General features: G+C 52.4%; 7 protein-coding genes across 13 annotated transcripts; 2 read left to right on the forward strand and 5 right to left on the reverse strand.

Annotated features, from left to right (window-relative positions):
- Positions 1-2,275: 2,275 nt before the first annotated feature.
- On the reverse strand, positions 2,276-3,609 carry LOC101828586 (cytochrome c oxidase subunit 6B2). Of its 3 annotated transcripts, none has more exons than XM_040734147.1 (4): positions 3,462-3,609; positions 3,240-3,369; positions 2,558-2,658; positions 2,276-2,474 (listed from the first exon to the last, which is right to left on the reverse strand). In XM_040734147.1, the coding sequence occupies exons 2-4, from the start codon at positions 3,349-3,351 to the stop codon at positions 2,361-2,363; spliced, it is 327 nt and encodes a 108-aa protein (XP_040590081.1). In that variant the 5' UTR covers positions 3,352-3,369; positions 3,462-3,609; the 3' UTR covers positions 2,276-2,360. The 3 variants fall into 3 exon arrangements, with proteins under 3 accessions (XP_040590081.1, XP_005084179.1, XP_040590082.1); XM_005084122.4 differs by having other exon boundaries at positions 2,276-2,443; positions 3,462-3,607; XM_040734148.1 differs by having other exon boundaries at positions 3,473-3,599.
- Positions 3,610-3,709: 100 nt separating this feature from the next.
- Positions 3,710-14,769, reverse strand: Fam71e2 (family with sequence similarity 71 member E2). Of its 2 annotated transcripts, XR_005872542.1 has the most exons (11): positions 14,426-14,769; positions 13,942-14,096; positions 13,582-13,840; positions 12,032-12,056; positions 11,778-11,842; positions 10,847-10,950; positions 10,694-10,746; positions 10,486-10,562; positions 8,485-10,191; positions 4,052-4,137; positions 3,710-3,965 (listed from the first exon to the last, which is right to left on the reverse strand). XR_005872542.1 is itself a non-coding variant. In XM_040734146.1 (10 exons), the coding sequence occupies exons 1-10, from the start codon at positions 14,573-14,575 to the stop codon at positions 4,135-4,137; spliced, it is 2,598 nt and encodes an 865-aa protein (XP_040590080.1). In that variant the 5' UTR covers positions 14,576-14,769; the 3' UTR covers positions 3,710-4,134. The 2 variants fall into 2 exon arrangements, 1 of the variants encoding a protein (XP_040590080.1); XM_040734146.1 differs by having other exon boundaries at positions 3,710-4,137.
- A 1,828-nt stretch (positions 14,770-16,597) lies between these two features.
- On the reverse strand, positions 16,598-27,075 carry Il11 (interleukin 11). Of its 4 annotated transcripts, none has more exons than XM_040734126.1 (5): positions 26,993-27,075; positions 20,419-20,591; positions 20,203-20,289; positions 19,942-20,103; positions 16,598-17,767 (listed from the first exon to the last, which is right to left on the reverse strand). In XM_040734126.1, the coding sequence occupies exons 2-5, from the start codon at positions 20,419-20,421 to the stop codon at positions 17,597-17,599; spliced, it is 423 nt and encodes a 140-aa protein (XP_040590060.1). In that variant the 5' UTR covers positions 20,422-20,591; positions 26,993-27,075; the 3' UTR covers positions 16,598-17,596. The 4 variants fall into 4 exon arrangements, with proteins under 4 accessions (XP_040590060.1, XP_040590058.1, XP_005084178.1 ...); XM_040734124.1 differs by lacking the exon at positions 26,993-27,075 and adding an exon at positions 26,883-26,970; XM_005084121.4 differs by lacking the exon at positions 26,993-27,075 and adding an exon at positions 22,000-22,144.
- A 65-nt stretch (positions 27,076-27,140) lies between these two features.
- Tmem190 (transmembrane protein 190) lies at positions 27,141-28,825 on the forward strand. The gene is made up of 5 exons (XM_005084120.4): positions 27,141-27,257; positions 27,349-27,384; positions 28,133-28,258; positions 28,357-28,441; positions 28,545-28,825. Exons 1-5 carry the CDS (start codon positions 27,200-27,202, stop codon positions 28,780-28,782), a joined length of 543 nt encoding a protein of 180 aa, XP_005084177.1. The 5' UTR covers positions 27,141-27,199; the 3' UTR covers positions 28,783-28,825.
- An 867-nt stretch (positions 28,826-29,692) lies between these two features.
- Positions 29,693-35,981, reverse strand: Tmem238 (transmembrane protein 238). The gene is made up of 2 exons (XM_040734127.1): positions 35,359-35,981; positions 29,693-29,790 (listed from the first exon to the last, which is right to left on the reverse strand). Exon 1 carries the CDS (start codon positions 35,898-35,900, stop codon positions 35,367-35,369), a length of 534 nt encoding a protein of 177 aa, XP_040590061.1. The 5' UTR covers positions 35,901-35,981; the 3' UTR covers positions 29,693-29,790; positions 35,359-35,366.
- Positions 35,982-39,302: 3,321 nt separating this feature from the next.
- On the forward strand, positions 39,303-40,848 carry Rpl28 (ribosomal protein L28). Its single transcript, XM_005088099.4, has 5 exons — positions 39,303-39,452; positions 39,627-39,712; positions 39,793-39,916; positions 40,399-40,517; positions 40,718-40,848. Exons 2-5 carry the CDS (start codon positions 39,632-39,634, stop codon positions 40,805-40,807), a joined length of 414 nt encoding a protein of 137 aa, XP_005088156.1. The 5' UTR covers positions 39,303-39,452; positions 39,627-39,631; the 3' UTR covers positions 40,808-40,848.
- Positions 40,849-54,924: 14,076 nt separating this feature from the next.
- On the reverse strand, positions 54,925-59,351 carry Ube2s (ubiquitin conjugating enzyme E2 S). The gene is made up of 4 exons (XM_013123648.3): positions 59,102-59,351; positions 58,385-58,532; positions 57,326-57,516; positions 54,925-55,373 (listed from the first exon to the last, which is right to left on the reverse strand). Exons 1-4 carry the CDS (start codon positions 59,102-59,104, stop codon positions 55,059-55,061), a joined length of 657 nt encoding a protein of 218 aa, XP_012979102.1. The 5' UTR covers positions 59,105-59,351; the 3' UTR covers positions 54,925-55,058.
- Between the last annotated feature and the right edge of the window lie 7,642 nt (positions 59,352-66,993).

A 66,993-nucleotide genomic window follows, 5' to 3' on the forward strand; every position in this document is an offset into this window, starting at 1 on the left:
CGTGTGTGTATGTGTGTGTTTCTCTCTCTCTCTCTCTCTCTCTAGGATTGTGGTCAGACAGCTCTGAGACCAAGGTCTAGATGTAATCATTCTGGGCCATCTGGGGTGTGTCTTTGGTGGTTGGTGAGCAGCCTTTGGGGCAGGTAGGAGACAGGTCATCCAAGGGTGGGACCAGCCATCCCCCACCCTCCCTCCCCATCCCGCTCCTGATAACGGGACTCCGTGCCACGTGCTTTCTAGCTGGAGAAACTGGGGTTGGTCATTCAGGAAGGTGACGTGTGCATAACCAAAGTTGCATTGAAACCTGGGAGTTAAATGCAATCACAGGAGGCCTTTTAAGACGGTTTGCGGTTACTTCAGGTGCAGGCTGGTAGCTGTGGGCAGCAGCGGGTATCAGCACAGCCAGCCTAGAGGCCTCTGGTTCTGGTAAGGATCACTGGTGCAGGGCTTGGTGGCTATAATCCCAGCACATGGCAAGCAGAGGCAGGAGGATCAAGAGTTCAAGGCTCTCCCGGTTACACGAGACTCATCTTGAGCAAACAGGGTCACTTTGGGGTGGAGAGCAGGCTCAGCGGCTTGGTGCTAGCTGCTCCTCCACAGGACATGGCCTCCGGTGGCTTACAGTCTCCTCCCCCCAGCTACAACTCTAGGGCATCTGATGCCGTCTTCTGGCTGCCTCTCACCAGCCCCACCAACCTACTCAAAATACATTTTGAAAGGAGGCCAGGGAGTTAGTCCGGCAGGGCGGTGGTGCACACCCTGTAATCCCAGTGCACAAGAGGCAGACATGGGTAGATGGGTTTCTGTGGGTTCAAGGCCAGCCTGGGCCATGTAAACCTGTGAACCTGTCCATAAAAAGGAGGAGGGTGTCACCCCTTGTGTTTGGAAGATACTGCCAAGGAGCTTCTGGAACCAGAATGACTGGGCACAAAGAACGATTAAGATTCAAGTCCTGAGTGTGCCGAAGGGATGGGTCAGGGGCAGAGACACAAGTGTCACCTAGGGAGAAAGGGACAGAAGGCCCCTTATCAGCACAGGGGTAGACCTGCATTAGAAATCAAAGGGACCTTTAATCCCAGCACTCGGGAGGCAGAGGCAGGTGGATCTCTGTGAGTTTGAGGCCAGCCTGGTCTACAAAGTGAGTTCCAGGACAGCCTCCAAAGCCACAGAGAAACCCTGTCTCGAAAGACCAAAAAAAAAAAAAAAAAAAAGGGAGTAGGGGGCAGAGGCAGAGATGGCTCAGTGGTTAAAAACATTTGCCACTCTAAGTTCCAGGAGATCCAAGGCCCCCTTTTGGCCCTCATGAGCACCGGGCACTCAAAGGGTGTGTGTACACACACACACACGCACACACACGCGCACACACACACGCACATGGACGTCTTACTCATACACATCTTCAGTTTGTGTTTTTGTTTTGTATTTTAATCCAGAGGGTGCTGCTGTGCCCGGCCCTGGGGCTGCTGAGGGATAGAAAAGTCTCTGGTGCCCTGTTGGGACGAGAGGGCTCTTGTGGTAGGGACAGGATGGTTTTGGAGGGAAACGGAACCAGTGGAGGTAGGGCGTGATGGTAGTGTCGAGCAGGGCGGTCAGGGAATAGTGATCAGCACTGGGTCACGGAACTAGGATTCCTCGGGACCAGGGACCGGATGCGTAGGTATGACAGCCAAGATGGCCCAGGAGGGAGATGTGGCGGCTGACAGACACAGACAAGACACCCTGACCCCGGAACTCTGTAGGTAGAAGCGTGTGTGTGTGTGTGTGTGTGTGTGTGTGTGTGTGTGTGTGTGTGTGTGTGCTTGGCCAGGGTTTCACTGAGTATTGTAGCCTTGGTTGGCCTTGAACTCACTATGTAGACCAGGCTAGCTTCAAATTCACAGGGACCCATGTGCTTCTGCCTCTGGAGTGCTGGACTAAAGGCTGGGGCTACCTTAAATGCTGAGCTCTTGACTTGGCCATCACAGGCAGAACCCAAGAGCCTCCAAGCTTGTTTCTATCCAGCTGCCTTTGCCTGCCTTAACTCTGGAGCAGCAATCCTTCCCCTGGCCCCCACGATCAAAAGAAGCAGGGTTAGGGCGCTCAGCCAGTAAGCAGTGGCTAGCCATGCCTGCACGACGGCCTAAGCATGCACATAAAAAGCCTCGTGCAGTCACCGTGTGGCCACAATCCCGGGGCTGGGGAGTCAGACACGAGGATCCCAGCTGGTCCAGCCCATCAGTGAGCTAGTGAGAAAGACTGTCTCACAAACACAAAACCCAAAAAGAGAAAACAGACATTAGCAGCAGCATAACTTTATTCGTGGCGTAGAGATAAAGAAGAGATGGGGTAAGCCAGGCTGGGGCTTGGTCAGAGGACAGCGGTCACTGAGGAGCCGCGCTCAGCTGCGCAGTCAGATTTTGCCCGGGAAAGTTCCCTGCTGGATCTGCTCGGTCCAGCGCTGCACCTGGAGAGGCAGAGGGGAGGGACCCCAGCGTCTGCTCAGCCTGAGTCTGAGTCCCTCACCCTCTCCACCCACCAATCCCCCGCTCCCTCCGCGCTCTCTCTCTCTCTCTCTCACCCAGCTGATGGGACACAGGGAATGGAACACGCGGAAATAGTACTCGCAGGGCTGTGTGTCTTTCCCGCGCCGGTTCATAGTCTTCAAGCACCGGTGGTAGTCTGCAGAGTGCCTCCGGGTGGGGGTGAGGGGTGGGCGTGTCACGAGACGAGCCACGCCCCTCTAGACATTGGCCCCACTCTACCTGCGTCGCCCGGCCCTTCCAGGACTCAGTCTTATCCTTTCCAACCAATCGGGCTCCTCCTTTGGACTATAGGCCCCCCCACCAAAACAAACAAACAAACAAACAAAACCTCCCATCTTGACTGCGCTCTACCACCTGGAGAGGTCCAGTCCCTTCCGGTTGCCAGCTTCACCTTGCCCCTCCAGGACAAGTTCTAGCTGGCCCTAGATCAGGTGCCTCCCTCCACCCCCTGCCCCCTCCCTCCTGCTCCTGCCCTTTACTGACAAGGCTCCATCCCTCCCGAGTCAACCCACTTCACTCCAGGGTGGCAGTCTTAAGGCTTCCAGCCTGGCCGCCTCCGCCCCTCCGGGCCCCGCCCCTCCGAGGCTCCGCCCCACCCACTTGGGTGCAGGCCCCGCCCCTGCAGGCCCACGATCCAGCCTCCCACTCCAACGGTCTCCGAGGGTCTCCAGGTTGTGGGGGGAGGGCTCCCCTCTAATTAGGCCCAACCGGTCTCACCCAGAAAATTCTGGTAGCAGTTACGCGTCTGGTTCTGGTTAGGGAAGCGCGGGTCAAAGGGGGGCGTTTTCCATTCGCCCGGAGGGGGCATCTGGGCTTCAACGTCCAACATCCACGGAAGGGTCAGCTCCTGCAGGAAGGGGTGCGCGGCTCCGTGGGGCCTCGGGGGCGCCCCTCGCTCCGGCCTTTCCCAGCCCGGGACCCGCTCTAACCCTCACCCACCTTGCCCTCACCAGACGGAGGTGGGCGAGCGTAACTGGAACACCGGGGCTCTGGACGTCCACCTGCGCGGTGCGGGCTTTAGCTGGAGAGTGAGGGCAGGTCCCAAGAGTGCCGCAAAAAAATACGACCCTCAGGCCGGATTGGCTGGCCCTCAGGGAGGCCCAGCCAATAGGATCCCTCTGCAATGCGAGGGGTGGGGTCAGTGGAGGCCCCTCCCCCTCGTTCTTGCGGGGTGGGGGTGGGGGACGCCCCCTTCGGGGGGGGACCCGTGCTCTGGAGCGCGCACAGATAGCAGGCGACAAGGCTGCGCTTGAGTCTCAGACTAAGTCTTTTAATCCCTGCAAAGCTGAGTTTGTCCCTGACATCTGCCCCGCCCCACCCTCCCCAATATATAAACGTATATCTAGCTCTGGTCTCTACGGGAGAGGGAGGGTTCCCCACCACCACACACGCTGTTCTCGGCAGTCCGCGTCTTACAGTCGGGGTGCACAGCACCCTGAGCGCCTGTGAGAGGAGGAGGAAAGGGAGGATGGTTCCTGGGTCCTGAAACCCACTCCTCCAGGTCCAGATCTTCCCGGTGTCAGGGGTACCTTGGCCCCATTGGGCTTCCGGATAATTTGTTGATAGATTGAGTCTCCAGCATTATGTTTATCTTAAATCCTTGGGTCGCTGCTTACTGTGGGGGAGAGAAAAGCAGAGAATGTTTTAGGGGCCCGGCAGAGAAATTATATATATTTCACAGCTGTTATTTATACCTTAAAAGGTAGTCAATATATTTATCACTCCTTTCTAGTGTCCAAAGACATTTTGATCACCCTTCAGTCCCCCTCGCAACACCTTAGAAATCATCCCCCATCCCTACATCTCTATGTACTTTTACACTCCATTTTTTGTTTGTTTGTTTTTGTTTTTGTTTTTTCGAGGCAGGGTTTTTCTGTGGCTTTGGAGGCTGTCCTGGAATTAACTCTTGTAGACCAGACTGGTCTTGAACTCACAGAGATTCCTCTGCCTCTGCCTCCCGAGTGCTGGGACTAAAGGCGTGCACCACCACCGCCCAGCTTTCTAAGTACTTTTAAATCACCTTTTTTTTTCTGTCTCCGTGGCTATCTGGACACTTCATAGAAATATAATCTTATCTGGTTGGCTTTGCGGGTCTGTTTCTTTCATTTGGTATGTAATAATTTGTTTTATTTTTTTTTACTTTTATTTCTCTTGAAACAAGGTCTCACTATGACCTGGAAATTGGCTGGTTCTGAACTGTGTATGTAGATCAGGATGGTCTCGAACTTACAGAGATCCACCCTCACTGCTTTCTGAGTGCTGGGACTAAAGGGGAGAGGGGGTGACATGCCTTCATCAGGGGACAGTTTGTGGACATTCATTCTCACCTTCCACCATAAGGGACACAGGCTGCCAGGCTTGGTGACAAGCACTCTTACCCACTGAGCTATCTCAAGGGTTCTTATTTTCTTAGTTTGACACAGGGTCACTTTGTGGTACAGGCTGGCCTGAGTTATGATACATAGCCAAAGGAGACTGTGAGCTCATGATCCTGTGCCTCTCCCTCCCAAGTGGAGGACCAAAAGTGTATACTGAGCCAGGTGTTGGTGGCACACGCCTTTAATCCCAGCACTCGGGAGGCAGAGGAAGGCGGATCTCTGTGAGTTCGAGACCAGCCTGGTCTACAAGAGCTAGTTCCAGGACAGCCTCCAAAGCCACAGAGAAACCCTGCCTCGAAAAACAAAACAAAGAAACAAACAAACAAAAAAGCATACTGCCCACACCTAGTTTAGTTTCATTTGATACCAGGATCAAATCTGGGGGAAGACACCCAAAGTTGATTTCTGTCTTACAAACTTATACACACACAGGCCAGCACACCCTCACACCATCACACACACACCCCACGTACACACAAAAAGTACTTCCCCCACCATGATGCGACTGTACCCTCACACTGTGCACCAGAATAAGTCATTTCCTTCCTTAGGACTCGGGGTAGAGGTACAATGAACATGTCTGCTTCTGCCTCAGGGACTTTATACCTTCTACCGGGTGGTTCCCAACTTGTGGGTTGTGACCCCCTTTGGAGGGTTCTCACATCAGATGCCCTTGCATATAAGATAGGTACAATTCACCACAGTAGCAAAATCACAGTTATGAAGTAGCAATGGAATGAATTGATGGTTGGGGGTCACCACCACGTGAGGAGCTGTGTTAAAGGGTCACAGCATTAGGAAGGTTGAGAACCACTGCTCTATAGGGACTCCCCGCCCCCTAAATGCTCTCACCCCGCCCCCTAGGTGCGCTAACCCGCCCCATAGATGCTCTAACCCGCCCCCTTAGATGCTCTAACCCCGCCCCTACATGCTCTAACTCGCCCCCTACATGCTCTAACCCGCCCATAGACGCTCTAACCCGCCCCCTAGATGCTCTAACCCGCCCCCTAGATGATCTAACCCGCCCCCTAGGTGCTCTAACCCCGCCCCCTAGATGCTCTAACCCGCCCCCTAGACGCTCTAACCCGCCCCCTTATATGCTCTAACCCGCCCCCTAGACGCTCTAACCCCGCCCCCTAGATGCTCTAACCCGCCCCCTAGACGCTCTAACCCGCCCCCTAGACGCTCTAACCCGCCCCCTAGACGCTCTAACCCGCCACCTAGATGCTCTAACCCGCCCCCTAGACGCTCTAACCCGCCCCCTAGACGCTCTAACCCGCCCCTAGATGCTCTAACCCCGCCACCTAGATGCTCTAACCCCGCCCATAGACGCTCTAACCCGCCCCCTAGATGCTCTAACCCGCCCCCTAGATGATCTAACCCGCCCCCTAGATGCTCTAACCCGCCCCCTAGATGCTCTAACCCCGCCCATAGATGCGCTAACCCCGTCCCCTAGACGCTCTAACCCGCCCCCTAGACGCTCTAACCCGCCCCCTAGATGCTCTAACCCGCCCCTAGATGATCTAACCCGCCCCTAGACGCTCTAACCCGCCCCCTAGATGCTCTAACCCCGCCCCCTAGACGCTCTAACCCGCCCCCTAGACGCTCTAACCCGCCCCCTAGATGATCTAACCCGCCCCCTAGACGCTCTAACGCGCCCCCTAGATGCTCTAACCCGCCCCCTAGACGCTCTAACCCGCCCCCTAGACGCTCTAACCCGCCACCTAGATGCTCTAACCCCGCCCCTAGATGATCTAACCCGCCGCCTAGATGCTCTAACCCGCCCCTAGACGGTCTAACCCGCCCCTAGATGCTCTAACCCGCCCCCTAGATGCTCTAACCCCGCCCCTAGACGCTCTAACCCCGCCCCCTAGATGCTCTAACCCGCCCCCTAGACGCTCTAACCCGCCCCCTAGACGCTCTATCCCCGCCCCCTAGACGCTCTAACCCGCCCCCTTAGATGCTCTAACCCGCCCCTAGACGCTCTAGCCCGTCCCCTAGACGCTCTAACCCCGCCCCTACATGCTCTAACTCGCCCCCTACATGCTCTAACCCGCCCATAGACGCTCTAACCCGCCCCCAGATGCTCTAACCCCGCCCCTAGATGATCTAACCCGCCCCTAGATGCTCTAACCCGCCCCCTAGATGCTCTAACCCGCCCCCTAGATGCTCTAACCCCGCCCCCTAGATGCTCTAACCCGCCCCCTAGATGCTCTAACCCGCCCCCTAGATGCTCTAACCCCGCCCCCTAGATGCTCTAACCCGCCCCCTAGACGCTCTAACCCGCCCCCAGATGCTCTAACCCCGCCCCCTAGATGCTCTAACCCGCCCCCTAGACGCTCTAGCCCGTCCCCTAGACGCTCTAACCCCGCCCCCTACATGCTCTAACTCGCCCCCTACATGCTCTAACCCGCCCATAGACGCTCTAACCCGCCCCCTAGATGCTCTAACCTCGCCCCCTAGATGATCTAACCCGCCCCCTAGACGCTCTAACCCGCCCCTAGATGCTCTAACCCCGCCCCTAGATGCTCTAACCCGCCCCCTAGACGCTCTAACCCGCCCCCTAGACGCTCTAACCCGCCCCCTAGACGCTCTAACCCGCCCCCTAGACGCTCTAACCCGCCCCCTAGACGCTCTAACCCCGCCCATAGATGCTCTAACCCGCCCCCTAGATGCTCTAACCCGCCCCCTAAGTGCTCTAACCGCTCTTTCCCACAGGTCTTTTGTTTTGTTTTGATACTAGGTCTCCTGTAGCCCAGCCTGGTCTCCAACTCACTAAGTATAACCACGACTGGTCTTGGACTCCCAGTCCACGTGCTTTCACCACCTGATAGCCAGGAGTTCAAGGACATGCCACCGCACTTTGTTTCATGCAGTGTTGGGCAGTTCAAGCTCCCGGCTGTGGACACGCCCCATAAATATCCTGCCATCTGAGTTACACCTCCAGCTCCATTTCCTGTCTTTACACAAATGACTCGGCTCTGAGGCTAAGGCCACCTTACGTCGCTGTGCTGTCCTCGGCATTGCAAATATCTACTAACAGGGACTGGGGAGATGGCTCAGAGGTCAAGAGCACTGGCTGCTCTTCCACAGGTTCTGAGTTCAATTCCCAGCAACCACACGGTGGCTCGCAGCCATCTGTAATGAGATCTGGTGCCCTCTTCTGGCCCGCAGGGATACATGCAGGCAGTGTACTATACACATTAAATAACTAAATCTTTAAGAAAATTATCTAGTAGCAGGCCTTATCCCTAACCATTAGGTGCCAAGCCATATAATCTGCTTCCAACACCATTATCAGCATTGGGCGCTGTATCCCCACTGCTTAGAACAATGGCCATTCACACTTCATGTCTAGTGACATGAGTCATGGGTTGGCTCAGGGTTAGAGTTGGCACTTAGCATGTACAATGACTTGAATTCAATCCAGAGAACCTGCTCCCCTCTCCCCACCCCTCTCTCTCTCTCTGTCTCTGTCTCTGTCTCTGTCTCTCTCTCTCTCTCTCTGTCTGTGTGTATGTATGCATGCAAGCACACGTATGTATATGAGTTGACAGTGGGTTCGAACTGCTAATTCCAAACACCTGAGCATGCTGGCCGCTGAAATCCTTCAATGGTAGCTCCTCTTTCGTGCCCTTGTCTCTCTTATTCACTATCTCCAAGACAACGGGAAAGAGAACTTCCGAGTTTGACCCTGCGACAGCCACAGGCTGCTGCTCTGTTTGCTCCTGCTTGAGTCCTTGTTTTGGGGGCACCCTGACTAAGGAGTCTGTCTCAGACATGGGGGACGTAGAGGATGTCATTGGCTGGTTCGTGTCCTCCAAATCTGTGGTGTGCACGGTGGTGGCAAGAGTTTCATTCAGATTTGTGGAGTCAGAGACAGTCTTTGGCAACTCAGGGGCGGGCTCCTTGGAAGTCCTCAGCGAGTCGTCCGTGGGCAGCTTCCTCTCCCTCTGGGGTTGCGTGTTCTCCTTCACCCTGGTTTGGGAACTCGGTCGTTCCCTGACCTCTACATGCCTCCCCTCTGGCAAGGTCATATGGCTGGAGTTAAAGGGCAAGTTGGCCAGCACAGACATGTTAGACCCCCTGGAAGTCATGGAGAACCAGGAGGGCAGGGAGACGGCAGCTGGTTCCACATGCTGCTGCTTGGAGTTGGACATGATCATCATCTTGGCAAGGGCCAGCCCCTCCACAGAGAAAGGCCTGGTGTCCTCTGGGTGGGGGCCCTCAACCGCCACCTCCTGGGTCAGGACCCATTTCTTCTGTGTCCCTGTCTCCTTTGATTTCAGATCAGGCAAGTTCACAGTTGTCTCCTCCTTCATCTTGTGGGCCTTGTCCTCCATCTTGCTTCTGGCCTTCAAGCCCTCCAGGGTGAACTCCTGGGTTTTGCTGATCAAGATCTCCTTGGACTGCTTCTTGGTGGTGGCGTTGGGCAGCTGCAGGGTTGTGGCCTGGGTCCTCATGTCTACTACTTTGGTCTTCTGCCCTCCCATCAATACCACTGGTTCCTGTTTCCCTTCAGGCTTTCTCTGAAGCGTGTCTCCTGCCGGTACCACGCTGGCATCCCCAGAGGGCTTTGCCTTTGAGTCGGGAGGTTTCTGATGCCGGACAGTGGGAGCCTTCTGAGATTGAGTATTTGGGACTAGATCCTTCTTTGGGGGCACGGCCTTCTGGGGAGCGGCAGGTGCTTGTTGAAGCTTGGGAGCTGGGGGTACGGTTTTCTGGGGTGGACTGACTAGAACTGCGACCTTCCGGGGGGGTCCAGGAACAGGTGGGGCCTTCTGGGAAACAGGAGGCGGGGCCTTATAGTAGAGGCTAGGTACGGTTGAAGACTTCTGGGCTGACCACGGTGCAGCCGGGGCCTTCTGAGATGGAGCAGGAAGGGTTGGGGCCTTCTGAGTTGGAGCCGGCTCAGCTGGTACCTTATTAGACTGGTCCAGAATGAATGGTGTTTTCCCTGATGTGGCAGGGACAGATGCAGCCTTCTGGGAGGACAGTGGCTTTGCCTGCTTCTTTGGACCTGCGGGCCTGGCCTTGTCACCAGACTTCGGACGGGAGGAAGCCTGTGGGAAGATGTAGAAGGCAGGAGGGTAAGACGGGTGTAAGGGGGAAGAGAGGGTGGTGGATTCCGTGTCTATGAGGTCTTCCAGGTCTTGCGTCCACAGGAAGGTGTCCATGTCATCACAGGAGTCCACGAAGGGCAAATCAGGACTGTCTCGAGGGACACACTGTGTAGGAGTCTCAATCAGACCGCCCCGGCCTGTGGCTCCCTCAGAATCAGATCCGTAGGTCTGTAGATGGATGGGGTGAGCGTGTTCAGGACCAGGGGAGGCACAAAGCTTGGGGATCTTGTCTTTCAGCCTTCATTCTTTCTGACCAGCAGTCTACACCCCAACCCTCCTCCCTTGGACCCTGTGGTCCAGGTCCTGCCCTCCTCCCTTGGACCCTTCTGTCCAGGCCCAGCACTTCTCCCTAGGACCCTGCAGTCCAGGCCCAGCCCTCCTTCCTTGGACCCTGTGGTCCAGGTCCTGTCCTCCTCCCTTGGACCCTGTGGTCCAGGCCCCAGCCTCTAGTGAATAGCTGGCCTTTGAATTGGAGTGTTCCTGGTTCATCGTGCCAGAGATGATGCTAAAGATGGTCCGGATGGTGATGCTGGCCTTCTCTGTAGGGCAGAAAGAAGTCTGAGCCATTGGGAAAGGGACCCAATTCACAAGCAGGTTCATGCAGGTGGCAGAGGGTGGGTGTTGGTCAAGCAGGTTCGTGCAGGTGGCAGAGGGTGGGTGTTGGTCATACCAGAGACATGGATTAGAGTTTTGGATCCATCAGGGCAGGCATCTACGTAGGATCTATGGAAGTAACGTAATGGGACATTAGTGATGTCTGAGCTAGGTTCCTAAACACAGCCAACCAAAAAATAAACAAACAACAACAAAAACCATTGCCTACTTCTTTTCTGTGACTTCCACCTGCTCCTCAGCAGGCTGCAGTTGTGACCAGATGAGAGGCAGAGAGTCACCCACAGCCTGAGACTTGAGTTTTTGCTTGACTGTCTGTCCATGGGCAGAGAGGAGTCAGTCAGGGGAGAGCCATAGGCCCTGGGCCATGCACACACACACACACACACACACAGATACACACACAGACACACACACACATACACAGACACACACACAGACACAGATACACACACAGACACACACACAGAAACACACACAGACACAGATACACACACAGACACACACACAGACACACACACACACAGATACACACACAGACACACACACAGACACACACACAGATACACACACAGACACACACACAGACACAGATACACACATGGATACACACACAGACACAGATACACATACACAGATATACACAGATGCACACACACAGATACACACACACAGACACACACAGATACACACACAGACACACACACAGATACACACACACAGACACACACACAGACACAGATACACACACACAGACACACATACAGACACACACAGACACAGATACACACATGGATACACACACACAGACACAGACACATACACAGATACACACAGATGCACACACACAGATACACACACACAGACACACACAGATACACACACACACATACAGATACACACATGGATACACACACAGACACACACACAGATACACACACAGACACACACGGATACACACACAGACACACACACAGATACACACACAGACACACACAGACACACACAGACACACACACAGACACACACGGATACACACACAGACACACACAGATGCACACACACAGATACACACACAGACGCACACAGATGCACACACACACACACACACACACACACACACACAGCCCTGGCTGCCTCACCTTGCTCTTCCTTTGTTTTTGAGAAGAGAATATTTTGTAAGGAAAGGTGCGCTCAGCAACTTCGACTGAGGAGAGAGGCAGAGAGAGAAGGGTCAAGGACCTCAGGGGCGCCGACCTGGGAGCGACTCTGAGGCCAAGGCGAGCTCAGCCAGGAGTGCAGAACCTGCCCAAGCATTTGAGCTCCGCCCACGCTTTGAGGGAGGGTACCTGACAGGCAGAGGAAGGTGGCCCAGCCTTTGACAGAGGTGGCTCACCTGTAACTCCGCCTCCAGCGTGGTCCTGCGAACAAAGGTTTGCAGAGGTCTTTCACTGCTCCACACTTTCTCGTTCCATTGTAGTTTAAGATTTGCTTGTCTATTCATTTCGTGAGGGTACGAGTGCCTACGTGTGTGTGTGTGTGTGTGTGTGTGTGTGTGTGTGTGTGTGTGTTCTTAACCACGGAACCACTTTTCCAGGCCTTTAAATTTTTTATTGCATGTGCTTCTTTTCTTTGTTGTTGTTGGTTTGTTTGTTGAGACAGAGTGAACTCACTCTGTAGACCAGGATGGCCTCGAACTCACAGAGATCCAAGTGCTGGGATTACAGGCATGAGCCAACAACGCCTGGCTAAAACTCTTTTTTAAAGAACTAGAAATTACAGGGGCAGTAATGGTGCACGCCTTTAATCCCAGCACTCGGGAAGCAGAGGCAGACGGATCTCTGTGAGTTCGAGGACAGCTTGGACCAGAGAGCAAGTTTCATGACAGCCAGTGCTATTCCACAGAGAAAACCCTGCCTGGAAAAGCCAGAAGAAAGGCCGGGCAAAGGTGGCACACACTTTTAGTCCCAGCGCTCTGGAGGCTGAGGCAGGCAGATTTCTGAGTTTGAGGCCAGCTTGGTCTACAGAGCGAGTTGCGGGGCAGATTCCAAAGCTACACAGAGAAACCCTGTCCGGAAAACAAAACAAAAAACAGAAACCGAGGGCTGGCTGAGCGACACAGCAAGAGGAGGGGGCACTTGCTGCTAAGCCTGATGACCTGAGTTTGGTCCCCAGGACCCACATGGTAGGTGAGAACCATCACTCAAGCGTGCATTCATGCTCGCACACGTATTCAGAAAGAGTGGGGCCAGGCTAGTGAGCTGAGCGTATAAGACAGATTAGCCTTAATTTTCTTGTTGTTGTTTTGGTCTTGGTTTTTTGAGATGGCGTTTCTCTGGATAGCCTTGACTGAGCTTAAAGGGATCTGCTATTACCTCCTGACTCTAATATCAAATTTATAATGAGCCTCTCGCCCTCATCTCTCAAGTGTTGGAGACTATAGTTATGTACCACTGTGCCTGGCCACGTTTTCTGGTGTGTGTGTGTGTGTGTGTGTGTGTGTGTGTGTGTGTGTGTGTGACCTTTTATTGTTTCCTTCTTCTGAGATGCGGTTTCCTCACTGGCCTGGGATCTACCAAGTAGGTCAGGCAAGGCCAGCTATCCACCTGTCTCTGCCTCCCTAGAATGCGCTGCTACACCCAGCCGTTTTTTTTGTTTTGGTTTGGTTTTTCTTTTGTGGATTCTGGGGGGTTGAACTAAGATCCTCATACTCCCAAGGCAATATCTTAACCAACTGAGCTGTTTCCCCTGCCCCGTGGTTTCTGTCTGTTGCCTACACAGCCAGCAACTTCATCCAAGCTTGCCTCCCTTGGTCCCATGACGTCAGACCCTCCCTTCAGACCTGGCATTCTAGGAACCCAGCTCCTTTTCCCGGGCCCCCTAGGCTTTGGGCTATGAGTCCTCTCTGTTCTCTATGGAAACTGGACCTGCGGTCTGAATTCCCACCTGAAGGCGCCAGGTGGAGGCTGGCGTTCCTCCCAAGGGCGTGTCCAGAGCTAGCGTGCCCATGGTCCTGGGTGCCCAAGATATGGTAGGTTCATGAAGCAGGTTGATGAGGCGAATCCAGCGGTCAAACAGAAAGCCCAGCTCATGGTCAGGGGCATCCAGTTCCAGATAGTAATAGCGGCCGGTGATCAGACGCAGCTTCAGGCGCCAGGAGGGCAGATCGTGGACATACAGGTGGGCAAGGTCTAGCGGGATCATCCTGCGGGAGGCGGGGGGGAGACCTCCCGGGTAGCTAGCGCCACAGGAGAGGTGGAGTGGAGTGAGCTGGGGTTAGAGCTCGCGGACCAAGGAGGAACGTACCTGGTCAGGCTCAGATTGGAGGGTTCCTTACCCTCGGGGGGCCGAGCAAGCAACAGAATGTCAGGTAACACTAGGCCAGGCAAGGATGCTGCTACACCCATAGTCAGCTTGTTGGTTCGGTGGTGCACAAACGCAGGAGCCCCATGATTGGTAACCTGGGGCAGCCAGGGAACAGGGCTGGGACCAGTCCTTTCTCCCGCATGCCTCCAGCTGAGAGCCTCCTTGCTTTCCAAACCCACTTCCTACCTACAGAAGGTCCCCATGATTGGTAACCTGGGGCAGCCAGGGAGCAGGGCTGAGACCAGTCCTTTCTCCAGCATCCCGTCACCTGAGAGCCTCCTTGCTTTCCAAACCCACTTCCTACCTACAGAAGGTCAAATTCCAAATCCCTGTTCAACCCACTCAGTCCGTGGCAGGGGTCCCTCTCTCTTCCTGTGTCTCAGCCCTCCTTCCCCATTTCCCCGGGGCCCAGGGAGCCAGGGACCTGGACAAAGTTACTCTCGAACATGGGCAGCGGGCGGAGGGGCAGGTACTCGCCCTTCTGGAGGGTCTTCTGCAGCTCCCCAAGAATGGGAACCCACTTCTGGGTGTCTTGGGGAGGCTGGGTACGCCGCGTGTTCAACAGCCGTTTCATGATGGCTGTCAGAACAGCGGGTGCGGGTGTATAGATTCAGGGGTCCAGGACCCAAGTGGAGCGCTGACCCCCACCCCAGCCCACCGGCCTCGGACCCTTGGGCTTCAAGGATGTAAGGAGCTCAGGAGTGACAGAAAGTGGAGTGTCCCCAGGGCTGAGAGACTCTGGTGTGGCCATGACCCTGCTGAGAGGCAGTCAGCTCTAGGCAAGGGGAGAGGAACCTTTGGGAAGGGCTTTGTGACCTCACCAGAGGCTACTTCCTGGGAACTGCCCAGAGGACTCATCCTTCCAGAATATGGCCCATGGCCTGGATGGAGTCTTGAGGACCGGGAGAGATGACTCAGAACTCCATCAGAACATCCCCTCTCCTGGACCCAAAATTGTGATGACACAGCCGTCACCACCATAGGGTCTGTTTTAGTACCCGTACAGGGACCATTAACCCAAACACTTTTATCACAAGCCAAGCTCTGCCAGTTACCTGCCTCCCAATGCTATGCTAAGCCTCGGTTTCCCAATGGTGTGTGTGTGTGTGTGTGTGTGTGTGTGTGTGTGTGCATGATTCTCACAACACTGAACTGTAAAGAAAGGGCCGCCATAGCTGAGCATGGTGACTTGACTACAACTTAGCCCTAGGGATACAGAGGCAGGAAAACCTTACGTTTGAGGGCAGCCTAGGCTATATAACAATACCCCCATCTCAAAAACCATTCAATTGGGGCTGGAGAGATGGCTCAGAGGTTAAGAGCACTGACTGCTCTTCCAGAGGTCCTGAGTTCAATTCCCAGCAACCACATGGTGGCTCACAACCATCCATAATGAAATCTGGCGCCCTCTTCTGGCGTGCAGGCATACATGGAGGCAGAATGTTGCATTCCTAATAAATAAATAAATCTAAAAAAAATCATTCAATTGCCACTCTGTGGTGACACATGCCTTTAATCCCAGCACTAGGGAGGCAGAGGCAGGCAGATCTCTGTGAGTTCGAGGCCAGCCTGGTTTACAGCGTTAGTTGCAGGACAGCTAAGGCTACACAAAGAAACCTTGTTTCAAAAAAAAAAAAACAATCAATCAACAAACGCATAAATAGAACCAAGGATGTAGTTAAGTGGTAACGGGCTTGCTTGGCATGCATAAGGCCCTGGGTTCAATCCCAGCACCATAATGACATAAGGCCAACTACCTGTGTGACCATAACAGAACTGAGCATGGTGACACTCATCTTTAATCCCTCACTCAGGGGCAGAGGCAGGCAAATTTCTGAGTTCCATGCTAAGACTCAAAAACAAAACAAAACAAAAAACCTACAGAAACCAACCTCTCAGGCTGGAGAGATGGCTCAGGGGTTAAGAGCACTGGCTGCTCTTCCAGAGGTCCTGAGTTCAGTTCCCTGCTACCACGTGATAGCTCACAACCATCTGTAATGAGATCTGGTGCCCCCTTCTGACCTGTGGGGATACATGCAGACAGAACCCTGTATGCATAATAAATAAGTCTTTAAAAAAAATAAAGAAAACTCTGTGAGTTCGAGGCCAGCCTGGTCTACAAAGTGAGTTCCAGGACAGCCTCCAAAGCCACAGAGAAACCCTGTCTCGAAAAACCAAAAAAATAAAATAAAATAAAGAAACCAACTACTCCCATTCGACCCTCAATTTCTCTCTTTTATAAAACATGGCATATATTGAGGATCTGAGATGATTGTTTAAGTTAAAAAAAAAAATCCAGGCTCAGCATGGCCAAGAACATGGGCTCGAGTAATCATATTTCTTGCTTCCTTCTGAGGCCTTTTTTTTTTTTCTTTTTTCTTTTGGTTTTTCGAGACAGGGTTTCTCTGTATTGTTTTGGAGGCTGTCTTGGAACTCACTCTGGAGACCAGGCTGGCCTCGAACTCACCGAGATCCGCCTACCTCTGCCTCCCGAGTGCTGGGATTAAAGGCGTGCGCCACCAACGCCCGGCTGGCCTTTTTTTTTTCTTCTGGAGTGTGTATAGTAGGGTGAGAAACAGAGACTGATATTCTGTAATTCTAAAAATAGTGTTTATTGTTGTTTTTAAATGTGTCATGCAAAATACAGTCACGGTAAAAACTCTGGAAAGTACAAGCACACACACACACACACAAAATAAGTCACCCCACAGCCCGATCTTGTGTTTTCAACCCTGAGACAGCCATTGTCAACGTTATGTTATTTCCATTTTCAAAAAGAAAGTCCATACTTATATAAAGAAGAGTGGTTCTATCATCTGCCGCTGCCTAGCTGCAGGGACATCCAACGTCTAAAGTAGTTTTCTCCTGGACTTTTTAAGACTGGCTGGTTCATATTCCATCACAGGGATGGATCCCCTGTCACTCATCCGTCCCCTACTGGTGAACTTAGGTTGGCCAGCATGGATGTCACTGGAAATAAACAATCTCTCACTTTCCAGCTCTGTACCATACAGACGCAGTTGCTTCTAAGGTGACAGTCTGTGGAACAACTTCCTGTTAAATATCCATTGAGCTTTGAAGTGCCAGGCGCTGGGTCAGACTGGGATCGTTTTTTGGCATCTCCCTGCTAATCACCTCTAAGTGGATATGTATTTAAATCACTGCCTTTTCTGTCTCACAAAAACTTCTCACATTTTGGTTCCAAAACCCCAGGCTTCCTTTTCTCCCCTCCCCTCCTCCTCTTAACATAAAAAGTAAATTGTTTAATAAATAATAGAGGAATCTGAGGAAGGCACTGTGGATAGATTTCATAGAGACCCCAGAATGCAGGATCTCGGTTCCCCGTTCAAGGTCTCAGATCCACCCGCCCCGCCCACCCCAATTTCTTAAATAAATAAGTATAAATAAGCCACACAGGTGACCCCTGCCCCGTTACCCAGGTCCCCTGGAGGGAGCGTGTCTAGCTGGGTGTCAGGAAGTGTGGGTATGGCATACCCCTGATCATCTTGTCCCCCCCCACCCCAGTACCAAAATAAATAAATAAATAAGATGTGGCTTTTAAAAGATGATATCGGTGGTGGCTTGCAGTCCTGAGTCACAGCCGAGTCTTTAACAACAGCAGACCTCGCACAGCCCAGTCCAGGGTCAGGTGCAGCCCTCCTAGGATGGCGTGAGCAGCCCGGATGCTTCCCCAGGCTGAGGTAGGAGGGCCCAAGGGGACCGAGGGTTGGTCTGGGGTTGCCTGAGGCAAAGTGAGGCGAGATGTCTGTTGGAGAAAGAAGCGAGGTTAGCAAAAGGCAAGGGGGGTTTTGGTTTAGGATCTCTTCCGGGTCAGAGAACTGATGTTGGGTTGGCAAGGCAGTTCACATCTGACATCCCAGCCCTCCCGGGGTAGGAGTATCAGGGGTTCAAGGCTACATTAGGAAAGGCAGTTTGGGCTACATGAAACGCTGATCATCAAACAAAACAAAACAAAACAAAACAAAACAAAAAAACCCTTGCAGCTGTGGAGGAGGTAGAAGGCATCCTCAATAAAGTCTAGCTTGCACACTCAAGAGGACCCGAGTGCAGATCTCTGGGACACGTGAGAAAAGGCTGGCCGCAGCCAGGTGTGCCGCTCATTCCCGTGCCAGGGAAGCCGGCAGAGGAGGATTCTGGGAACCGGCCACCTAGTCTAACTGAATTGGTGCCCTCCAGACTCAGTGAGAAACCTTGTCTCAAAAAAGCAAAACAGGCCGGGCGTTGGTGGCACACGCCTTTAATCCCAGCACTCGGGAGGCAGAGGCAGGCGGATCTCTGTGAGTTCGAGGCCAGCCTGGTCTACAAAGTGAGTTCCAGGACAGCCTCCAAAGCCACAGAGAAACCCTGTCTCGAAAAACCAAAAAAAAAAAAAAAAAAAAAAAAAAAGCAAAACAGATGGGGCTGGAGAGATGGCTCAGTGGTTAAGAGCACTGGCTGCTCTTCCAGAGGTTCTGAGTTCAGTTCCCAGCACCTGCATGGCAGCTCACAACTGTCTGCAGTTCCAGCTCCAGGGGACCCAACACCCATGGCGAAACACCAATGCACATAGAATTGCAAAAATAAATAAATAAAATAAAATTTAAAAAAGCAAGACAGAGTGGGGCGGTGGTGGCGCACACCTTTAGTCCCAGCACTTGGGAAACAGAGGCAGGTGGATCTCTATGAGTTCAAGGCCAGCCTGGTCTAGAGAGTGAGTTCCAGGACAGTCAGGGCCACATAGAGAAACCCCAGCTCAAAAAAAGAGAAAAAAAAGCAAAAAGCAAGGCAGAATCTGGTCAACCAAGGAAGATGACCAATGATGACTTCTGGCCTTCAGGTTTACACATGAACGCGCGCGCGCGCACACACACACACACACACACACACACACACACACACACACACACACCAAGGTTACTGTCCTAAAGGCCAAGCTAGGGACTAGGGAATGAGGGCTGTGACCTGGGGCTTGACAGGTGTTCTCAAGGGTGGTCTGGGCTGGAGTCTTAGAGCTTGGGGTCTAGGGACCATATCTAGGGCCTGGGGTTAGATGAAAGAATTTGAGATCTAAGGGTCCTTGTAATCAGAGACCAATGTGTGAGGGCTTTTGGAGTACTGGGCCTGAGGTTTTAAATTTTGGAGTCTTGATATTTTTTTTAACCTCATAATACTGGAAATGAGACATAGGATTGGGGTATTTATAGCTCAGACTGGCTCAAACTCACTACATAGCTGAGGATGACCTCGAACTCTCTGTTGCCATCTCCCAAATACTGGGAGTACAATCAGGTGTTGTCAGTATCCAGATTTTTTTTTTTTTTTTGGTTTTTCGAGACAGGGTTTCTCTGTGGCTTTGGAGGCTGTCCTGGAACTTGCTTTGTAGACCAGGCTGACCTCGAACTCACAGAGATCTGCCTGCCTCTGCCTCCCGAGTGCTGGGATTAAAGGCGTGCGCCACCAACGCCCGGCCCAGATTTGGTTTTTGAGACAAGGTTTTGCTGCGGAGCCATAGCTAGCCTGGAATTCACTAAGTAGACCAGGCTGGCCTGAAACTTGTAATAGTCCCCTCCCTGTGCCTCTTGAGTGCTGAGACTATCGGCAACTGCCACCATGCTAAGCTAGGGTCTACCCTTGAGTTTGTGGCATTGTAGAGTGAGTCTCAAGGTCGGTTGAATCAGGATCTTGAATCATGGGGCCCAGGCTGGGTCCTAGAGATATGAGGATCTTGGGGCTGGGAGCTGGGACTTCAGGGATGAAAGGTTTTAGACATCTTAAGGCCTCGACCTCTAATTCTCATGGGAAAACTTGGATCTGGAGGACTCAGGGTAAGTTTCTTGGGTCTCAGGTCTTGGGATTCAGAATCTAGACTTTCAGGGCACTGTTCCTTGGGGTCAAAGATTTCAGAATGGACACAAAGAGTCCTGGCGTTAAAAAACTTACCAAGAGCTGTAGGCGACGGAGTAGCCGGTCCAGCCGGGCTTGCAGTACACCCAGCTCTGGCTCCAGGGTCTTTAGGGAAGGTCCACCTGCCCGGCGCAACCACTGTACATGCCGGAGGTAGGACATCAAGTCTACTCGAAGTCTTGTCAGCACACCTGGAAGCTGAGGACCAGGGATGCAAATCAGGGAACAGCTGGCACAGGCGCCCCTCGGCCACCAAGAACCCCGCAGCCCTCCCTACCAGCTGGCCCAAGCTCTCACCTGCAAGGACCCTAGGGTCCCAGCGCTCATGGCCAAGGTCGGGAGGGAGTCCAGATTATGGTCTCCATCGGCTGGGAATTTGTCTCTCTGGTGAGAAAGAAGCTGTGAGGGAGGGAGGGGGGCGCCAAGCTCTCCTGGTCTTCAGGGACCCAGGAGAGAGAAGTGACTCTGTCATCCTCGACAGCCCCAGCCAGCCCCTGTCCCTCCGGTCCCTACCATTTGTGCTGCTAGTTGCCTAGTATCTGCCAGAAGGGATCGGGTCAGGAGGACAGCGCTGTCCAGATCGGCACGGGGGTCTGAAGAGACTCGCGGGGAGCCAGATGGTGGCCCAGGGGCAACGGCTCTATCTGGCCAGAGGCTCAGCACCACCAGGACCAGGTGACAAACACCTGGGGACAGGAGGAGGGAGAAATCAGGCCGAACTCCGGGTCTGAGGGAGTGGGACTGGGGTCCGCAATTTTGGTTTTGAGAGAGCAAGACTGAGGTATTCTCGGTCTGAGGGAGAAAGGCTGGGGGCCCAGAACCCTCAGCCTAAATGAGGATGCATAGGGTCTGGACAGGAGGACTGGAGCCTGGACTCCAGGTTCTGCGGGAGGAGAGTTGAGGTTAGGACTCCTCGGCTCTGAGGGAGGAGGGCTGGAGCCTGAACGCCTGGATCTGAGGGAGGAGGACCTGGAGGTCTTGAGTCTCAGGGTGGGGCGCCCCGGGGCAGGTCGCAAAGCCGGAGCCCGGGCGGGCTTCCCTCTCCCTCCCTGGCTCTGGCTGCCCCGCCCGTCGGAGCAGACGCGGCCCGGGGCGGGTAGACGGGCCGGGCGTCTCCCGTCCGCCCCCGGACGCCGGAATCTGGGCCCCGGGGCGGGGCATGAAGGGGGGGAGGCACAGGCCAGAACCTGCCCCCTCCCCTGCCCGGGGAGCCTGAGCCGGCCTGGGAACAGGGGAAGGAGCCAGAGACTGGGAGCTGACACCCGAACACACTGATTCCTCTCCAGGGAGGCGCCCCGGACCCCCTGCCATAGGCCCACAAAGGTGGCTGCGGAGGGCTGGACGGCTGGGTCGGCGAGGACCTGGGCGCACCTGGCCGGAGAGGCGCTGGGGCGCGCGGCACGCAGCTGGAGACCCGGCTGGCAGCGTTCGGGGCTCAGGGGCTCGGGACAGCTCCTGTGCCGGCTGCCCATCCCCCAGCTGCTCCGCCCACCTCCGAGCCAGCCAGCCAATCAGAGCCCCCCGGGCCTCCAGGCTCCTGTATCACACCCCCAGCCCGCCCCCTTGGTCCCCTCTGGCTGGAGCCCGTCCTTCGCAGCCCCTCCTCGGCCGTCTGTCGGTGCACCCGTCCCCTCGCCGGTGCGCATCTGTCTGGCTCTTTAAGCTGTCTGTCCACACCCCTCTCTCGTCTGCCTCCCCTGCCTGGTCCCCGTCCTCTGGGGCTTGCGGTCATCATCTGGGACTTCTCTGCCTCAGTTTCCCTCCCCTGAGCCTCGCGGGTGGAGTTCGTGCTTGCCTCTGGCCCTCGCTTCCCGCTGACTCCCTGGGATACCCGGACCCTTCAGGATCGTCTCCCAGCATCTGTCCCTCTGTGTCTGTCTGTCCCTTCTCTCTTTTACTTGCGTTTGATCCGTTTCTCTGTCTGTCCGTCTCTCGTCTCAAACTCCCACTTTTCCTGACTATTCCGATTTCTCTCCGTCTCACTCCCCGTGACTCCTCTCTTCTGCCTACTGTCCTACCCTCCCCACCCCCTCAATCCTTTCCTCCTTCCCCCCCAACCCTGTCCCCTCACCCCATGAACTGGAACCAACTTACAGTTCATGTCCCCACAGGCCAGGGGTTCCCCAGGGCAGGGGGCAGGGAGCCGGGGGGGCCTTTAACCCTTCCCTGTCCGCTGCCGGGGGATCCCAGGGGGTCAGCTGGGCCTCGGCCTGGGGAGGGGAGGTATGTGAGTTTGAGCAGCAATGGCCAGGCAGTGAGGGAGTGTGTACGCCTGGGGGGTTATATAGGGGGCCGGGGCGGGCGGGCGGGGGGCAGGCAGCAGGGGAGGGCGGCCTGACACATCCTGACTCACCCTCCCTCCTGCCTTTTCCATTCAGACGAGCCGGCTGCCTAGCAAGGCTCACAGAGGAGGGCACGGAAGGAAAAGTTGAAAAGTGAAGGGGAGGGGGGTCTGAGAGGGACCGGTGAGGTCATTGGCGTCCCCTCCCTCCACCTCCACGGGCTGGGACAGACACACAAGGCTCGAGAGCTCCATGGAGCCGGGGGTTTGTGGAAAAGGGGTCTGGATGGGACCTGCAGGCGGGCGCTTCTGGAGAGATGGGGAGGCCAGGCAACGGCCTGGGGAGACGGAGAGGAGAGGGACAGTCTAAGTGACAGAGAGGGATGAGAACCCTGGGACTGGACGTGCAGACCCCAAAGCGGATGCACGGAGATAGGCACGGCTCGCTACACAGATGCCCAATGTCTGACATGCAGAGACAGGGAAACTGAGGAGCGGAGGGGTGTGGCTTAGCTTGGCAGGGTGCTTGCCTAGCGTGCAAAAAGGCCTTGGATTTTATCCCCGGCACGGGGTGTGATGGCACACACCTTCGGTCCCAGCATTGGGGGGGGGGTAGGGAGGAGGTTCAGGAGTTCAAGGTCATCGTTAGCTACATAGTGAGATTGCAGCCAGCCTGGGCCACTTGAGACCCTATTTATTTATCGGTTTTTGTTTTGTTGTTTGAGACAGGGTTTCTCTGTATTGCTTTGGAGGCTGTCCTGGAACTCGCTCTGTAGACCAGGCTGGCCTTGAACCCACAGAGATCCGCCTGCCTCTGCCTCCCGAGTGCTGGGACTGAAGGCGTGCGCCACCAACGCCGCCGGTCCAGCAAGACCCTGAGGGGAAGAGGGACACAGACCTGGAGCGAAGCAGCAGGCTGCAGGAGAACGTGCAGAGCCTAGGGAGATGTCAGAGAGGGATGGCCAAAGATGCGGCCGCCTGAGAGACGGAAACTAGAGAGATGCTGAGGAGACGAGGCAGAGGCAGGGAGGGTCCAAAGAAAGGCATGGAGGCTCTCCACAGAGGTCACCAGCCAGCGCTACCCTGCCTCAACTCCTTATCTGTAAATGGGGCAGACTTCCTTCTAGGGCTGAGGAGATGTCCCCAGTGGGTAAAAGTGCTCGCCAAAGCACGGTGGCTAGGCAAGCCTAGACGGCAGGACCACCAGGCCCTTACTGTCTTCCAGCCTAGTTCCAGGGTCAGTGTGAGACCGACCCTTCCTGAAGGGCATACGGTTGAGGGGGGCAGAGCAGGACACCCAGTGTCCCCCTCCGGCCTCCGTATACTGGCACACGGGTACGGACTACACACCACCACATACACGTACCTTCCTGTCCCTAACTGCCACAGTGAGAGTCATGCGCCAGCGACTACTAGACACAGGTAGTCGCTGGGAAAGGGGGCGAGAGTGAGTGGGTGCTGGAAACAGAGACAAAGGCACTTCCAGAGAAGGGGGACATAACATTTGTTTACCCGTTAAGAGCAGAAACACACCAGACTGCAGAAATGCCCTGCGCACCATGTTCGACGGATGACTACCATTGGCTCAGAATTCACAGTCCCTCAGGGGATGGGGACAGAGAAATCGGCTCACCCACATCTCCAGATGTGGGAGGGGAATGAGGTGGCTCTGGGCAGGGGACAATGACAGGGACTTCAAAAGAAATCTCTCTGCTGACGACCACCCGTGTCTAATGCATGGGCTGGAGATGGGTGGCAGGCGGGGGCGGGGTAGGTGCTGGTTCTGGAACTGATGGGCAGACGAAGGCTTCCCCTCCCCACCTTCCTCCACTAGGGGGGAAGAGCTGCTCAGACCCCCCAGAAGGTGAGGTCACAGCCCCCCCATGGTGGGACATGACCTCATCGTCTCAGGTGAGAGCTCTTTCTCTCTCATGGTCTGTCACACCACCCCTTTGAGGGCCCCCCCCAGGGGCCGTCCTCAGCCCCCGGCTCTTGCTGGGACCCAGGCTTCTGGCCACTGGGTCTCCGCCCCTCAGGGGGCCTGTTTCCGGCTGAGTCAGCGTGGGGGGCCCGAAGCTGCGTCAGTGAGGGGAGAGCTGACGTAGCCCCCCCCCCAGACCATGGGGGCTAGCCAAGGTGACTCAGGCCACCAGCCTGGGGAATGGACTGGCCTGAGGGGATAGGGGACTGGGCTTGCAGCCAGACCTGGACCAACACCAGGGACTGCAAATGCCAGCCCCTTCCCCCAGCTGGGATTCAAGAATCCACACCATTTCACCTCTCCATCTCCCCCTAGTCCTCAAACCCAGGGTACACACCCCAGCTGTTTCCCCTCAGGCCCAGAGTCCCAGGTATTTAACCCTGAGAGGGTCGAAGCTCAGACACCGGGCACAAAGCCCAGCCCTCCTCCATCAGACCCAGGGTCACAGGTATCCAACCCTCCTCCATCAGACCCAGGGCTTCCAACCCCAGCCCCCCTCCCTCAGACCCAGGGAACAGACCCCAGCCAGCCCCTCCTACCTGGGACCCAGGGAACTAAATCCTCGTTTTTTTTATATAAGTGGAAGAACATTCTGATGTCCAACAACTGGGGGATCTTTGTGTTTGAGGGAGTTTGCTTGCGGGTCTGGGTCATGGGCTAGTGTTTACTCCTGCCTCCCTCTTCACCCTGGGGGTTGTGGGGAAAAGACTCATCTTCCCCACGGTGACCACAAAAGGCCTGAAGAGCGGACTCAGGACTCCTGGACCTTCTTTTGGTGAGGGCAGGAATACCAGTCCTATGGAAAGGAGACCAAGACAGAGACGGGCAGGACTGGAGACTCTGGGAATCCCCCCCAAATGACGGAAGACAATGGAGACAGACAGACACAAACAGGATCTCGAAGTTCCCCCGTGACAGGAGCAAGAGAAGATGTGGCTGGGCAGTCAAAAACAAAGAGGAGGCAGAGAGCAGGAAACCTCGGAGAGTTTAGAGGCATCTGAGATGGCCCTAGGATGTGGGGGTCTAGCCATGGGGGGTGGGCCTTGATGGTGTGCTGGCCCCTGAGTGAGCTGGTGCTGGCTGGGTGTGATGTCAGCACATCCCAGGCTGTGTGTGTCCGTCTGTCTGTCCCTGGGGGGTCCTGTCTGGCCTCTGGGGGGTGACGGGGCAGGTCAGCCACAGAGGCAGCCCAAACCTGTCATTAGTGGTGAGGGCCTCGACGGTGTCCCCCCCCACCCCACCCCAATCCCAATCCGCGGTCCAGCGCCGGGCAGCCCCACCCCCCCACCCCCTCCTTGATCCCTGAGGAATCCAGGGAATTGGGAAGTGGGACCAGATGGTGTTGACACAGGAAACGGTCAGCAGCTGCCCGGCCTCAGCCCCACAACCCCTCTGACCCCCACCCCCATACCCCCTGCCGAGCCCCCTCGGACCTGTGTCATCTCTGACGGAGTCAGCCCAGGGCCCACTCAGCACCCTCTAGGATGTTTACTGGAGGGCCCGGGGATGAAAGGGATTCAGCCTCCTCTAAGGCTTCTTGGGAAACAGGGTTTGAACTCAGACCCCTCCCTCCCACAGGACGGACAATTCAGGTCCAGCCCTCTCCCCTCAGATCCGCAGTCCAGGAGGCCCCAGACTTCCTTAGAATCAGAGGTCCAGACCCTAACACCACTCCTCCCTTGGGCTTTGGGAGGCCCCCTTCTTGAAATCCCGGAGTCTGGGATCTAGCCTGGCCCCCTACTTCTGTTCAGGGTTCATACCCAAGCTTTAGGGGTCCAGGACCTAGTTTTCCCTCTGACACTTAGGGGTCCTATTCCCACTTCTCCCTCAGATAGAGATAAGGACCAAGTTCTCCTTTCCCACTTAAACCCAGGGTTCCAGACTTCAGCCTCGTTTCGATCCCATCACCAGCTCCCCTGCTTCCCTCAGACTCAAGGGTTCCAGTCCGCAGACTTCTCCACTCCCTCAGGTCCAGGGATCCCATCTCCCGATCCTCCCCCGTCCTCAGATCCAGGGGTCCATGCCCCAGCCATTCCACAAGCCCAGGGCCGGTTCCAGACCTCCCTCAGGAACTGAAACCAAAGTCCCCTTCTCACCTATGCCAAGTGGATATTGAGCCTGGGTGAAATGAACTATGAACCATAGTGACATAGCCCCCCACCCCCACCAGCCCGTCACCTCTCCCCCGCCCCGGTGTGGCTTCCTGGAAGCCTGGTTCCTCAGCAAACCTGGGTAGACCAAAGACAAAACAAGTCGCCATGCTGCAGTTTGTGTTCCCTCATTTACAGGGGGGGAAACTGAGTCTCTGAGCCTCTTTGGGGACTTGGGACTTTAGGCATCACAGCCACTAAAGTGTCCACCCCTCACTCTCAGGAGGGCCAGGCATGGTCACCCTGGCCCTGGCCTGTGTTCCCTGCAGCAGAGGTCTGGGGCAGCCTGAGACAAGACCCCCAGGGCCCAGCCCACCAGCCGCCACTGTCGCTTCCTCCTTCTGACCTGGTTGCTGGGGAAACCCTTCTCTAACAATGGGGTTCAATGAGACCCCAACGTCCTAGGATCAATTTTTCCTGGTTGCTAGAGAGAAGGACACTCTAGCAATGAGGGGCTCTGAACTTGGGCCCCCTGAGGCCACCTCCTTGGACCTTGGGTAAGGAAAGAAAGGGATTCTACAGCGCAATGATCACCCCAGTCCCAGATCCGTCCCCCATCAGGTACCCCATGGATAAGGAGAGTCATCTCCAGCCCCGGAGCTTGGTCCTGGCTTCTCTTTCCCTCTTCCCTTGCTGAGGAGGCTCTAAATCTGAAGCCTCCCAATGCCCACCCACCTCCTCTCCAGATGCCAAGGGAGCTACTTCCTGGACAGAAGTGATGGGGCCGGGGCACCCCTCCTGTGAACCCCTTGCTGAGGGGGCTCCCTGGCAACAGAACTGAGAATTCTGGGGCTGAGGCTTTGGGGCGGGGCCCAGTTGTTGCCAAGGTGATGTCCTTCAAGGTTTCTCTGCACAGAGGCCCCAGAGGTCTGGGGAGGTAACATGGTGGGGTCTGGGGTCTCAGCTTTGGGCCTCTTCCTGCTCATGCAGGGCTCAGTAGGTGAGGGTAGTGACGAGGACATCAGGGGGCTGCGGACAGGGCCACCGTGGCTGCCACATGATCTCCCAACATCACCCCTTTTCTCCCACAGATGCGAATGGAATCCAGGGATTTTTCTATCCATGGAGTAAGCAGGAGACAAAATCCCGGGGCTCCAGGGAGGGAATCTCAAATTAAGACCGAAGGGTCTGAGGGAGAAGGGTTGGGCTGTGGACCACTGGGTCTGAGGGAGGAAGCCTAGGAACATATAACCTCTGGGTCTTAAGTGGGCAGTACTAGGGCCTCAACCTCTGGGTCTCGAGGACGGTGGAAGCCTGGAGTCTAGGGTCTGAGGGAGGAGAGCTAAAGTCTGATTCCTGGGTCTGGAGGAAGGGCCAAGGCTTAGACCCCTCATATCTGAAGAAAGAGGTCAGGGAGACTCAACCCTGGGCATGTGGGGGGGCTGAGTCCTGAACCCCTAGGTCTGTGGCACAAAGTCGAGGGACTCAATCCCTAAGTCCGAGAGAGATGAAGAGCCTAAAACTAATTATAAAAGAGGAGGGCAAGACCTTTGATCCCTGTGTCTGAAGGAGGGTTGGGGCCTAGAACCCCGAGTCTGAGGTCTGAGTAAGGAGAGCGGAGCCTTGACTCCCGGGTTTGAGGGAGGAGGGCTGCAGGAAGAAGGCTGGGGTCTGGAGGTCCAGGTCTGAGGAAGGAAGGATGGGGTATGGGCCCCTTGGTCTGAGGGTGGAGGGATGGGTCTGGACTCTTGGGTCCTATGTAGAATACTGCCCAAAACACAGCAGCCCAGCCCCACAGCCTGGCCGTGGCACCCTTGTTGTCTGTAGCCTTCAGGGCCAGTTCTGATACTTAGTGCCTACTGTGGTGACCCTCAGGTTGTGAGGGAGATGTGTGGGACCGAGAGAGCTGTGGGGGTCAGGCAGCGATTGAGAACCCCAACCTCTGCCTGCGCCTGCGATGCTGCTACCGGGATGGTGTGTGCTATCATCAACGGCCAGACGGTGAGTTACCTGGCTGCAAACTGGGGGTTACAGAGGGCGAGGGGTACGTACAGCTGCCGGATCCCTGGACCTTCCTCCATCCACCCCCCTTTTTCTAGAAAACATGCGCAGAAAGCACATGTGGGCATTGGGCTGGACCTGCGGCAGCCTGCTCTTTCTGATCGCCAGTATCTGCCTCTTCTGGTGAGCGCGGTGGGCGAGGCCCGGCGGGCGCGCTCCCCCGCAGAAGGTGCGGGCGGATCAGCCTGAACATTATATATACACATATGCTCGCTCTCCCCACCAGGTGGGCCAAGCGCCATGACATGCTGCACCTGCCACAATTTCTGCAGGGGAAATGCGACCTGTCACGCACAGTCTCCCTACTGTCTAAGGACCGACCATCGGTCAGCAAGAAGTCAACCTCGATTCCCACGCCTGTCTCAGTGCCCATAGACGTGCCAGATACCTCCGGAGGAGGCGGCGGCACTGAACCGGATGCTACGGAAGGCGGGGAGGAAACAGAGGGAGGAGATGATGATTAGGGGCAACCCCATAGGACCCCTCAATACAGACATGGCATATAAATGCGCGTCTTTTTTTTTTTTTTTGAGATCCGTGGGGAGCAGGTGGTTTTATGGGAACCTGCGCCATGGGTACTTTGAGGAAGCTTAGGGGATGTGGTGGTGCTCGGTGGTTATGATGGGGGGGGCTGGCTTGTGGAAGGGAACCCGAGGTAGTTCCGGGTAAGGGAGCATATGGGGGAGCTACAATGAAGTGAGCTTGCAATAGGATGACTCGGGGTGTCCTAAGTTGTCCTGCTTCAGGGAGCACCGCTAAGTCCCTACTCTGGCAATTCTCTTGCCCCCTCCCAGCACCAACGACTGAGTGGGTAGAGAACAGTATGGGCTTGGAGTTGGAGACAGGCTCGATGGTTAAAGAGCACTGGCTGCACTTACAGAGGAACCGGGTTCAACTCCCAGCAACCCACAAGTTAACTATCTTTAACTCCAGTGCCAGGGGAATCCGACATCCATGGCAAAACATCAGTGCACGTTAAAAAAACAAAAAGTCCCCACTGGCCAAGCCTTTTCTTGGAAGTGTGTTTGTCTGCACCCAGACTCAGTCTGCCAATTAGCATCCTGCATCAAAGCCCCCTCTATAAGCCCCCCACAACCATTGCAGCGAATATCTTGCGAGTTCAGTATGCCCCTATGTCTGGTCTTGGAAGATCCAAACTACCCTAATGGGCGTGGGGGGAGGCTGGGTGGTTGGGCCTGCACTCAAGATGCTCTCACCTCCCTGGTGCCCCTAGGGGAGGACCAGTGGGAAGTTGGGATTCTACATCCCCAGTGGCTCTAGGGCCTCCTAGAGTAAAGGTGGCTTGGCCTGGCAGGAAGTTTATATCACTGTCCTTCGCCAGTTCAGGCCTTTAACCAGACAGGCAACCAGTGCTCCAAAATCGAGACGTTTATCCAAGTGAGGAGGGGACGGGTGGGTATCCTGGCTGCCGGCCGATGTGCATCTCAGTCAGGTCCTGGGGGTGACGCTGTCTGTGAGAAGGGAAGGTGGGGGTTAGTGACTAGTTAGGAGTGCTTCTCTTCCGGGGTCCCCTCCCGCGAGAGGCCAGGGAGGCCCTTACGCACTGACGGACACCCCAGCTCACCTGCACCCCTCCCCCCACGCGCTGTAGAGCCCCGAGAGTGTGTGCCCACAAACGTGTGTGCTTTTAACTCACCAGAGTCCACTGATACAGGTGAGTTCGGGACAGGAAAAGGCAAAGAGAGAGAGAGGCACCTGGGGAGTCACACTGAAAGGAGGCAGAGATGGAGATGGACAGGCACAGATAAAGAGAGAAACAGCTGAGGGGATCCCAACACCCGGATCTTCACGGCCAAATCACAATGCATGGTTTGAGGCCAGCCTGGGCTACAGACTGTGACATTCTGTCTCAAAAAAAAAAAATCAAACCAAGGGGCTAGAGAGATAGGTAAGGTGTTATCAAGCCTGGAAACCTGTTTGCGCTCCTAGATCCCCATGGTGGATGGGGAGAACCCACTCCTGTGTACACCCCAGAGCACACAGATTCACATATGCCCCCAGATACGTAGATATAATTAAAAACAAAATGAAAACAGAACCAAAAAAAGAACCGAACCAGATGAGGTAGCTCACACCTACAGCCCCAACATTTAAGAGGCAAGACAGTACCACATATTTTTTTTGTTTTTGTTTTTGTTTTTTCGAGTCAGGGTTTCTCTGTATTGTTTTGGAGCCTGTCCTGGAACTCACTCTGTAGACCAGGCTGGTCTCGAACTCACAGGGATTCACCTGCCTCTGCCTCCCGAGTGCTGGGATTAAAGGCGTGCGCCACCAACGCCCGGCTGACAGTACCACATATTAAACGCCACCCTAGTCTATATAGGACGGCCAGGCCAGCCTTGGTTGTGTGATAAGACCAGGTTAGGAGAGAGGAGTCAGGGGGATTAGAGGAGGGGGAGGAAGAGGAGGGGAGGAGGAGAAGAAAAGGGGAGGAGGGAGAGGGGAAGGGGAAAGGGGAGGAGGCAGGGGAGGAAAGATTTGCCCATGTGTGGATTCTGGTCCCAGGGGCAGTCGGCATTACCAGAACATGCCCTTGCATCAAAGCACAAGTTTTCTGAGGTCTGCCCAAATGCACTTCTGAGAATGTCAAGGGTCTCCAAGAGCCACTTTAACTACAGATGGTTATTTTGGCATATGTCAAATGTAATCCAACATTTGCTCATGCTTCACGTATACATAGTTGTTCAGTCTTTAAATATTCTGTGTGGGTTTTATTATTATTGTTGTTTTGTTTTTGGTTTTGGTTTTTTTGAGACAGGGTTTCTCTGTATTGCTTTGGAGGCTGTCCTGGAACTAGCTCTGTAGACCAGACTGGCCTCGAACTCACAGAGATCTGCCTGCCTCTGCCTCCCGAGTGCTGGGATTAAAGGCGTGCGCCACCAACGCCTGGCTTGTTTTTGTTTTTCAAGACAGGGTTTCTCTGTAGCTTTGGAGCCTGTCATGGAGCTCCCTTTATAGACCAGACTGATCTGAACTCACAGAGATCTGGCTATTTCTGCCACTTGAGTGCTGGGATTAAAGGCATGTACCACCACCATCTGGCCATGTGTGTGTGCCTGCTGTAAGGTTTACTTTTTGTTGGGGCTGGAGAGATGGCTCAGAGGTTAAGAGCACTGGCTGCTCCCCCAGAAGTCCTGAGTTCAATTCCCAGCAACCACATGGTGGCTCACAACCATCTACAATTCAATCTGGTGCCCTCTGCTGGCAGAACACTGTATATGCAATAAATAAATCTTAAAAAAAAAAAAGATTTACTTTTTGTTTTATGTGAATGAATGTTTTGCCTGCTTGTGTTGTCTCTGCGGCCACATGTGTCTGGTGCCTAGGGAGACCAGAAGAGAGCATCAGATCTCCTGGAATTGGAGTTACAGACACTTGTGAGTCGCCGTGTGGGTGCTGGGAATGGATCTCAGGACCTCTGGAAGGGCAGCCAGTGCTTTCAACTTCTGGGCCGTCTCTCCAGCCCCTGTTTTGGTGTTTTGAAACAGTCTCGCTATTACAGTCTTGGCTAGCCTGGAACCCACTATGTACATTAGGCTGGTTTTGAGCTTCCTGTGACTGCCTGAGTGCTGGAATTACAGGGATCACCAACCGTGTCTGGTTTTATGTGGTGCTGGGATTGAACCCAGGATTCATGCATGCTAAGCAAGCTCTCCACAGCTGAGCCACACCTCCAGCCCTCGCTGCTCATTTTTTTTAAAGATTTATTTATTTATTATGAATACAACATTCTGCCTCCATGTACGCCTGCACGCCAGAAGAGGGCACCAGATCTCATTACGGATGGTTGTGAGCCACCATGTGGTTGCTGGGAATTGAACTCAGGACCTCTGGAAGAACAGTCAGTGCTCTTAACTTCTGAGCCATCTCTCCAGCCCTCGCTGCTCATTCTTTTTTTTGTTTTTTGTTTTTTGAGACAGGGTTTCTCTGTGGCTTTGGAGGCTTTTGGAGGCTGTCCTGGAACTAGCTCTGTAGACCAGGCTGGTCTTGAACTCACAGAGATCCGCCTGCCTCTGCCTCTGCCTCCCGAGTGCTGGTATTAAAGGCGTGCGCCACCAACGCCCGGCTTCCTCGCTGCTCATTCTTAAATCACTTTCCTCATTTGAACCACAGAACAGAGAATCCAATTCTTAGTTCTCACAAGGCACAGACTAGAACTACTCGTACTCTGGATGCCCAGGAGAAAAGTGAGAATGCCTTAGACTGGCGAGGTGGCTTATGGGTAAAAAAGCACCTGCCATATAATCCTGACAGCCTAAACTCTATGGTGGAAGGAGAGAACCCGGTCATGAAAGCTGTCCTCTGACCATCACAGACGCACCATGGTACATTCAGTAGCATGATTGTGCACGTGACACACACACACACACACACAAGCTCACAGGCACACAGAGAAGGTGTTAGGGTTTAATTCTTGTACAGAAACCCACCTAGGAGTCGGGCAGTGGTGGAAATCACCTTTGATCCCAGCACTCGGGAGGCAGAGGCAGGTGGATCCTTGTGAGTTTGAGGCCAGCCTGATCTACAGAGTTAGTGCCAGGAACAGGCTCCAAAGCCACACAGAAGCTCAAACAACAACAAACCCCAAAAACATAAAGAAAAGAAAAAAGAAATCCCACCTAGGAAATGGATTCAGTCATTCCCACTCACCCGCACACACACCCATCCATCCAATCATCTAGTCAGTTATCTACCTACCTGCCCAAACTACCTACTATCTACCTACCCAGCCGTTGTGTTTCTCTTCATCCAACTCCATCTATCCACCAGTATCCCTCCATAACATCTACCTATTAACTAATCTGATGCTGAAGCAGGAGGACCACACACACTGGGACCCTGGGATACACAGCAAGACTCTGCCTCAGAAGCCAAAGCAAACCATAACGCATCCATCCATCCATCCATCCATCCATCCATCCATCCATCCATCGGTCCTGTTAACACCATCTGTTTGCCATTCTGCCCATCCATCAAGGAATCCATTCTGTCTGCTCCCACGCACCCAATTCATCAGTCAACTCTCCAATAAACCATTCATCAATCCACCCCATCCATCAGCCGCCGCCTCCATCTCCATCCGTCCATCAGCTAGAATGCATGCATCCATCCATCTTCCCACCCTCCACCCGTCAGTCTGTAGCACACTTACCCACCCTCCACCCGCCATCTATATTGATCCATCCTTTCACTTCCCTACTCTTTATCTCCCTTTCCTGAGTTCACCGTTCTTGCTGGGCAGGGTTAGGAACAAGGACACCAAAGACCTGGGCTCTACCTGTCCCAGCCTTCCTGTCAGATGTGAGAACCAGCTCCTAGAGACGTACTCTTGGGCCGTCTAAGCAGCCGCAGGGGTGTGGCTCAGATAATATGAGTACTCAGAGGAGTGAGCTGGTCCCTAAAGAACATGCGGGAAGTTTTTTTTGGGGGGGGAGCTGGATTGCAAATAGCGAAGGCCCTCCTGGTTATAAAGGATATCTCTCCGTCCGTCTGTGGCCTGCGAGCTGTAAGCGCAGATAAAGTGTAGAGAGATTGGGATGAGCAGGGGTGGCGCATGCCTTGGATTTCAGCACTCGGGAGGCAGAAGCAGGCGAAACTCTGAGTTCTGAGTTTGAGGACAGCCCGGTCTACACAGAGAAACTCTGTCTTGGAAAAACAAGCAAACAAGGGAACAAAGAGTGTGGAAGAAACGGAACGGAAGTAAAAAGCAGAGATCCCACGCACTGGCAAGTGGCCTGGGTTAACAAGAGGGCAAGAGCCGGGTGTTGGTGGCGCACGCCTTTAATCCCAGCACTTGGGAGGCAGAGGCAGGCGGATGGATCTCTGTGAGTTCGAGGCCAGCTTGGTCTACAGAGTGAGTTCCAGGACAGCCTCCAAAGCCACAGAGAAACCCTGTCTCGAAAAAAAAAACAAAAAAAAAAAAACAAGAGGGCAAGAGAGAGCCTCGCCAGTCTTTGAGCAGAAGCAGGAAAGCCGAAGAAGGGTATTTAAGGAAGGGATTATATAGGGGCTCAGTGGTTAAGAGCACTGGCTGCTCTTCCAAAGGACCTGAGTTCAATTCCCAGCAACCACAGGGCTCGCTGCCGATAACTCCAGTTCCAGGGCATCTGGAGTCTTCATATAGACACACATACAGGCAAAACACCAATGCACATAATCTTAAAACAAACAAACAAACAAAAACGGGAGTTGGGAATATAAGGACCAGGAAGGTGGTTCATTGGGGAGGGGTGCTTAACCACCAAGCCTGATGACCTGAGTTCAATCCCCAGGCCCCAGATGACGGAAGGAGAGAACAGATGCCCACGAAAGCACTGTGCCACAAATGTACACAGATAAGCATAATTAAAAAATAAATCTGGGCTGGGTGGCGGCGGCACACGTCCTTAGTCCCAGAACTCAGGAGACAGAGACAGGAGGATCTCTGAGTTCGAGGCCAGCCTGGTCTACAGAGCAAGTTCCGTGACAGGCTCCAAAGCTACACAGAGAAACCCTGTCTCCAAAAACAACAAAAGTAGATGGGGGGCGGAGGAGGGGGGACCAGGACTGGAGAGACAGAACTCTGGGAGTGGCGGTGCACGCCTTTAATCCCAGCACTCCAGAGGCAGAGAGGCCAAGAGTTCAAGAGGCAGCCTGGGTTCCAGAACAGCCAGGGCTGCACAGTGAGATCTTGTGTCAAACAACACCAGAGAAAGAGAAGGGGACGAGGGTGATTTCCCTCGCCACGTCCTCCCATGAGGACAGCCTGTCTGGACAAATGGCGCTCTTCCGCCTGCGCACTGTGTGGTCCGGCCAAGAGCCGCAGGCACCTACCTTCGGGGCTTATTGTACAGTTAAGAGCAGTGAACTCGGAGGTGGCGCACGTGGAGCCAAGGGAGGGTGCGCTGGGGTGCCGAGCCTCGTCCCTCCCATCCCTGCTAGCCTCTGACTCACTCCCCACGGGTCTCCCCTTTCGGCGACCGTGTCTGTCTCCGCCGCCACCGCCCCCCCCCTCTCTCTCTTCCTCCGAGGGTCCTCACCTGGGGGCTCACTCGCTGCCCGCGCCCGCCGCACCGGGCCCCGCCTCGAGCGTGGCGAGCTGCAGGCGCACGCGGCGGGAGCCCGAGGCGGACGCCTGGGGCGCGCGGGCCCCGCGACGCGCGGCGCGGAGCCCCGGGGTGGCCCGGGGACCGGCGGCGGCGGCGGGCGCCGACCAGCGGCGGGACAGCTTGCGCGCGAGGCGGGCGATCGCCGAGGGCCGCAGGCCGTAGTCCCGCTCGAGCTCCTGGCGCGAGATCTCGATGTTGCCCGTGTACCAGAGGATCCAGCCCAGCAGGCTCAGGAAGACCAGCAGCGCCCCGGAGTAGATGAGCAGGTCCCCGAAGTCGCGGCCGCGCACCTGCAGCTGCGCGAACACGCCGGTCAGAAGCGCCGCCATGCCCGCCACGTCCAAGGCCACGGCCAGCAGCAGCGCCATGCGGCAGCGGCCCAGGCCGGTCGCCGGAGCCGGGGAGGGCGCGGGTGGGGACGAGGCGCCGGCCGGGGCCGCCTGCGAGCCGCACACCGGTGACACCGCCGCCATGGCCCCTCGGTGGCCCGCCGCCGCCGCCTGCTCCCCGAGAGCGTCCCGGGGTGCGGCAGCCCGGGGCGGGGTCAGGGCTCTGCGCCAGGTGTGCCCAGCGCCTGTAGGGGTCACCTGAGCCGGACTGCAGCTCGCAGCCTGGACCTGGTTGCCCAGAGGTCTGGGAGGGAGAGCGCCGGGTGCCTAGGGCCAAACGTGATGGTGGCGAAAAGTGAACTAACTAGATGTTAACTTTTGTTTAGCGCCCCTGTGCCGCCAGGCCCACGGTGAGCCCAAATGGGGGGATCAGAAATCGTCGCCGGGCAGGCTGGCGATGTAGCTTGCTTGGTAGAGCGCGTGCCTGCTGGGCGATGCCCGTGCCTACCACGCACGACGCCCTTGGGCTTGCTCTAATGCACACTTGCATGGTTCCATGCCCTGCACCGCACACGCACACACGCACACACGCACACACACACACACACACAACATTCTCCCGGGCACAAGAGCAGCAGCCAGAGCCCCGAAACGCTCTTGCTCCTTTGGGATCTCCTGTGTTCGCTGCAGGGCCCTGTGAACCTAACGCGGGAAAATGAATCCATCTCTCAGATCTTGGCTGACATCATCTTAACCCTCAGTACACTAAGGTCAGGGCTAGTCAGATGTGACCCTTGACAAAACCCCTGCCCACGTGTCGTTCCTAAGCCACCATTCTCAAAATTCCCAGGAAAGGTGTCCTAGAGGACGTGGCATAGAAACTGTGGCTTTTTTTTTTTTTCTGGTTTTTCGAGACAGGGTTTCTCTGTGTGGTCCTGGCTGTCCTGGAACTCGCTTTGTAGACCAGGCTGGCCTTGAATTTAGAGATCTGCTTGCTTCGGCCTCCCGAGTGCTGGGATTAAGGCGGTGTTGCACACTTTCAATGGTCTACAGAGCGAGTTCCAGGACAGCCTCCAAAACAATACAGAGAAACTTTGTCTCGAAAAACCAAAAAAAAAAAAAAAAAAAAAAAAAAAAGAAAGTGTGTACCACCTCCTGTTGAAACTGTGTGGGTTTTTTATTGATGGATGCTTCTAGAAAAAGAAATCCTTTCCCTGCTGTGGAAGCTGATCCCTGAAGATGATTTGACTTCAAGAGAACTTAGTGGATGCCGTCAGGATGCTCTGGAGGCGGGAGGCCGCATGTCACAGGCAACTGTCCGGGCTAACCCATTTGGAACACTAAGGGGAACCAACAGCAGTTGTAGGAAAGATATGTGACCTTCCACACATCTGCTCCCCTGGAGTGGGAAACTTGGAGACAATTCTGTCTAGGTTCTCCCAAGACTGTCTAGTTTCAGAGCTGAAGATGCTGGAGGAGGAATCCACATTTCCTTTAGTGATGCTGGAGGGGAAGTTACTTTTCCTCTGGTGATGTAGTCACAGGTAAAGTGTGCTTGCTGCTGTAAACAAACTCCCATCCGTGAGCCTGTAAACAGCACAAAGGAAACTCGCTGGGACACACTCATACAGGTTAACGGTGGTGGGAGAAGGGACCAGTGTCGGTGCGTGGGTGTGAATATGACTAAAATACATACACATGGGAAAATGTCATATAAGCCCATTTTATGCGTAATTAATAAATGCTAATAAAACATGAAGGAAAACTGTGAAGCAAATTGCCAGTGGGCAGTTGGAATTGGCCAGATATTGCTGAGGACGGACATGGAGTATTTCTGCATAGACGGAACCCGGAATAAGAGGATTTCTAGAGAGGTCTGAAAATGGTCCCCTGGGCCCTGTGCTTGAGTGGGAGATAGTCCAGTGATTATGAAAAGTAGCAGACTACCAAGCGAGTTCCAGGACAGCCTCCAAAGCCACAGAGAAACCCTGTCTCGAAAAACCAAAAAAAAAAAAAAAAAAAAATGAAAAGTAGCAGAACCATCCCGAAGACTCCATGGCACATTGGTGCTTCAAATAGTTCATGCATCCATTTCAAGATCAAGTCTTGGGGACAGGAGAGACGGCTCGGGGGTTAAGAGCACTGGCGGTTCTTGCAGAGGGACATGGTTTGGGTCCCAGCACTCATGTGGCCGCTGACAACTGCCCATAACTCCAGTTCCAGGGGGTCAATGATTTCTCTTGGACTGAGAGTTCTTGTACTTGACATGTGAACAACCCCCCCCCCCCATACACCATAAAGCAGAACAAATAAGTCTGGGGCTGGAGAGATGACTCAGTCGTTAAGAGGACCCAGGTTTTACTCTCAGCACCTACATGATGGTTCACAACTGTAACTCGAGTTCCAGGGAATCCAGTGGCCCTCTCTGGCCTCTGCAGGCACCAGGAAAGCACATAGCACCCATACATATATCCAGGCAAAAACTGTAAGAAAGCACACACACACACACACACAAACCCAAACCATGAAAACTCATACACATTTCATAAAAAGAAATAAGTCGGGGCTAATGAAATGGCTCAGCAGTTAGTAGCACTTGCTGCTCTTCTGGAAGACCCAGGTTCAAATCCCAGCACCCATATGGAAGCTCACAACTGTCTGTAACTCTAATTCCAGGGGTACTGACACCCTGACACGGACATTAATGCAGGCAAAACACCAATGCACATAAAATAAAAAATAAGTCTTAAAAAAATAAAATAGCTTTAAATTCTCTGCTTGTTTGTTATTGTAGCTTTTAGACCAGGCTGGCCTCAAACTCACAGAGATCCTCCTGCCTCTACCTCCCTATTGCGCCACCAACCACCACCCCGGCCTAAAATCAATTTTTTTCTTTTTCTTTGTTTTGGTTTTAAGAGACAGGGTTTCTCTGTATTGTTTTTGGAGGCTGTCGGTCCAGCCCAGCCTCGAACTCACAGAGATCTGCCTGCCTCTGCCTCCCGAGTGCTGGGATTTTAAAGGCGTGCGCCACCGACGCCCAAAAATCAATTGTTTTTTTTTAACTTATTAAAATAAATAAGTGCATTGGTTTTTTTTCACGGATGTCAGGTCCGCTGGGGCTGGAGCTACAGACAGTTGTGGACTGCCTGCCCTGTGGGCGCTGGGAATTGAACCCGGGTCTTCTGGAAGAGCACTGAGCCATCTCCTAAAATCAGTTCTTACGCCTGACGTAATGACGCAGTCCTGGAGCCCTCAAGGGAGGGCCTGAGTCCGAAATCAGCTAGACAAGAGAACAACAGCCGTCTTTAAAATGTTATTTAGTGCCCACCGTGTGCCAGGCGCTAACTGAGCAGGCGAGAGCGACGATCTGAGCAGTCGCTTTCCGGGCTCTGCTTTCGGAAGCACTCGGAAAGCCAATCGCCGAGTGCCGAACTCCCCAGCCCACCCCCCCACCCCGGCGCCGCAGTGCTTTCCACCGCGAGACCTCGCCTCGGGCGCTCCAGCCGAAGACTTTCCGGAAGTTCCCGAAGACACGAGCGCAGCGACTCGGGAGGCGGAACCTAAGAAACGGGAGGAAGCCGGGGTGGCCGGCTTCGGGAGCGCCCGGGGAGGAAGCGGAAACGCGTTGCCACTTTAAAGGCGTCGGCCCGCCCCTGGCGCTCCTCTTTCCGTCTCCGGCCGCCGTAGGGACAGCAGGTGAGTGCGTGTCGTCGTCTCCCCGGCCCTCGTGGCCGCCGCCCCGCGCCCGCCGCCTCCTCCCCCCGGCCGCGCATCCCGGCCTGGCCGAGCTCATCCTCGCCGCCCCTGCCACCCAGGCGCCGGAGCCCGGCCCGCTCCTTCCGCCTAACGTCTTGCCCGTTGTCCCCGCAGCCGCCATGTCCGCGCATCTGCAGTGGATGGTCGTGCGCAACTGCTCCAGCTTCCTGATCAAGAGGAACAAGCAGACCTACAGCACCGTAAGTGGGGCGCCTCGGCGTCCTTGGCTGGGGGGACCTTCCCGGCCCTAGCTCACCGTCTCCCCTGGCCCTCTCTGCAGGAACCCAATAACCTGAAGGCCCGCAACTCGTTCCGCTACAACGGCCTCATTCACCGCAAGACCGTGGGAGTGGAGCCCGCGGCCGACGGCAAGGGCGTCGTGGTGGTCATGAAACGCAGATCCGGTGAGCCTCTGCGGACACGAGGCGCCTTGCGAGGGCCCAGAGTGTCCCCGGCGCTGAGTTAGCCAGGGATGCTCCCTCCTTGCCCGTGTGGCCGGCTGGGGGAGGTCAAAAGGGCTTCCCTGGGGGGATTCTTTCGGGATGGAATTATCCTTTTTAAAGACGGAGCCATCTCCATAGACCTAGCTGCCCTGGAACTCTTTAGACCGAGCTGGCTTCGAATTCAAGGAGACCCACCTTCCTCTGCCTCCTGAGTGCCGGGATTACAGGGTTACATCCCAACCATAAAGAGAGGGATGGGTTTTCCACGGGCTCTGCTGTAAGACTGACCTGGGGTCATCACCTAGTGCGCTCAACGGGCGGTTGGGGAGACAGTCCAGTGAGCAGTTTCTTGGGTGAGGTTCTGGGCTCCCTTCTGGGAGAGACTCTGCGAAGGCCCCCCCCACATGCACAGGTGGACTGATTCTTAGGTTCCCTTTAACCAGGTCAGCGGAAACCAGCCACATCTTACGTAAGGACCACCATCAACAAGAATGCACGGGCCACCCTCAGCAGCATCCGTCACATGATCCGAAAGAACAAGTACCGCCCCGATCTGCGCATGGTGAGTGATTGATCTTTAGGGCGGGAGGGCAGCCGGTGCTGAGCCTGAGGGACTGTTGGTGGCGAGCTTGGCTGGGACCGGACTGAGGGATCCTCTCTGGTGTCGCCCAGCCCCGGGGGAGCCTCCCTGTGGACCTAGCAGGCAGCAGTAAGTGGGACTGTGTTGGGGTTGGTGTGCTAAGTTCCCTGTCCTGTCCCCAGGCGGCCATCCGCAGGGCCAGTGCCATCCTGAGAAGCCAGAAGCCCGTGGTGGTGAAGAGGAAACGCACCCGTCCCACCAAGAGCTCCTGAGCCCTCCCCAGAGCAATAAAGAGTCCGCTGACAGCCAGTTACACTGGGTCGACCTTTTGTGGTTCCTCGAGCCGTTCCATCAGAATGCTTGCTAATGCTTGGGTTTGTTCATCTGAGGGGAAGAGGTTCTCAGGGCTACACACATGGGGGGTGGAGCCGATTCAAGGTCTAACTTTATTTTTATTTATTTATTGTTTTTCGAGACAGGGTTTCTCTTTATTGTTTTGGAGCCTATCCTGGAACTCTCAAGGTCTAAATATTTACACATGGAATTCAGGAACCGGGCGTTGGTGGTGCACGCCTTTAATCCCAGTACTTGAGAGGCAGAGGCAGGCGGATCTCTGAGTTCGAGACCAGCCTGGTCTGGTCTTCCAAGGCAGGCTCAAACAATACAGAGAAACCCTGTCAAAAAAAAAAGGAATTCAGGCTTCAAAGCTGTTCGCAGGGGTATCTGGCTGCCAACAGGAAAGAGGCTGGGCTGGGTGTTGTAGAGAACCTTAGCTGTGCCTTCCCTTAGTGAGTGTCGTGTCCTGAGTCTGAGGTCCCAGTACTCTGGCTGACATGCGTTCGTGTCAGGATCCAGTGGGATAATAAGGAGGCTGTGGGTCCTGTGTGCAATACAGGCCGTTAAGTGCTATTCACCTGACCTGTGAAACTGCGGTGGCCTTACTACACCAGCTTTCAGCTGTGGATTCCTGCTGCTGCAATCTTTACCGAGTTCATGTCGTTTATATGTGTCATCGCCACATTCTGGTAGTTGGAGCAGGAGAATCTTGAGATTTAAGGCCATCCTATCTAAAGAAATCCCTTTTAGGGCTGGAGAGATGGCTCAGAGGTTAAGAGCACTGACTGCTCTTCCAGGGGTCCTGAGTTCAATTCCCAGCAACCACATGGTGGCTCACAACCATCTACAATTCAATCTGGTGTCCTCTTCTGGCATGTAGGCAGAACACTGTATATATAATAAGAGAAATCTCTTCTGAGGGCACATTCCTGTTGGGCAGGGGGCAGAAGCGGGTGAGTATTTAAGGCCAGCCTGGTCTACATAGGGAAAGTTGTATGGACCCTGTAAGTTGGGATCTTGATAGCTGTGTGAGCATGTCTGGTGCACTGAGGTAGTGGAGTAGCCATTTCTCACCTCATCTAGCTCTCCTGTGAGGTCAACGCTAGCTTCACTTTACACATGGAAGACTTGAGGGTGGTGTCTAATATCCCTGCTACACAGCTAACTGCCGGGGCTTTTGGAACTGGTTGACCCTGTCTTGTAAGTCCTCCCCAGAGCAAAGGAAGGGTGGGAGACTGGTCTCACTTAGGTCATCATGTCATCCCTCTGCAGTCCTGCTTAATCCTGTGGGCCCTGCTGAAGTTAACTCACCATGGGGAGATCCTGCCTTAGCTTATTTTAAATTTAGTCCCTCGTTACTTAGGCTACATGTCAGTCTGCTGGTGACTACAGGGTTCTAGCTTACTGCAAAGATAGGCCAGCAGGGCCACTCAGTGGCCTAGCTATAGGAAGAGTAAGGGTTTTTTTTTTGTTTGTTCTTTGAGATAGTTCTTTGTACCCTTGGCTGTCGTGGAACTGCTCTCTGCCTCCCGAGTGCTGGGATTGCGTCACGACCACCCAGCTAATAATGGAAGTTTTTTTTTAAAGATTTATTTATTACATATACAGTATTCTGCCTACATGCCAGAAGAGGACACCAGATTGAATTGTAGATGGTTGTGAGCCACCATGTGGTTACTGGGAATTGAACTCAGGACCCCAGGAAGAGCAGTCAGTGCTCTTAACCTCTGAGCCATCTCTCCAGCCCCAATAATGGAAGTTTTAAACTAGCCTTTTCTCAGCTGGGCGGTGGTGAGGCACGCCTTCAATCCCAACAAAAAAGTTAGCCTTTTCTCATGAGGTGTAAGTAACAAAGCCTGCCCCCTTCCCCTTTTTAAGATTAAGTATGTTGGGAATTGAACTGGGGTCTTCAGTGTTCTTAACAGCTGAGCCATCACTGTAACCCGAAATTGGCCCTTTTTAAAAAAAGTATTTGTGATACGTAGAAGTCAAGCTGTCTGGTATCCTGCATTGCTTTTTTTTTTTTTTTTTTTTTTTTTGGTTTTTCGAGACAGGGTTTCTCTGTGGCTTTGGAGGCTGTCCTGGAACTCACTTTGTAGACCAGGCTGGCCTCGAACTCACAGAGATCAGCCTGCCTCTGCCTCCCGAGTGCTGGGATCAATCAAAGGCGTGCGCCACCAATGCCTGGCCCTGCATTGCTTTTAAGAGAGGGTCTCACTGAACCTAGAGTCGGGCTGGAAGGCAGCAAGCCTCAGATTCTCATCTCTGCCCACCTCAGTGCTGGTGGGAGGGGGGTTACGGTTTGTATTCATAAATGTACCTGTATGTCAGAGCACAAAGGTCAGAAGACAACTTAGTGGTTTTATCCTTGCACCTTTAGGTGGGTTCTGGGGCTCAAATGCAGCTTACTAGGCTTGCCATGCAAGCTGTTAATTTGCTAAGCCATCTGGTTGGCCCCCCATGGCTAGCTTTTTATCTTTTTGAGACAGGGTCTCTGTGTAGCCCTCCCTGGCTTTCCTGGAACTTACTCTTGTCTGCCCCTGCCTTCCTGCTGGGATTAAAGGCTGTGTTCAGTTTGTTTTGTTTTTTGAGACATGGTATCTCGGTGTAGCCCTGGTTGTCCTAGAGCTAACTAGTTCTAGTGCTGGTATTATGGACATAAACCACCACTGCCTGGGTTAAATTTTATTTTATTGCAAACAGGGTTTTTCTGTAGTCCTGGCTGTCCTGGAGCTCGCTCTGTAGACTTGGCTAGCCTAGAACTCTCTCAGATCCTCTTGTCCCCTGAGATTAGAGGCATGTGCCACCACACCCAGCTATGACTGGCTTTTTAATGTGGGCACGGGATAAGAACACAGGTCGTTTATGCTGTCTCTCATCATCACAAGATAACATCTTTGCACTGTGCGCGATGTCCTGTAGGCTACCCACATGCGACACTTACCTGTGTTATCTTACATTGCTGTAAGTCTGCAGGTGTTCAGGTGGGTTCTGCTGCGGACTAGTGAAGAGGCCCATCTCCACCTCCTTGTTGACTTTCCTCTGCCTCCATGAGAGAATGCTCATGAGCATTTGCAGAGGACTCCGTTCCATCCCCAGAATGCATGCGTGACTGCCTGTATAACAGCAGCTCCAGGGAGGACCACCCACACAACATAATATACAGACCATGAGAACCAGCCTTGGAACTTCTGCGTGGCGGTCCTGCTGTGGAACAGGTGCTCAGTCAATGCTTGTCACCAAAGGAACATAAACCAGGTCCATTTCAACAGCCTGCCTTCCAATGGAATCACATAGAAACATAGCAGGCCTTGGAGTTTCAGATTGGGAGGCAGTCCATAGGCAGATAACACCCACACAAGGGAGCTTTCTTCCCCAGAAGTCAAATTGATACAGCGATTATACTCATTAATCAGGCAGGCATAGGTCAGCAGGAAGGATTCCATCAGGCAGTTATGTTCAGCAGGTCAGGGGCCAGAGATAAAGACAAGTCTTGGGCATGCGCAGCACCTGAGTGGCCAGGTTGGCTGAGCTAATGTGTACCATACACTCTGTCTTTACACTGAACATATGCGGAGATCCAACCATAGAGATGCTGTGTTAAAGCTGGACCTTAGACTAGTTTGGGCTCTGGCAACTTTCATGTGTACCCAAAACTGTCCTAAAGAAGATTAAATAGCCGGGCGTTGGTGGCACACGCCTTTAATCCCAGCACTAGGCAAGCAGAGGCAGGCGGATCTCTGAGTTCGACACCAGCCTGGTCTACAAGAACTAGTTCCAGGACAGGCTCCAAAGCCACAGAGAAACCCTGTCTGGGAAAACAAAACATTAAAAATATTCTAGCTAGGCATGGTGGCACATGCCTATAATACCAGAATTCAGGAGGCTGAGACAAGAGGATAGTTGGAAGCCGCCCTAGGCTATCTGATGGAGAACTAAACACTTCTACGGTGTGCACGAGAAGTCCGCATGTCTACCTCAGCTCTTTGCCCACTGAGCCTACGTATTTGACGTTTGCTGCGTTCAGATCGACTTTCCCGACAAAGCACACAGGATCCCTGTAACATTGGTAGTCTCCAATTAAGGAACCCAGGTGCGAGAGACGTAGGATGAGAATGGATTATTATAATGCAGAATTAAAGTAATCTTTAAAACCTAAGTTTGGGTTTGCAAGATGGCTCAGGGGCTAAGGGAGCTTGCCTCAGTCTGACGACCTGAGTTCCATCTCGGGAGGGCTCGTGTGGGACAGAACTGCCTTCACATACATGTTCCATGTCACACATGCCCACATTTCATGTGTGTATAGTTGGGGAGATTTTACTGTATGACAAGGGAGAGAAAGCCAGAGGCATCTGGAAGGGTCCAGTCTGAACCGGGCCATGGGAGAAGGAGGGCGTGAGAGAGGAAGGAGAGCGGGGAAGACAGGACAAGAGAGGAGACTCGCTTCAAGAGGCCGTGAGTGGGGTGTTTGTAACTAAAATGACACTTACATAGGGGTCAGACGCTGGAGAAGGGAAGCGAGAGAGGAGCCCAGCTCCTGGGAGGGACAGGGTTAGGGCAGGGCTCAGGGTGAGGGGTGCTTGGAGGACCCACAGTTTTGAGGGAGACAAGTCCTGGCTTCCTTTTTGTTTTAAGATTTATTATGTGTAGTGTCCTGTCTGCATGTTTGCCTGCAGGCCAGAAGAGGGCACCAGATCTCATAACATATGGTTGTGGGCCGCCATGAAGTAGCCGGAAGTACCGTGTTCCTTTGAGACCTAACAATTGTGTGCATACACATGTGTGTCTTCCTGTGTGAACTCTTGAGAGAATTTATAAGGGTTCCCGGACTCTGGTCCTCACTCTTATGTGGCAAGTGCACTACCCACTCAGCAATCTCCCTAGACTAAATGTTGTTTTGGGGGATGGGGGTGTTCTAGACCAGGTTTCTCTGTGGCTTTGGAGGCTGTCCTGGAACTAGCTCCTCTTGTAGACCAGACTGGTCTCGAACTCACAGAGACCCGCCTGCCTCTGTCTCCCAAGTGCTGGGATTAACGGCGTGAGCCACCACCGACTGGCTTGACTAAATTTTTTTTTTTTTTTTTTTTTCGAGACAGGGTTTCTCTGTGGCTTTGGAGGCTGTCCTGGAACTCGCTTGGTAGTCCAGGCTGGTCTCGAACTCACAGAGATCCGCCTGCCTCTGCCTCCCGAGTGCTGGGATCAATCAAAGGTGTGCGCCACCAACGCCCGGCTGGACTAAATTATTTTTTTAATGTATTTATTTACTAATTTATTTTATATACAGTGTTCTTTCTGCCTGCAGGCCAGAAGAGGGCACCAGATCTCATTACAGATGGTTGTGAGTCACCCTGTGGTTGCTGGGAATTGAACTCAGAGGACCTCTGGAAGAGCAGTCAGTGCTCTTAACCCCTGAGCCATATTTTTAAAAGATTTATTTTCATGTACTGAGTGTTTTGCCTACATGTATCTCATGTATGTGCCTGTATGCATGTATGTGCATGTATCCTGTGTTTGTGCCTGGCACATGGAGATCAGAAGGCGGCTTCAAATTTCCTGGAACCAGAGTTAACAGACTTATGAACTACCATGTGGGTGCTGGAAATTGAACCCAAGTCCTCTTAACCACTGAACCATCATCCCAGCTCCTCTCTTAAGACTGTTAGACTGTTTTTTGTTTTTTTTTTAAGACTGAGGCAGAAGCAGGCAGATCTCTGTGAGTTCAAGACCAGCCCCTGGTCTACAGGTCAAGTTCCAGAACAGTCTCCAAAGCAACACAAAGAAACCCTGTTAAGAGAAGCTTTTCCTTGTGAGAAACCGTTCCGCCCGCCTGGTTCCAGAGCCGCATGAGTCCCAAATAAACACACAGGAGGCTATATTAATTATGAAGCTGTTGGCCTTGCTTGTTTCTTACTGGCTAGCTCTGACTTAAGTATTAATCCCATGATTGTTAATCTAAGTATGTCTCTTACCGGAGAAGTTTCCGGGTTCCTACCCGGCGTTACATGTCGACTCTCCTGTGTTTCTCCTTCCCAGAATCCTCCTGGATTTCTAGCCCCACCTATCTAGATTCCTATTGGCCAGACAGTGCTTTATTAGCATAAGACTTCCCCAACATCTCCTCTTTTCTGTTTAAACAAAAAGGTCTTAACTTTAACATAGTCAAATTATATATAACAGAACAGTTATCAAGTAAGAACACAGTTACAACATTTTGTCTATTAACATTTAGCAAGATCTAAAGAAAATATCATCCATCCCATCCTTGTGAGTCCAAAGTCCTATATGTAGCTTATCTTTTATCATAACTAAGGAAAAATATAACTATCTGTCTTCAACTCTATCAAAGACCACAGAAGGATAATATATAAACACAAGGATTGACAGAGACATCTTACTGCCTGGACAGTCACCCGAAGTTCCACTGTAACGTTGAGGCATCCATCTTCAGCCCGTAGGCCACAATGTGTCTGGAACACTTCTCAGCAAAGCAGGAAATTTCAAACTGTCCATCTGCGTTGGCAGTCTGTCAGTCATTTTCTGTGTCCTGCAGAAAGTCTGGTAGACTCTTCCATGAAGCAGGAACCCTGTAAGACTGAGTTCAGCAGTCACTTTCCTGTGGGTCCTGCATGTCCAGATTATACAACAACAGTCAAGCAGTCCAGGCAAGAGCAGTTTCTTGCCCAAATGGCTAATCTTGCCATGTTGAAAGCAAACTCCATAACAAGTTTCTTCGATGCCCATCTTCCTCTCAGACATAATTGGTGCTGCCAGGAGCAGACATTTCTCATTGTCAAGAAAAACCCTAAACCATTTTAAATGCCATTTTCTGAAGGTCTTTGAGAGGTTTGAAGACTGTTTATCTATCTCAAATATATTTCTGTATATCTAGAAAACCTAACTTACCTAACTATAAGTTCTATTATAAGTAACTATCTATAGTCTTTATTCAATTATGCATTACATTTTAAAAGATCAGTATAAGCACAATACTTAATCATGAGGAGAAATATACACATCACAAAATTGACCTTGAATTTGTATCAATAAATGAAAAACAATACCCATACCCTAATTCCCATTTTTACCATAAAAAAAGATTGGCTGTGATCATTAACCAATTATAAACAATCCCATTAAATGAAAACAAAGATTTATAAACAAGATGGGAATTAGGACGTCGCTCATTCCAAACTGCTTCATGCTGGAAGGAGGCGCTGTTCATACCATGGGGATCATGACAAAACTCAGAAACCTGTATAAGTCCTTATTTTCAGGATCTGTAAAGCTGCATCATCTTAGCTGTCTCAATAGTTGGATTTTTTTTTAAACGGAGACTGTTTCACTCCATAATGAGATATGGTCGTTCTTTGACTGTAGACTCGGGAGATGCTCCTTAGCCAACTGACGTGGCATTAAGGTGACCATCCTGAGGTTGGATAGATCCTTCTTTTTTTTTTTTTTTGGATTTTCTGTGGCTTTGGAGGCTGTCCTGGAACTCACTTTGTAGACCAGGCTGGCCTCGAACTCACAGAGATCCGCCTGCCTCTGCCTCCCGAGTGCTGGGATTAAAGGCGTGTGCCACCAACGCCCGGCAGATAGATCCTTTAGCTCCTTTAGTTTACAATTTATAATTGTGTTTGTAGCTCTTAAAAGTGTGCTTATGCCTTTAAAAGAGTTTAAAATATAACCTACATTCAGAACATTGCAACTGGTTAAAAACAAAATGAAAATATTACAACCTAAAAGAATTAATGTCGCCGGGCATTGGTGGCGCACACCTTTAATCCCAGCACTTGGGAGGCAGAGGCAGGTGGATCTCTGTGAGTTCGAGACCAGCCTGGACTACCAAGTGAGTTCCAGGACGGCCTCCAAAGCTACAGAGAAACCCTGTCTCGAAAAAAACCAAAAAAATAAAAAAAAAAAGAATTAATGTCACAAGTTATTGCGGTGATGTGCCTTTAATTGGGGATGGACCGACAGCCTCCAAAACAATACAGAGAAACCGTGTCGAATTTAAAAAAATGCCCGGCTGTACTTCTTTTTGAAACAGGGTTTCTCTGTGTACTCTGTGTACTGGCTGTCCTGGAACTTGATTTGTAGACCAGGCTGGCCTTGAACTCAGAAATCGGACTTTCTCTGCCTCTCAAGTGCTGGGATCAAAGGTGTATGCCACCACTGCTTGGCTGTTTATACCTTTTAATAAACAATGAAGTTGGGTGCAGTGTCACATGCCTGTAATCCCAGCACTTGGGAGGCCAAGGCAAAAATGACTGTTATAGTTTAAAGCCAGCCTGGACTACCAAGTGAGCGTCTGACTTAAAACACACAAACAACTCAAAAAAACCATAGACCTATGATGTAATTAATACCAAGATAAAGGAATTAAAACTGGCCTGAACACAGTGGTTCCAGTACTGAAGAGCCAAGAGACAGGATGAATGCTCTGAGTTCCCTAATGTTTTTTTTTTTTTTTTTTTTTTTTTTTTTTTTGGTTTTTCGAGACAGGGTTTCTCTGTGGCTTTGGAGGCTGTCCTGGAACTTGCTTGGTAGTCCAGGCTGGTCTCGAACTCACAGAGATCCGCCTGCCTCTGCCTCCCGAGTGCTGGGATCAATCAAAGGCGTGCGCCACCAACGCCCGGCTCCCTAATGGGTTTTGTGTTTAAAAAAAACAAAAACAAAAACAAACCAACCAAAGGAAAGAAAATCAAAGACTACTCCAATAGTCACAATGGGCTCTATCTATAAACAGTACCATGAGTTAAGTGGGAATAGTTTGTGTTCTTTTTTTTGTTGTTGTTTTGTTTTTTGTTTTTTGAGACAGGGTTTCCCTGTGGCTTTGGAGGCTGTCCTGGAACTCGCTCGGTAGACCAGGCTGGTCTCGAACTCACAGTGATCCGCCTGCCTCTGCCTCCCGAGTGCTGGGATTAAAGGCGTGCGCCACCAACCCGGCTAGTTTGTGTTCTTTTGTGGATTATTTTCATTTAGAATCTCATTTATTGGCCTGGCGTTGGTGCCACACGCCTTTAATCCCAGCACTCAGGAGGCAGAGGCAGGCGGATCTCTGTGAGTTCGAGGCCAGCCTGGTCTACAAAGCAAGTTCCAGGACAGCCTCCAAAACAATACAGAGAAACTCTGTCTCGAAAAATCCAAAAAAAAAAAAAAACCAAAAAAAAAAAAGAATCTCATTTATTTTATGTATGAGTGTCTACATGTGTGTCTGTGCACTATGTGCATTCCTAGTGCCTGCAGAGATGAAATGGCATTGGATCCCCTGGAACAGAAGTCAGAGATGGTTGTGAGCTGCTGTGAGTGCTGGGAATTAAACTTGGATCCTCTGGGAGAACAATCAGGGCTCTTAAATGCCTCTCAGGTCCACTGTTGTGACTTTTTTTTTTTTTTTTTTTCGAGACAGGGTTTCTCTGTGGCTTTGGAGGCTGTCCTGGAACTAGCTCTTGTATACCAGGCTGGCTTCGAACTCAAAGATCCGCCTGCCTCTGCCTCCCAAATGTTGGGATTAAAGGCGTGTGCCACCAACGCCTGGCTTGCGCCACCAACGCCCGGCTGTGACTTTAAAATTTTTATTTATTATTAAGTATACAGTGTTCTGCCTGCACGCCAGAAGAGGGCACCAGATCTCATTACAGATGGTTGTGAGTCACCGTGTGGTTGCTGGGAACTGAACTCAGGACCCCTGGAAGAGCGGCCAGTGCTCTTACCCTCTGAGCCGTCTCTCCAGGCCCGCTGTTGTGTTACATATGCTTTGAAAAATTGCTGCGTTTGCTGGGTGGCTGTGTGCACACCTTTCATCGCAGTATTTACGAGGCAGAGGCGAGCAGGGCTCTTTCTTAAGTCTGACGTCAGCCAGGGCCAGTGTACCCAGCCTTGAAAAGCCAAAAACAATGCTGCATTTATTTACTTGTGTGTGTGGAAGTTAGAGGTCAACTTACTGGAGTCACTTTTCTCCATTATACGGTCCTGGGGACACAACTTGGTCAGGCTTGGTGACAAGTGCCTATACTAGCTGAACCAACAACCTGCTGGCCCCAGATTTTTATGTATATTTGCTTATTTATATCTTGAACTTCCTGAGCACTGGGATTACAGGCCTCTGGGACCACATTCCATGCTATGCAGAACTGGACTGGGGACTGAACCTAGGGCCTTTCCAATGAATACTGAGTAAGTCATCTATTCTCTTTACATCTCCCTTAACTCCAGTATTTTCATGTACACTAGCTACATTTATTTTTCTTGTGCTGACTGGGGATTGAACCGACGCCTTGAGCATGCTAGGCAAGTGCCTAACTAAACTGTATGTCAATGGCTTTTTCCCCCCTTGATACAGTGTCACCATGTATGTAACCCGGGATTCAGGTTGGGATTTAAAGTGTATGTCACTATGTCTGGCTGTTTTCCTTGGTTTTATGTTTTTGTTTGTTTGTTGAGACACGGTTTCTCTGTGTAACAGCCTTGGCAGTCCTGGAACTCTATCCGTAGACCTCCAATACATTGAGATCGTCTGCCTCTGCCTCCTCTGAGTGCTGGGATAAAGGAGTGCGCCACCATTACCCGACTTGGTTTTGTTTGGTTTTGGTTTTTCAAGACAGGGTTTCTCTGTGGCTTTGGAGGCTGTCCTGGTAAACTAGCTCTTGTAAACCAGGCTGGTCTGGAACTCATAGAGATTCAGCCTGCCTCTGCTTGCCTAGTGCTGGGATTAATGGCATTTGCCACTACTGTTAGGCACTGCATTTCCTTTTTGAGACATGCTTTTGCTAGATTGCCCAGGATGTTTCTGAACTTGCTCTGTAGGCCAGAATAGCCTTGAACTTGAGCATCTTCCTGTCCTAGCCTCTAGAGTAGCTGGGATCACAAGCCAGGTCCACCAGGCCCAGCCTTCTGTCTGTTTATTTTTTGAGACAAGGTTTCTTTATGTAGCTCTTGATGTCTTTGACCTTAATGTATACCCAAGGCTGGCCTTGGATTAACAGAGATCCTCTTGTTTCTGCTTCCTGAGTGCTGAGATTAAAGGTTGAGTCTTGTTTTGTTTTTTTGGTTTTACGAGACAGGGTTTCTCTGTATTGTTTTGGAGGCTTGTCGGTCCAGCCCGGCCTCGAACTCACAGAGATCCGCCTGCCTCTGCCTCCCGAGTACTGGGATTAAAGGCGTTTGCCACCACCACCCGGCTTGTTTTGGTTTTTTAGACAGGTTTTCTCTACTGTATATAGCCCTAGCTGGCCTGGAACTTGATCTGTAGGCAATGCTGGCTTTGAACTCAGATCTGCCTGCCTCTCTCTCCCACATGCTGGGAGTCACCACTACCACCCAGCAAACGTTTACTTTTTTAAAAGTATTGTATGTGCGTAGAATCTGTTACTCCAGTTCTAGGGGATCTGATAGCTTCATTTGACCTCTTTAGACATGATGAATGCATCTGTTGTACAAAAATGCAGGCACAGCCGGGCGGTGGTGGCACACGCCTTTAATCCCAGTACTCGGGAGGCAGAGGCAGGAGGATCTCTGTGAGTTCGAGGCTGGGCTAGACTGACAGCCTCCAAAACAATACAGAGAAACCCTGTCTCAAAAAAACAACAACAAAAACAAATGCAGGCACAACATTTACATACATAAAATAAAGATGGGGCTTGAGAAACACCTCTGTGCTCTTCTAGAGGAGCTGGAGTAAACTTGAGCATGGGATGACAGCTCACTAATGTTCACTCCAGTCCCAAGGGACCCAACACCCTGCCCTGGAATCTTCTGGCAGCAGACACACCCAACACCCGTAGAAATAAAATCTAAAAAAAGTTTTAAAAAAGTACGATCAATACTAAATCGATTATTTTTCTGTAAGGCTGTTGGCCATGTGGCTGAAGGAGCTTGGAGGCCTCTCCAGGGAACAGCGGTTAGGTAAGCACGCTACACTGTGCTACACCATATAATTTTTCATTACCTGTGGCCTCACACCTACTGTACCGATCGCCCCTTTACCTAATACCCAACTCTCTGATTTTCCCTATCAGTTGGTCTTATAACTCAATTCTAATACTACCCAGAGCTAGCACAGGCCTCTGGTTAAGAGCTGAATTCCACAGGGCCATCTGACTTCAGAGAACAGTCATCAGTGACTTGTCCCAGCTCACAGAACTAGTAGAACACACTGGCTGGGAAAAGGCAAGTGGATCTCTGAATTTGAGGCCATCTTGGTCTACATAGCAAGTTCCAGGTCAGCCAGGATTACACCGTGAGACCTTGTCTCAAAAACAAAAACAAACAAACAAAAAAAACCCCAACAAAAAACCAATTGCCCAAAAAACCCACCTAGAACTAGCAGGGCATATGACACGTGCATATAAATCCCAATAGCTATGCACTTCAAGACAGGAAACTTACCAAGTTGGATGCCAGCCTAGGCCACAGCGTGCTATCCTGTATAAAGACCTATACTCTCAAAAAGGATGCTTGAAATCCCAGTGGATTTGGGAAGAGATATTTTTATCCATCACAGCAACAGTTTTTTTCATCAGATTGGATGTTTTCTTTCAGAAGACCTGTTTCTCTTATGTAGATGCTTTACACTAAATATGGGTTGAGATTTCTTGGGTCAGTTGTATTTATTCAGTCTCTTCACACAGCCTGTCGATTTGCTCAGATTGCTACTCATGTCCCTGCACCTCGGTAGGTGAGAGGGTGCAGACTTAGTTCCCGTGGCCCTCTCCCCAATCTCAGTAGGAATCTTTGGTTCCTTTCCCAGGTTGAAGTTCTTGTTTTCACTGTTTCCTTTACATACAATGCAGACAAGACCTCAGACAGTAACACTAGAACATGTTTACCACTTAAACATGGGTCAGATTTTCCACTCTCTTGGAGACAGGGCCCTACTATGGAAACCAGACTGGCCTTGCATTGTCCTGCCTCGTCCTCCTGAGTTGGGAATACACGCTTGGACAACCAAGCCCAGCACTTTTTTCTTTTGGTTTTCCGAGACAGGGTTTCTCTGTATTGCTTTGGAGGCTGTCGGTCCAGCCTGGCCTCGAACTCCCAGAGATCCTCCCGTCTCTGCCTTTTGTGCTGGGATTAAAGGCGTGCGCCACCAACACCTGGCTCCAGCACTTAGTTTTGACCTGAGTATCTAGTATTCTTTCCACAACTTAATATATCCCTTTCCTTAAAGCAATTTAAAGTATCATACACTATGGCATGCTTGTGGTTGGAGCACAACCTGTGAACGATGCTATCTCCTTCTGGGTTCAGTCAACTCTTCATGTTTCACAGCCTTTATCCATGATCCATCTCACCATCCCCCCTCCCTCTTTTTATTAAAGATTTACTAAAGAATTTGAGTGCTTTATCTGCATGTACAACTGTACACCACAGGAGGACCTTAGATTCCAGTAGAGATGGTTGTGAGTCACAATGTGGTTGCTGGGAATTGAACTCGGGACCCATGGAAGAGCAGTCAGTCAGTGCTGTTAACCTCTGAGCCATCTCTCCAGCGCCCTAGAGCAGTGGTTCTTAACTCACCGTTATCTTCAACAATATTTACATTGATAAGTTAAAAAATTAGTTATGAAGCAGCAACAAAAATAACTTAATAGTTGGGCAATGGAAGCAGCATTAGAAGTTTGATAATAAAACTTCTCAGGGCCGGGCGTTGGTGGCGCACGCCTTTGATTGATCCCAGCACTCGGGAGGCAGAGGCAGGCGAATCTCTGTGAGTTCGAGGCCAGCCTGGTCTACAAAGTGAGTTCCAGGACAGCCTCCAAAGCTACAGAGAAACCCTGACTCGAAAAATCAAAAAAAAAATAAAATAAAAAAACTACTCAGGACAGTCACCCTACCTTAGGGGCACTGCTATACAAAAACCCAACAGGACTATTCAACTCAGGTTCCTGCTCCAGTTTATATTCTAAACCCCAGTCCACAGAATAAAGCGACTCCAACTCTAATTCAGGGCCATAGCTTTGGTGGCTTTGTAAGGATTGGGGCACAACAATGCCAGCTGCTCTAAGCCACACTACGGGAAGAGGTTATAGACACCTTCAGGCACAGAAACTGCTTTTCCAACTTATATTTAGAAAACCAAATCCAGGTTCTGGTGCCCCCATCCCCTCCCCCACCCCAGCCATAATTTAAATAACTTAGAGACAGAGTGGGCGGGAACAGGACCTAAGGAAGGAGAAGAGCCCACTACAGTCGCCTCAGCGCCCGCTTCTTGTCCAGTTTCTTCTTGGCTGCCAGCTTCTTATCTCGCTCGCCTGCATGCTTCTTGGCCATGGGACCCTCGGCTCCTGGAGTCATGGGGTCAGCAGAGGATGCTGCAGCCCCGCCTGCCAGGTCCCGGGTAGCCTCAGCCCTCCCGCTGCCGACGCCTGCACCCCCATGGATCTCCGTGAGCAGCCGGGCGCGGGCAGCATACTCTTCGTAGTTCTCCAGAAGCAGGCGGCCTGCTTCCTCATTGAGTGCAGACTCCGGGTTGGGGTGGATCAGCAGGCACTTGATGGTCTGTGGGGACAGCACCTAGTGTCAGGGGTGTCGTCACGCTTGTGGCCTCCATACCAGCTCTTCCTTCAATCCCAAGTCATTTCTCTCAAGACCAGACAGCCTATTAGCAACCCCCCCCCCACCCTTTGGTTTCTCAGCGGCTTTGGAGGTTGATCTGGAACTGGCTCTGTAGACCAGACTGGCTTTGAACTTAGAGACCCGCCTGCCTCTGCCTCCCGAGTGCTGGGATTAAAGGCGTGCGCCACCAATGCCCAGCTGCCTATTAGCATTCTTATTCATGGCACCACCAAACATTATTACAAACATTTCAGCCAGGCGTTGGTGGCACACGCCTTTAATCCCAGCACTCGGGAGGCAGAGGCAGGTGGATCTCTGTGAGTTCAAGACCAGTCTGGTCTACAAGAGCTAGTTCCAGGACAGCCTCCAAAACCACAGAGAAACCCTGTCTCGGAAAAAAAAAAAAAAAAAAACAAAAAAAACCATTTCAAGAAACCACTGCCTTGGCAGATATAGTCTGATATTGGCAGAGGCCCTTCCCTCAGGAAGCCCATCCATCAGCCCCATTTTTTGTAGCTAATGTAGCTCTGCAGGTGAGCATGAGTTCAGAGGTAGTAATTGTACTAAGGGCATTTAGAATCGTGAAATTCACATTTGGTTTCCCTATGTCTTCCATACTTTGTAGGGTGCAGAAACCTAAAGTGGTCATTGGCTTTACCAGGAAGGCCAAGTTGCCAAGTTCAGAGCCATAGGAGATTATACCCAAGAGGGAAAAACAATAGCCTGACCATAGGTCTTAAGAATTTTGTATCAATTTAATGCATTCACTCTAAATTTTAAGTTAGAAAGCTCCATAAATAAAAGTCAGTCCTGCGTTACAGGTGCTTTGAAGAGCTTCTGCGACACACCCCAAGTTAGTACATGTTACTGATGTTGAAAAGGGATGCAGGATCTCCCCCAGATTTTACCACTACACCTCCAAACTGGAGGCCTGGCCATCCTTGATACAACTTCCTCTAACAGGCTTAAATGCAGACCCTATAGCCAGCTAACAGTTCTAGACCAAGCTCAACGGACACTCAGAGAGGAAGGCAAAACAGGAAAGGTTTTGGGGTTGTTTACCTGGAAACTTAATCCTTTGCAGGTGCCCTAAAGGAAGCCAATTCTCTATCTTCCCTACCACCAGCCCTAGAGACTCATTAGGACGGGAGGGCAAAGGAGGCACCAGGTGACCGAACTACGCTAAGTGGCCTTTAGAGACCGTGGAGCTTTGTCTAGACCAGGTATCCATCTCCACCGAGAACTGTGGTACAGTCCTATACATAGCAGATGTTTAATTAGTGTCCCCTGCCTCCACCCACAGCATGCCAGCAGCAGTACTGACATCAAGCTATCTCCTCACATTACAATATGACCCAGGCAGTGCCACCAACCCCAGCTAAAGAACACCACTGCAGGAAAAACAACTCTGAATTAGATAGACAGTGGTGATGGTTGCACTGGCACTGTTTAAAACAAAGAAACAAACACCACCAAAAACCCCACCAAAGACCCTGGAACACCCATCTCCCAAACACCACACCACAACAAAACCCGTTCTTCTTAGTTGAATAGTCCAACTTCTGGGGGGAGTTTCTAGTTTACCCACACGCTTGGGTCCAAATATGTAATAACCATGGCTGAGGATCACGGGTCCAAGGGTAGTTTGGGCTGCTGGTGAAATGTAGGATGCATACATTTAAAAAGCCTCTAAGCCACACTACCATCTACCTTCTGTGAAGCCACCCTACCAAACAAACCCAGTTGCTGAACGGGGTGTAGTGCCTACCCCACACTGCCTAAGAGCACGTGGTGCCTGCCACAGGGCAACCCTTCCACTCATTTTCAGAAAGGCTGGAAACTTGGTTTTATGTGACTCTGTCCCCTTCTACTCCAGTTGAGTGTTAAAAACTCACCAGCAGCACATGTCGGATGCCCAACTCAGCCGTCCAGTCCCTTTTGAGCACGTTGACACAGATCTCGCCATTGGCACCCACATTTGGGTGGAAGATCTTAGTCAGGAAGTAGCCCTTGGGTGGGGAGGCAGGGAAGTCCTTGCCCAGGAGCAGCTTCATCCGGAACAGACCTCCAGCATAAGGGGTGCCCTCTGGAACCGGAAGAGGGTACTAGGTTAGGATGCCCTAGCATCCTTCAACATCTCAACTCCCATCTGACCGAGCAAATTCAGGGCAACAAAGAACAGTCCCCCGGATACTACAGACTGCATCTCCTTATACCTTGACTATATTACACAGCCCATACCCCTGCATTCCTGGATTCCATTTTCTTTTCCAAGTGACTGTCTCAGGCACATGCCACTCTCCAGACAAAAGGACCCAACCCACCAACTGTTCTTGCAAACCATTTCCCAGGCCTTTCCAGATCCTCATGAGACATGTTGCATTTACTTACTTGCTAGGGTGGAAATGGTAATCACAGATGGTCTGCCCACTTACTAAACAGTAGCTCAGGCGATGCCTTCCACACCCCACTATAGACCACACACCTGAAGCACAATTACCCGGTGCACTTTTTTTTTTTTTTTTGGTTTTTCGAGACAGGGTTTCTCTATGGCTTTTGGAGGCTGTCCTGGAACTCGATTGGTAGTCCAGGCTGGTCTCGAACTCACAGAGATCCTCCTGCCTCTGCCTCCTGAGTCCTGGGATTAAAGGCGTGCGCCACCAACGCCCGGCCACCCGGTGCACTTTCTATCTCTAACTTCTATGCATCCTCGGGACCCTGTTAAGTCAAACTTGACAGCCTTGGCCAAGTCTACGCAAAATACTCAGCGACCAGGAACTTCTCATGTATTTACTGCTATCTGTGGTGTCCCAGATACTCTCGGGCCCAACGATGCCGTGCCTGACCTACCCACACTGTCACCAGCACCCGAGATTGCCTTGAATCCTGTTTGTTCCAGTCACACGACAGAAAAAAAAGGGGCCACTCCCTTTCGTGCTCATGCCCACACCCACCTGGGCCCTCGATGGTGACCTGGAGGTCCGTGAGATCCTCCTCATTGGGGAAGACTTTGATGCCATCAGGTGGGTCCGCCGTCAGTGTTGTCACCTCCTTGTACACTAGGCGGATGATGTGCGGAGGCAGATTCTCCACGTTGGAGTTCTGGGCGAGGATGAAAGAGGAGAATGAGCAGCCCGAAATATCTGGGATGAAACAAATCCGGTGGACACCAGAATCGTAACCTTGCTGCTGGCCCCCCGGGCTGTCAATCATCGCGGGGCCAACCAGACAGACCCTCACCCGGGATGCTTCTGTCTCGGCTTGACGTACTCAGAAAAAACCCCCAAACCCTCCCAGAGACCGTTCGTTAGCACGCGCGCGGGCCCGTTAGTGGTTCCAGGTGGGCCTGAGGCCTAGCCTTGTGCCCTTTCCCGACTTGGCGTGGAAGCACCACCCTCCCCCGCCAAAATGGGGGAAAAAAAAAAAGCAAAAAAGCGCTGGACGAAATGGCGGCGGGATGTCTCGCTCCCGACAACATCCAGGGGCGGGCCCGCAGGGGGCCCCGATCACTCCCCAAGGCTCCGGGGCCCGCCCGCCCGCATTCCTGCAGCGCCCGGAGGAGGAGGAGGAGGAAGAAAGGCCTCGGGCCGACCCCTGGCTCCGCGCCTCCAGCCCTGCCACCAGAGCACTCGGGACGCAGCCCCGGCCCGCGGGCCTCCCGCGTCGCTCACCATGACTCCGGCCGACCGGGGGCGGGTCCCGCGCTCCCCCTTCCTGCGCTCCTGGAACCGCCGGCCGGGGCGGGGACGGGGAGGGGGGGCCCAACTGCCGGCCGCTGTGGCCCTAGCGAGGCCCCCCGAGGTCCGGCTCCGCCGCTCCGCTTCCGCTCCCGACGAACTCCCGACCCCCGATACGGAGAGAAAAAAAAAAATAAACCGCTCGCAACGTTACGACTGCCCCGGCCGCAATGAGCCGGCCGCGCGCCCAGCACGACGCTTTTATAGCCACTCGCAGGCCCCGCCCCTTTCCGGCCCCGCCCCCTCCACCCCCGCGGCGCGCTCCGGCCGCCTACGTCAACGCGCACGTTGATGGGGGGGATGCGCTCTGCTGCCCCCCTAATTCTCAGAATGGGGGAGCGGAAGTTCCAGCCGAGCTTGGGGGGGCAGTGTGTCCAATGAGGGCTCCCGCCGGCTGAGGAGGAGATGTGGGAGAACCAAGAGGCTGAAAACCCAGTCGAGGGGGGGCGTCCCCTCCCCCGCCCAGGCGACGAGGCCGCTGATTGGACCGTTTGAATGAGACGCCGCTCCGGCGTGCGCGCGCCCGCGCCCAGGCCCGACCTGGAGGAAGTCGCGCCCGCGACTAACGGTCGACCCGGTGGGGCGGGGCGGGGCGAGGGAAGGCGGGACTTGGGGGGGTTTCAAACGAGTGACGGAAAGGGCACTGACCAATAGAGAGCGCCGGCCGCGATGGGCGGGTTCCGAATGGAAAGCTTACGAATGGAAGGAGAGCTCAGCCTGATGGACGTCGCCCGCGGCCAATGAGATCCCTCAGTGGCTTTTCGGAATGCAGATGAGTGCGGGCGTCGGCTGGCATCCTCGCCTCGAGGCCGCAGAGACCAGGCGGGTGCCGGAAGTGGGCTCGTGGTTGTCTCTGAGGCGCCATTTTGCGCTGCGTGTGTTTAGAGTACCAAGCAGTTCAAACAATATTTCAGAAAATAAAAAAGGGGGGCTGGAGAGATGGCTCAGAGGTTAAGAGCACTGACTGCTCTTCCAGGGGTCCTGAGTTCAATTCCCAGCAACCACATGGTGGCTCACAACCATCTACAATTCAATCTGGTGCCCTCTTCTGGCATGTAGGCAGAACACTGTGTATGTAATAAATAAATCTTTGAAAAGAAATAAAAAAAGGGGGAGATGCTGGGGCCTAGCCCCCACAGGGTCTCTGAGTTGCTTGTCAGCTGATAGCCACAGGAGCATCGTGTTTTCTAGTCCTGGCTTGCTGTCCCCGCATTGCCCCACAGACATCACCATCCCGCAGGAGGAAAACACGCTCTCTTCCACCTGGGGTTTTTCCACTGTGCTGTAAGACTATCTATGAGACTGCTCCCTCCTACAAGAGAGAGACCGCTTAGCACTTGCAAAATAAAGACACTTCTTAGTACAAACAGCTGAACATCTGGTCTGTCTTTTCCCGACACCTGGGAGTTGCCTCAGGGGAGAGAAAAGGGAGAGGGGAAGGGGTGTTTGTCCTGGAGGGGGCGACACAGGACTGCCCCTGGATAGAAGACAGAGGTGGCCCACGGGCAGACAGCAGTTTATAAAGGCTAAGGGGGACACCCCGAGTTAGGATGAGGTGTTTGACTTTAACTGGGCGTGTTAACTAGGTGAGCCAAAGGGGGCTTCTGACTGCTGGACTTCAACACTTCCATTGCTGGGCCTTGGTAGCCAGCCTGGGGAGGAGGGAGTGGCCAAATGAGGCACTAGACTTTGGGTGGATAGCGTCAGGGGTGTAGTGATGGTTTTCAGCAAGGCAGAGGGAACACGAGAGAGGGGCGAGGCTGTCAGCCATGTTTGCCGTGCTCAGGCTGGCTAGAGTCCTTTTAGAAGGGGCGAGTGTCAATACCCTGGCTTCTCCCTCTCCGGGGTCCTGGGCAACCTGGCCCTGTTCCCGCGCCCAACTTCTCTCCTCCCTCAGCTGTCACTCCGCGCCAGCCCTCTCCTGGGCCGGGGCCTTCTCCTTAGGGAGCCTTCCCTGGTCGCTGGGGTCTCTAATCCTCGGCTCTCTCCCCGCCCCGGGATCGATCTTATCCTGGCTACCTTCCCCCGCCCCGGGGATCCATCTTTGACGGGTGATTGCTCCTCACTGATGGCTGTCAAAGGTTGCATGGCTGCGTCGTGGGTGTCTTAGGTGGCTGTATAAGGGCTCTGCATGCAGAAATCACGTGGTACTGGGGCCTTGAGGAGCTGTGCCAGCGGCAGCTCCATGACTCCAGCAGTTTTAATGGGCCCAACTGCTGAGACTCGTTCTAAACTGTCCCGTTCCCTATATAAGCAAGCTCCTCTTCCTCTTCCTTCTCCTCTTCCTCCTCCTCCTCTTCCTCCTCCTCCTCTTCCTTCTCCTCCTCCTCCTCTTCCTCCTCCTCCTCTTCTTCCTCCTCCTCCTCCTCCTCTCTCCTCCTCCTCCTCCTCTTCCCATTTCTGCTCCCCTCCCTTTGCCCCCTTCCTCAGTAAGCTCCACGTGGGTCTATTGAGTTTGGTGGATGTGTTTCATCGCCCGAAGCTGCAGCAAAGACCAAGAGAGGAGCTGTGTTATCAGGAGGGTGTGTGCACCAGGAACCAAGCCAAAAGGTCAGGGAGCAAAGATGCTAAGTTACATAAGGGTTTAGAAGCTCAGGGAAGGACAGCACAACCCGGCCCTTGATTGGAGACTTTAGGGTAAGGGGTGGGGTGAAGAGCACAGTGGGGAGCTCAGGCTCCTCCCGGGCCTTCTTGAGACCTAGCACGCAGCAGTTTACCGTCCCGTCAGATTGGGATGCCAGGCAGAAGAACCTAGGGGTGACCCACAGCACTTAGCATCGCAAAGGAAGGACAGAGATCACAGTGTGTGGACTTGGAAAACAGCAGCCCCGCCTCCCAAACACACACCAGAAAAAAAAAAGGAGGGAAAAGGGTAAAAAGAAGTTTTTACAGGGCTGGAGATGTATTGTGCTTGCAGAGCATGTGGTGTGCGAAGCCCCGAGTCCAGCCCCAGCAATACATCCAGACGCTTTGTGGTGGTACATGTTTGTAATCCCAGCCTTTGGGGAGGTGGAGGCAGGAGGATCAGAAATTCAGAGTCATCCTCAGCTGCATAGCGAAGCGGAAACTAGCTCGGACTGTGTGAAAGTATCTAGAAATAACAATAGGAAAAGAAGACCCCGAGGAGGAGAAGAAAAGAGCAATAAGAGAAGGATAATCAGAGAGACTGGCTGTCATAACAGTATCGCTTTTCCCGGGGTGCCATTTTGGAACACATAACTTGTGTCTGTCTGTGTATACTGGGCTGGCTCAACAGAAGCAATTCTTGCTATAGACTGCAGCCAGAAGCATTTACCAATGGGAGACGGGGAGATGAGCAAACAGCAGATATACAAAATGTGAAAATAAGGTGAAATCTTGTACACTGAAAAATAAACTTTAAAAAATGCTGTTTTTCTCATAGCATACATAAAAATTGAAATTAATCAAAGACCTGACTGAGAACAAAAATTATAAAACTCATGGGAAAAATGAAACAAAACATGGGGGACTGGAATTAATTATGGTATAGTGGTAGTGTGCTTGCCTATTATGTTAAACTAAAAAAAAAAAACCAAATATTTGAGAAAAAATAGACAGTGGTGGTGCACCACTTTTAACCCCAGCACTCGGGAGGTAGAGGCGGGTGGATCTCTGAGTCCAAGGCCAGCCTGGTCTACTGAGTGAGTTTCAGGACAGCCAGGGTTCCTATATATAGAAACTGTGTCTCAAAAATAAAACCAAAAAACAAAGAAAACAGATTTGAGCTCACTAGCCTATTCCCACTCTTTGAGTAAGTGTGTGAGCATTTATTGTAGCCCACAGTTTCCGAGGTTTCAGTCCATCGTGGTGAGGGTGTGGAGTGAAGACACCCAGGAAGCACTCTCCACACTTCTGTCAAGGTTTACAATAGAGGGTTTCACTCTGTAGCCATGACTGGCCTTAGACTCACAGAGATCACTGTTGTAATCCAGGCAAACCTGGCCCTGCCCGCTGGGAACCTGGCGCAGCCTGACACCCCTCTGTGCATAGCAGGGTACCCTGGCCCTTTAACAGCAAAGCTGCCCCTCTCTCTTTTTTCTCTTTGCTCTGAGAAGGCAGCTCTGTCTCCATCTCTCTCCTTCTTCCCTAACCTCCCATCAATAAACTCTCCCTTTAAGTCACATTTGCAGGTCTCTGTCTGTATGCCACCTGGCATCTGTGTCTGTCCCTCACATGTCTGGGGATCACTGAGGTTCCCCGCCCTCCGTGTGCGTGCGTCTCAGGCCGTGTTCCTAACAGTCCCCCACCTGTGCTTCCTGAGTGCTGAGACTGCCCATTCTCTTTCCTTTCATCCATCCTCCAGCCTGTGGGATAGTACTGCCCACATGAGGCCGTGTCTTCTCCCTTCACCCTTGGTTGTGGCCAAGTTGCAAAGTCCCCAGAGACCACCAGCAAGACGGACCCACCAAACTGCAAAAGCAAGGTTTTAATTGTTCATCCACCCATGACAGGGACCCCGTCTGGCTAGCTGACACAGCAGCCTCCAGAGGGAGTGAAGTTCCCTGTCTACTGCTAGGTTTTATAGACAAAAGTTACAGGATGACATCAGTAGGTACGGGTTGGTTTTCTGATTGGCTGACGTTTGGGTACAATTAGGAGCATTTCTCAAAGTCGTATTTTGGCATGAAATACCTGTGTACCAATTATTTTCATTGGTCAGTGCTGAGAGGGAACATTCTGTGGTTTCTATGGCATTGTCTTGTTACTTGCAGGTGGCCTGTTGTATGCAGATACCAATAGTTTTCAGAACTATATCCTGGAGACTACAGAGGAGGTTTTGGTCTCCCCTAGGGTTTCTTTTGTGGCCAAACAGTTCCCAGGAACCAAGCAACTAGGAGGCTGTGTGTGTGTGGGGTCTGGAATGTCTTTGTGTTCAGTTTTGGCCCTAGGCTCTGGGAGGCCAGAGGATCTGGAGTTTCTTGTGTCAGAGGCCTATGTGTCTTTTCTGTAGCCTGTCATGGCTGCTACAGCAGGGGGCTGAGTGAGGGTCTGGTCCCTTTATTTCTAAATTATTAGAAGTGAAGCTCTTGAGTTTAGTTTAACCCTTACACCTTAATTAACCCAGAGGTGGCTCTTACTAATTTCCTGTTACCTTTCCAGGCTCAGACCTAGAGAGAATGAAACCAGCTCCAGGAACCCCATGCTGGGTGAGGAAAGTTGAGCATTGACCCCAGAGGATCAGGAACTCATCTCCCTGGCAGATTCCACAGTGCTGACAGCCTGCATAAGCATGCTTCCTGAGTCCTGTTTCACAGTCTCTGTAAAATTGGAGCTCCAAGCCTTTAATCCCAGCACTCGGGAGAAGAGGCAGGCGGATCTCTGTGAGTATGAGGCCAGCCTGGTCTGCAAAGCTACACAGAGAAACCTGTTTTTTTTTTTGAGGGACAGGAGACAATCTAAGACCCGCCCTTCCCCAAGTAGTCCTGGCCATAGTTGTTAGGAAATCTATTTCCTTTCACCTATTCTTCTTTTTAAATTTAGATTTTTTGACAGCGGGTTTCCTCTGTGTAATAGTCCTGGCTGTCCTGGAACTTGCTTTGTAAACCTGACTGGCCTTGAACTCACAGAGATCTGCCTGTCTCTGCTGGGTCTTAAAGACATGGGCCACTACCACTTGGCAAGGCAAGAATCTGGTGACCTCAGTTTCTTCAAAACACAGAGGAATTGTTCTTGGAATGTGTGTTCGTGCTCCTCCCAGGTATAACAGATAGGAATAGCTTACTTCTGGTTACTTCTTATTGCATGCTGGTGTTATTTAAGTAAATGTTTAGACTGTCTCTTCTATGCCTCTATAGCAAAACATGTTTTTGCCAGGTGTGGCTTGTCCTTGTGACTGTACACAGTCTGAACTCAGGAGAACTTTACTCGTGTGACCTCACTTAACCCTCAGGCTATAAACCAATGGTTCTCAACCTGTGGGTCAGGACTCCTTGGAGGCTGTGAGGTTAGCTTGCCAAATGACCCTTTCACAGGGTAGCCCAAGACCATGAGAAAACACAGATATTTGCATTGTGATTCATAACAGTAGTGAAATTACAGTTATGAAACAGCAACCAAAACAACTTTATGGTTTGGGGTCACAACAGCCTGAACCATATTAAAGTGTGCCGGCATTAGCAAAGTTGAGAACCACCTGTATTAATTGTCTGAGGCTCTGAATAGAATTGGCTTTTGTGTGAGACTTTAGTTCCGTTTTCCCAGGTCCCATTGCCTTTAGAGTGGTCACGGTCCCCTTGTTTTACAAACTCTTGTCTTAGGGTTTTCTGCTGATATGAAGATGAGCTATAGGCATCAAGTTGACAGAGTTGACCATCACGTCTAGCTTGCACAAGGCTCTGGATTTGACTCCAACATTACCAATAAGCAAACAAAACACAAATACATAGGGGCAACTCTTCATGACCTTCGAATAGACATTGATTTCTTACACACGACACCAAAAAGACAGCAAAAGAAATAAATTGGACTTCATCAAAACCAAAAAATGCCGCCGGGCGTTAGTGGCGCACGCCTTTAATCCCAGCACTCGGGAGGCAGAGGCAGGTGGATCTCTGTGAGTTCGAGGCCAGCCTGGTCTACAAAGTGAGTTCCAGGACAGTCTCCAAAACAATACAGAGAAACCCTGTCTCAAATAATCCAAAAAAAAACCCCAAAAAAACAAAAACCAAAGTATGTAGCAATCCTGGACAAATAACACTGTTCCCTCTTGTATTTTCTCTCTCTAGGAGGCTGTGCATTTGTGTGTGAGTGTGTGCGTGTGAGTGTGTATGTGTGTGAGAGAGAAAGAGGCAATGTCTGTGTCTGTGTTCTAGAAGGTTCTCTGCACTCTGGCAGCCAGAATCTCTCTAAGAAGTCACTGTCTTTCCCCTGGGTAGGAAATGGACAGGCATCCCTTTTCTTCCGTCCGCCATAGCTACAGACCTTTGTTGTCTAGGGTAGGAAGGACCCTACAGATTTGTGAATGTCTGTCAGTGGACCCAGCGCTCCCTCTAGCGGCGCACCCAAGCAAAAGGCAGAGGCTGCATTTGGTATCTTGTTTTGTTTTATTTTGAGACAGGGTTTCTCTGTGTAGCCCTGGCTGGCCTGGAACTCACTCTGTAGACCAGGCTGGCCTCGAACCCAGATATCCACCTGCCTCGGGCTCCCGAGTGCTGGGATTAAAGGCATGTGTCACTGCCACCAAACACTGAGGCTCTCTTTCAGGGCTGTAACACCAATGCCTCTGATGCAAGTCAAAATTAACCACAGGGACTGGGGAGATGGCTCACTTAGTAAAAGATTTACATGCAAGTATGAGAAACAGAGTTCGATTCTCCAGCATGTAACCAGCCAGAAAAGGTGGCACTGGATTGTTTTTTTCCCCTCGAGGCAGGGTTTCTCTGTGTAGCCCTGGCTGTCCTGGAACTCGCTCTGTAGACCAGGCTGGCCTCAGACTCACAGAGATCTGCTTGCCTAAGTGTGTACCACCACTGGCCAGCTAGCATTCACTGTTGATACCAGTGCTGGGAGGCAAAGGCAGGTAGATCCCTTGTGCTTACTGAGCAGACGGTATAATTGGTGAGCTCTAGGTTCCATGAGACACCTGCTTCAAAAACACAAGGCAGACAGTGCCTGAAGAAAGACACCTACAACTAACGTCTGGCCCCCACACACATATGTGAGGGTGTGCACACACAGGATTTACAATGGAATGCCTAGTCTCAACAGGGTGGGAACAAGTCCATTCTCACACGGGGACTTGACACAAGCCTTCCTTCTGGGTTAAAGTTGGCTGTGTCCAACAGAAGCTCTTCAAAACCCAGGCT

The sequence above is a fragment of the Mesocricetus auratus genome, unplaced genomic scaffold (assembly GCF_017639785.1).
Source record: "Mesocricetus auratus isolate SY011 unplaced genomic scaffold, BCM_Maur_2.0 Super-Scaffold_100037, whole genome shotgun sequence".
Taxonomy (NCBI): Eukaryota; Metazoa; Chordata; class Mammalia; order Rodentia; family Cricetidae; genus Mesocricetus; species Mesocricetus auratus.

Excerpts from the sequence above, each read along its gene's own strand:
- Fam71e2 (XM_040734146.1), bottom strand. The coding sequence starts at position 14,575 with ATGAAACGGCTGTTGAACACGCGGCGTACCCAGCCTCCCCAAGACACC. Across the intron at positions 14,097-14,425 it reads TCGAGAGTAACTTTGTCCAG|GTTACCAATCATGGGGCTCC; the intron begins GTCCCTGGCTCC and ends TGGCTGCCCCAG. Across the intron at positions 10,563-10,693 it reads AACTCTAATCCATGTCTCTG|AGAAGGCCAGCATCACCATC; the intron begins GTATGACCAACA and ends TCTGCCCTACAG.
- Il11 (XM_005084121.4), bottom strand. Across the intron at positions 20,290-20,418 it reads GGCAACTAGCAGCACAAATG|AGAGACAAATTCCCAGCCGA; the intron begins GTAGGGACCGGA and ends CTTTCTCACCAG. Across the intron at positions 17,768-19,941 it reads TCCGTCGCCTACAGCTCTTG|ACATCTCGCCTCACTTTGCC; the intron begins GTAAGTTTTTTA and ends TTTCTCCAACAG.
- LOC101828586 (XM_040734147.1), bottom strand. The coding sequence starts at position 3,351 with ATGTTGGACGTTGAAGCCCAGATGCCCCCTCCGGGCGAATGGAAAACG. Across the intron at positions 2,659-3,239 it reads CTGCTACCAGAATTTTCTGG|ACTACCACCGGTGCTTGAAG; the intron begins GTGAGACCGGTT and ends GGCACTCTGCAG. Across the intron at positions 2,475-2,557 it reads CCCTGTGTCCCATCAGCTGG|ACGCTGGGGTCCCTCCCCTC; the intron begins GTGAGAGAGAGA and ends CAGGCTGAGCAG.
- Rpl28 (XM_005088099.4), top strand. The coding sequence starts at position 39,632 with ATGTCCGCGCATCTGCAGTGGATGGTCGTGCGCAACTGCTCCAGCTTC. Across the intron at positions 39,713-39,792 it reads ACAAGCAGACCTACAGCACC|GAACCCAATAACCTGAAGGC; the intron begins GTAAGTGGGGCG and ends CCCTCTCTGCAG. Across the intron at positions 39,917-40,398 it reads GGTCATGAAACGCAGATCCG|GTCAGCGGAAACCAGCCACA; the intron begins GTGAGCCTCTGC and ends CCCTTTAACCAG.
- Ube2s (XM_013123648.3), bottom strand. Across the intron at positions 57,517-58,384 it reads GGTCACCATCGAGGGCCCAG|AGGGCACCCCTTATGCTGGA; the intron begins GTGGGTGTGGGC and ends TTCCGGTTCCAG. Across the intron at positions 55,374-57,325 it reads GCATCCGACATGTGCTGCTG|ACCATCAAGTGCCTGCTGAT; the intron begins GTGAGTTTTTAA and ends CTGTCCCCACAG.
- Tmem238 (XM_040734127.1), bottom strand. The coding sequence starts at position 35,900 with ATGGCGGCGGTGTCACCGGTGTGCGGCTCGCAGGCGGCCCCGGCCGGC.
- Tmem190 (XM_005084120.4), top strand. The coding sequence starts at position 27,200 with ATGGTGGGGTCTGGGGTCTCAGCTTTGGGCCTCTTCCTGCTCATGCAG. Across the intron at positions 27,385-28,132 it reads GGGATTTTTCTATCCATGGA|GTTGTGAGGGAGATGTGTGG; the intron begins GTAAGCAGGAGA and ends GGTGACCCTCAG. Across the intron at positions 28,259-28,356 it reads CTATCATCAACGGCCAGACG|AAAACATGCGCAGAAAGCAC; the intron begins GTGAGTTACCTG and ends CCCTTTTTCTAG.